This window comes from Frieseomelitta varia, unplaced genomic scaffold (genome assembly GCF_011392965.1).
Source record: "Frieseomelitta varia isolate USP_RPSP 00005682 unplaced genomic scaffold, Fvar_1.2 scaffold_962, whole genome shotgun sequence".
NCBI classification, from domain to species: domain Eukaryota; kingdom Metazoa; phylum Arthropoda; class Insecta; order Hymenoptera; family Apidae; genus Frieseomelitta; species Frieseomelitta varia.
Window position 1 is genome coordinate 1 of NW_025110770.1, and position 70,028 is coordinate 70,028.

Here is a 70,028-nt window from a genome sequence, read left to right on the forward strand (position 1 = left end):
ATCGCGGTCGCGGTCGCGGGTAGGTCGCGAGTAGGTCCCGAAACGAACGTTTGTGTAGGTATTGCTCGAGCACGCACATGCAAACGGACAATGATCACTATGATCGATGGTCGTTCATGTGTATTGGGGTCAGCTTCCGCGATTTATTTTTTCATTTCATCTTTATAAGTTATTTTTTAGTTTGCGATTAGAAAGACTCGAGCTAGATGTAAGTTTCAGCGGGCATCGCGCTCGAAGAAAAGAAGAGGCCCGGCAAACTGCCAAGAAGAAGGCTGCATCAAATGGCTTATCATCTTCTGGATGGGAAATCTATCTAGAGCATGGAAAGTCATTCTTGTTACTACTTTGTCACTATGCTTTTTTTTAGTATTTGTAGTATGTTGTAGTAATATTTTTTTTTTTTTGCCGATATCGGTCCATCATATTGGGCAAATCGCGGTTTTTTATTAGTGTTTCGAAAAATGAATTACGGGTTGCATTAGAGTTGTGAAGTTATTAAAATTCCGCGTTAGTAAGTTTTCCATGGATGTTTAATTTCTTTTTGAATTAGTGATAGAATGTTTATTTCGCTTTGCATTAGAGTTGCGATATAATGATGATCGCTGTTTATAGTGTTGCGATTTATAATATATCGTGATTATACTTATGATCTTTCATAGTTTAAAATTCTTAAAGAGCAAAATTTAACTAATTTTATTGTGTTGTTATTCGTATTTATCACAAACAATTGAAAATTCTTTTTAAATTAACACAATAGTGTCAGTTTCTTTTTACAATTAGTGTTGCGTTTGTAAAATGCCCATGCTCTTTCCACTAAAATAGTGGAAATATATTTCTGGATCTGATGCAGAATGCAACGAAAAATACTATTAATGCTTATCAGCAATTTTTAATAATTAGTATTTTGAATATTTATAAATGAATGCATGAATAATATCTTTAGAGTTGCGTAAATAAAATGCCTTTCTATGCTCCAATTTCGGGATTTTTCTATTTAAAAAATTTTTTTCAACATCAAATTAAAGTTACTAAGCATAGAAAGCAATCCTCGTGATTTATTTTGAGAATTTCATTAATATATGATTACATTGAATAATTTATATTAAATTTGATTAAATTTTTTCATTTGAAAATTATATCTTTCTTTCATAAATTAATATAGTTTTTAAACTTTCATTTATGTATTATAATATACATACAACTAAAATTTGCTTAAGATGTAGATACAGTACATATCATGTACTGTAGTACATATCATGTAATTAATCAGCTGAGAAACGTTGCTATAGAAACGTGTTAGAAATCTAAATGAGTTTCCATAGTAACGTGTATAATAACACAAACGTATTATGCAAATAATTTTGTAAAAGTGTAAAGTTGGTAACATATATGAAACATAACCTCATAATTTAATAGATTTGATTTTTAGGTTTTGACGTGTAAATAAACTTGACTGAAATAATGTCGATGGAACATAATGAAAAATATATCTTTGAAGCTGAATGGTACGACAAAATAGCTTGTATTTTAAAGAAGTTTTATCTCTATTACTATCCGTTTGATAATACTGTTGAATTGGTATGTCTAATATAAATTTTTAATTTGTAATATTTTAAAAAATGTAATTTTGATTATGTATATCTTTTTCATTTTTAGTTTGATATAAAAACTAGAAAAACATTTTTAAGAAGAACAAAATGCGAAGGAATTCAGGCAAAAGATTTTTATGTAGGTGCCACTGTAGCAATATTTTCAAGAAATATAAGAATAACAGATTATGCAGATTCTACTACACGAACAAAATTACAAACAAAAATGCAAAAGTACATTATGTTTGATTGTATTATATTTGAGTATTATATATTTATTATGATTTATCAGAAGTTTCTTTCTACTTTAGAACATTTGCCATAATAAAACCTACTGTTGTTGGAAAACTAGGAGAAATATTAAAGTACATAGTTGCCTCTAATTTCCATGTTGCCAATATTAAAATGGTTAAATTAACACAAGAACAGGCAACAGATTTATATAAAGATAAAGAGGAAGCCACTATAGCGTAAGATATGTCCTATTACATACCTTTTTAAATTTCGAGTATAAATATTATTTTTTGTATTTCTGATTAGGTATATAGTAAATTATCTCACTTCGGGTCCAATTGTAGCTTTAGAACTATTGGGTGATCACGCAATTACACATTGGCAAGAATTAATGGGACCAGAAGATCCCAGCGAAGCTATTGCAAAAGCTCCATCCTCCCTTAGGGCATGTTATGGTAAAGATAGTATTCACAATGCAGTGTATGGTTCTGACAGCGAGGAAGTGGCAGAAAAAGTATGTTATTTTTTAATATATATTATATATTTAATATATATAGAAAGCTGATACAAATATTTTGTTTTACTTCTTTTTCTTCTTATGGTTTTTTTAGGAACTACAATGTTTCTTTCCTAATCCAAAAACTAGTAAAAAAGGACCAGCAAATACAGCAACATTAGAGAATTGTACTTGCTGTATTATTAAACCACATGCTGTTCAAGCTAAATTAACTGGTATAGAAAATTATATTTTCAAGTGATAAATCATTTTTCAACAAGTACCATTTTATACTTTGCTGGTTATTAACACAGGAAATATTATTGATGATGTGCAAAAAGCTGGTTATACTATCTCTGCTGTACAAAAATTTTTTGTCAACCCATTTGACGCAGAAGAATTTTTAGAAGTTTATAAGGGAGTTCTTCCTGATTATGCAGTAAATTTAGATTAGAATAACGTCTTTTAATTATAAAATGTAAGTCCTTCTTTTAAAATATAATTAATGATAATCTTATTTTTAGGCCATGGTAGGGGAACTACAATCAGGACCATGTATTGTTATGGAAATAAAACATAAGGATGATAAATATGATGTTCAAGGAGAATTTAGAAAACTGTGTGGGCCTATGGATCCAGTAATTATCAATAAATAATAAAACATTTTTTCCTTTTCTGCTTTTCTTTTTGTTGCTCTATTACTTTTTACATAATGCCATAGGATATTGCACGACAAATCAGGCCAGATACTCTTCGAGCAAAGTATGGGAAAACCAAAGTACAAAATGCTGTACATTGTTCTGACCTACCAGAAGATGGAATATTAGAGGTAAAATAGATCTTCAAGTATTGTTTTACATTTATTATATTTTGTATCGTATTAAATATATAATTTATATATACATATATATATTCATTATAATTTTACACAGGTGGAATACTTTTTTAAGATTCTTGACAACAGCTAGGTATTTAAAAAAAAAAATGGTATTACATAAAAAACTTAATTCTTATCTTCATTTCTTATCTTATTTTTACTAAATATTTTATATATATTTAAAAAAATATTACTACTCGTTACCTCAAATAGACACGATCCAAATGTGATTTAAATTTTATTGAGAAATGAAATCGAATAATACCAGTTGAAATAATATTTGTGATTAAGATGTGTCACATGAATTTTATTCTACTTTTTTATAATAAAGAATGTTGTAGCAAATTTCCCATTTTAATTATTCATTAAGTAAGAAATAATCTTCCAGTCACGTGTTATTTATGTCCTACAAACATTTAATGGTAATAGAAGTTACGTTCTTAATTTTCTTAGATCACGAAAGACAAATAACGCTACTTTTCATAAGCATTTCATTATTTTGTTCATTTTATCTTACAATTTTCCCATATTCCTTTCGAATATTTACAAACAAATAACACCGTAAATATTTTTTAATCGTGCATAATTTTTATTTCAAATATTAAATTATATAGTACAATGAAGAAAAAGAAAGCTTAATTAAAGTAATTATTGCATAATTTGCGCAATATAGTCAATTTTCCTATAATCACCATAGATTATACTACATCTTTAATGTGATTATATACCCCAATCATTAAACATTTTTATCGATGGCCACATACGCAATATATTTTTGAAATAACTATTCTCTGACAAGAGTGCATATCAATCAATGTATCGGTAAAAACGCCTAGAGTGTCCCTAGAAGCAAATTTCACAATGTCCTAGTTTTACAAGTAAACGGTGCAACAAATCCATCACTCTACTGTTCTAGAAGATTCGAAAGAATGTTTGTAATACTGAAATGTCATGTTTATTTAAATTAGCTGATACGATGAAGAAACAAGGGGCTTGTTTGATAAAGGGAATTGTTGATACAAGGGTTTTTATCGCAAAGAAAAAATAAGTAACATTATCAATTATTTAATTTAAAACAATAATTCTTCAAAATTGTCCATGAGATTAGACAAACAATGGCAGGGTTGAGTAATATTTATTTACTAAAGTGAAAGATAATTAGTGATAACATATGTATCATCTTATTTGACTTGTAGTTAATTTAAGATAATTGTTTAAGAGATAAAATATAAATATTTTTTGAACTTTATTTTTAATTTAAATAAATATTTCCTGAAATATTTCGTGATTTTATTTTATTGATTGCATCAGAAATTTAGATTTCTCTATATTAGCTATTATTAGCTATTCAAGGATAATTGAAATAAAAACAATTCTGAGAACAATTGTTATTACGTCAAAAAATAATTTAGCTGTACTCTTCATCTCAATATACAGGAAAAATTTCAAATATTAAAATCTTAATTATGTTTTTATTTCTGATAGATAATAAATAATGACAGACTAATTCTTTTACTAATTTTCACTTGATCATGTACAGTTTAAATTACGATAGTATGATAAATAGATATAGTAATAAGTAAATATTAGATATATATTGGGACGTTTTATCGATTCCTCAATGCTTCAATATTGTCGAAAATTCTCAGTTGAAGTGTAAAGCGTAGTAACTTTACTTTTTTCGAAAATTAACGAAAGAAGCAATATGTAAGCTTAAGAATATAAAAACAATTTAATTAAAGAAAACAGAAGTAAAACGTATAGTTTTGATTAAAATTAGTTAAAAGAATAAAGAAAAAAGAAAGCCATGAATGTATGTGATATGTTAATCTTCCGCAACTTACCGCCATTAATGGCGAATCCATCCGTTTCGAATCCGCTATACGTACTTATCCTGCCTTAATAACGGCATAATGATGTGTGTCAAGGATTCGCGGCACCCGTCGTGATGAAAAGTTGCAGAAATCTGCTACTTCTGCTCCGAGCAACCGAGATAAGGCACATAAATAATCTTATAACTTCGTAACATCGGTGTACGATTAGGATCGAGTTATTAATTTCAATTTTACCTCCGGTTTGAATTTTTAAGAGACGAATAAGGACGATATAGGATTACTAGAATATAAATTACTAAATTTTGTTTTTTTTTTTTTATGAATTCGTATTTATATATGTAATTTCATTACACATTTTAGAAATGTATTTATTTTTAGTGGAGAATTAAATATTTTTGAATTATATTTTTTTCTGATAGTGTAACATGCCAAATTACTTACTGTGAATTTTTAAATTTATATTTTTTTATTTTTAAAAAATACGAGGTACAGATTATTTGTTCTAAAAATTATACGATACGTTCACAAAAATTACAAATTTCATAAATCTCAAAATTGCCTATCTTGAATCTCAAAATTTCTCTTATAAAACTTCGGAATTATAAGATTTCCTATATAATAAATTTCTTTTTACAAATTTTCAAAAGTACCTTTTCTAAAAGTGCTAACGACACTTTAAACGTTGCCAGTCTCAAAAATTAGAAGTCACTCCATTCTCTAAAAACCATAAAATATCAAATTATCTACTGAAAACTAGAAAAATATCCATTACAATACTACAGAACCATGAAATATTTTACATTCTTCTCAAAACCAACAATCCAATTCATTTGATATGTCAAACAATTTTCATTATACATCGCAACAAGTTCACCTATTAATCATCAGTTCAGTGCTCAATCGACAAAATCAGGATGCGGATAAAAAATCCGATAAAATTCTCTTTCGCATCTCGTAGAAATCGGATAAATTCCACCAAAAAACGATTACACCGATGGCTTATCACTCACGTTGGCTTTCAATGCGTTCCCGTGGCGGTCACGGTCTTAGATCCGATTGGCGTATTAGAATACACGTATTTTCGAGCCGGTACGTTGCCACCGATGCGATGATCGGGCCTGGCAGTAGTGCGCTCGACAGCGCGCAGAACGGACCCATCGGCAATCGTCACTTCTCCAGGGTCTGAGAGCCGCGATTTTCACCGTTCGAACTCATTTCGGCAATCAAACATGTACCCGAAGAATTTTTAACATTTTCATTCCACGTCAAATCTCTATATCCGAGTTAATCTTTGACTTTGATCGGATTTGAAGATTGGCGGTAATTTTGAAGATAGATATTAAAAAAAAAAAAAAAATAGCGGTTTTTTTTTGAATTTAAAGATTGCGTATATACAGTGTGAGAAACTGAATTTGGTGAAGAAGTCAGGAAATTTTTCTTTTTTTCTTTTTTTTTTTTTTTTGTTTTCAATTGGAAGTAGGCCGTCCTCGTGGCTGGCCGAGAATTTCTGGACGACGAATTGCTTGATGTCTTTTCTTCCTGGTATTGAATGGTGGACAAACGTAAGTTGTTCATTTTACTCTCAGAGTAATTGTTGTTGATATAGTTAGGTGAATGAAGAGGCAGAGTGTCATGTGTGCCGTGGGTTGAGTGGTATGAATAGTATGTTTATTGGCTGGTGATGTTGCTACTTCCTCTTTGACATTTTCTGCGCGTTGAGCTGCCGGGTTGTGGGTACAGCGAAATCGATTTGTGAAAATTGAGACTGGCTCACAGAATCGTAATTTTTAGCTTCGTTTCATGATAATATTAATATAGATTCATTTTAAAATAATTCTTGGTACAAATCCAATAACAGAGTTTTATTAAGTTAGAAGAATCGCTTTGTGAAAATTGAGACTGATTCACGGAATTGTAATTGTTTTACTTCATGAAATAATTATTAATTAAAAAATTTATTCTAAAATAATTTTTAGTTTTTAAATCGCATACTCTAGTAATAACTAAAATACAAAAAAATAACTGAAAAATACTAAATAATAACTGAATAATAGATTAAAAGTTACAAGTTATTGTCTGAATAAATCTATTTAAAACATATCCAAACCTCAAATATGAAGATTCGTATCAATCATTATCCAATGTAAATATATTTTAATTACTAACAGTCATTTTATTTCACTATTCAAGAGGTAATTAAAATTCAATTAAAATAATATCAAGTGGATATTTAGTGGAACAAACCAAGAAATCTTTTTTTCTTTAATTCTATTTAACAGTAGTCACATATCCATAACAATTAAGAAACAGAATTTTCTTTTTAAGATCTGAAAACTAAAAGCAGCGATAATTCCATAAATGGCTTAATTGTGTAACATAAATTAATGTAGAATTATGCAAATTATGCAATATTTTTTCAATTTTAAAACTTGAAGTTGAATTGAATTCATCTTCGTCCATTTTTCCTCGGTGAATTTAGTTACGGTGTTATCGTTAATCCGATGTTTGAACACTACCTAGTGAAATCTGACAAAATTTTGTCCACGGGTAAAAGAAGTGTCATAAAAGGTACATAAGTGGCATTCATCGATGACGTACAAATTGTCAACGCTCGTCTCCAGCGATGGTGACGCGTGTTCGAGGGTACTAATAATGTAATTTGTGAGTTCCTTTCAATGCTCTCGACAGACTCCACAGTCGTAGCGAAGCTAATAGACAAGAATTTTTAATAAAGCGACGGTTTTCAACGTGATCACCTCTGACACGACATTCGATGAATTTTAAGATCTTCTATTCTCTTTTGCCATTTTCACTTGAAGGTTAGAGTTTCGTGGATTGGAGTTTCCGGAAGTCTAATAAAGTGGAGCAGGGAAAGTTTGGAGCAACTTGCACTGCTATTTGAACGTTTAGGATTATTTGTAGATTCTTTTGGAAAAGATTAAAAGAGTTCAATATTGGTTTATGAAATTCAATAGTTTTTTTTTTTAAATAAATCAGGTGGAAGATTAGAAAATTAAAAAAGTTCCAAGGAAAGAAAATAGCGTTTTTTAAACAGAAATGAAGAGTTCTTTGTTAAACTTAGTACAAATAGGAAAGGCAAAGAAAATGGATAAACGGATTTTACGCGAATTAAATTATACACAGACGTTTAGACGAATAAAAATGATCTCCGGTTACTTCAAAGAAATAATTAGATTCCATTTCTGAATATCGTTACTTGTGATAAAAAGATCTTATATAATGACTGAATACGTTTAAGAAAATCGATGATTCGTGACAAAAATCGATATATAAAGTATGTGCCAATCATTTTATTCGAGAGAGACTTATTTGATTGCCTGAGTTCTGTGCAGAATTTGTTCGTCGCAATTTTCTAAAAACTTGAGACTATAATATACACAAGTGATGAATGAAGCGCACAAGGAATAGCCAATGTTTCATTTAATCAGTCCTGCTCTAAACTTATCCCCATTTAATTGAGACATACGGGAATTTAAGTATTAATTATTTCAAACTTCCTTGGAGTTTTTCTTTTTTTTTTTTTTTAAATATCTTAAAATACTCTACTCTAACAATTATCCTAAGATTTTTGATTGCGCGTGTACGTGGCAACAAATAATACCAATAATAATACCAGAGACTAATACATTCTAATAGCATCGGTTGAATGATTTCCATGCCGATTCAATTCATCCCCGGTATTTGTTTCACCCGGGTGCATTATCCAAAAACGTGATCCTCTAATTGTTTTGAGTGGCGCATCATTCGGAGCATTGATCAATGACGCAGATCGGACGATCGCAGCCACTCTGTGATCCACGGTGACGCGTGTCGCGGACTACTAACAACGTAATTTCTGAGTTCCTTTGTATGCACTCCGGAGGTACTTACATTCGGAGCAACATAGAAGCTATAATAGTTGTTGAATACACTTGACCCGGTTCGACGGCGTCGTGTTTGTAACAGTGAAAGCAAAATCGAAATCGATCCGACCCGTCGATCATTTTTTTTTTCTTCTTCTTCTCCTTCTAGCGATGGAACTATTGCACTTCGCAACTTTCAGATCGTTCTCTTGTCCTCAATTTCTGTAGATCCTTCTATTCGTGCGTCTTAATTCATTAAGGACCAACGCGACATTTTATTTGCAATTTCTTTTCGATCATATTCAATCGATTCATATTATTCTATCTTTTGCCTATTGGAAGAGGACGTTTTGGAAAGACTCGTTTAATATTTTCTCATCTAGGAATTTCAAGAAACTATAATATTCCTAATATTATAATAAATTAGTTTATTTCAAGACAACTCGTAGTTTTATTTTATCGCGATTGTATTATTCGATGAGTATTGCAAAAAATGTAGAAAATTAATTGCTCGAAGTTTACCGTGTTTATGAAAATACACATAAATTTCAATTTGCAGAAATAAAAAGTTGCAGTTATTAACTAAAGTTGTAATGTGAAAATGTGCTTGAAATGTGAAAATTACACAGCATTGAATGAATTTTTAAATCTTTGTAATTATTGTGATTGGTAGGAATGAGATAAAATATTTCGTTGTCATGAGAAAAACTCGTAAATCTAGTGGTATTTGGTAACGGTTGTCACTGGGTTTGCATAACGATAGATTTTGCTTATTGTTAGAAATCTATGTCAAAAAGATTAGCAAACCGATACCACAGCGAGAAAAAAAAACGATGAAATAAAATAACGAGGTATTACTTTTATATGTCAGAGAAAGGGTAAATTACGATTAATTCTTATAAAAATTACAATGCTCAAATAACAAATTTAGGAAAACTAAGATATAGTAGAAAAGATGTAAGAAAGAAAGAGAGAGATGAAACTACATTTTTAATTTTTAGTTTTTAATTCTTCCTAACAAAGAATAATATAAAATATAATAGATTAAAGTGAGGCAATAATAAAAAACTGAGTCAAATATTCCTTTACTGTTTATCCTTTCTATTAGTAACAAAAAGTTTTTTGTGATTTTGTTACATTCATTAAAATTCCTGTTACAAATTAATTATCGTTAAGAACTTTTTCACATTCATGTGTATGCATATATAGAAGAGTCGTAGAAGTTAGTATATTGGCCCACGTTTGTTACTTAAACAATGTTGTAATGAACGATTGACTATCTCATCATCGTGAATCATAATTAGCTTAGACGATAATGTCATTCTAATAGTTATCTTCAAAAGCATTATCCTATACTTTTTGTACCCATTTCAATGTTTAAACAACTCTAAGTTACTCATTGAATAATCGAGAATTAAATATTCTTCCTTGCCGATTTTAATTTTTACGTTACGTGCATTCGAGAAACCACTGAATTAATAAATCTAATGAACGTTTGTATATTCGACATTCAGAATTTCCTCGATTTTTTCTCTCTGTCTTTTTTTTTAATTTAAGTGCATAAGATTGGAAATTAAAAGTAGAAATTTATTACTAAATAGGTTTTATGTTCAGTTTCGTAATGACTCTTATTCGATCGTAAATAATTGTACTTTCCTTTTTCTTTCTTAAATTTTCAAACACATTTACTCTCTAAAGTGAATCAAACATGAATATCGAACTATGAAGTACATTCTTTGATAAAATTCATTTTCGAATTAAAGCGTTCGATTTTTATTTAGTCATATAGATCTATTTATTTTTATTATATCATATAAATTATAATCATTTACATATACATATCACAGATCAATAGCTCCAAATTGAAGTTATTACAATTAATTACTTGAATTTTTAAAAATTTTAATTTAAAATTTAAAGATCAGGTTGCAATGCCGCTTCATTTTAATCGATCTCGCCATGTAAAACATCGGGTACGTCAATGCAATACGATCGAATAATCACACGAGCAAAAAGTCTAAGAATTAGAATTATGCAACGAGGAATCATTTTACAATACACTTGCCTGTGTATTTCTTTGCCTTACGTTAAAAGAAAAATTTAGCAAGATCATTTCTGAAACTCTTGCGTTTCCCGTTCACAGATTGTAAATCTGTACAAACTAAATTTACACGGATAATAAATACGTGAATGAGAATTCGTCAAGAAAAATTCCCAATTGATTTTTAAACAGAAACAGATGTTTGATAAATTCACGAACAACAAAATGACGAACAAAGGAAAAAAACGCGGAATAAAATTTGATTCTTGATTGTTTCAATTGTTGGAAAGTGATAATAATCGATACTCGAATCTCTTATTACGGTACACGTGCACCGTCATCTTTTTTTACAGATGTCTTCATTATTCCATTTTCACGTGACAATAAGATAATACGTTGTAATGGAGATTGTTAAGGATCGGGTTAAATTGCTTCAAATTTGCGATACGTCGACCTACATGTCTTTTTGTTTTATTTTCTCTCTCACTCTTACCTTCTATTCTTTTTTTCTTGTATATTTTATACAAGGTCTCGATAAGTCTGAGTGCTTTTAAATAATATAATTTGACTTGTTATTAATGACATAAGTATTGAAGATTTGTTACCAGTTGTAGAATGTCAAAAAAATAATAAAATTTAACGTAATAATATCATTTTTGGGATACAGAAGAATGGTAGAATTCAATTTTTAGCAGTTTAAGATATTAATGTAAAATTTGTAATATTTTAACTAATGTTACCAATTAATAAATTATCGCGCAAAAAGTGAAAAATTATATAAAATAAAGTAATTACATAAAATAAGCTCGAAAATTCGTTCGTTTGAATTCCGGTCTGAATTCTATCTTTCTGACCGTGTCAAGGAGCTGAAATGAGTATGAGAACGCCATACTCGTCTTACGAGCCCCCATATGTAACGCGTGCCAAGCCTTGAATAGAAAACGTGTACCGGGTTGCTGAGCCACAACGCTTCCGTACTACTTGAGCTCTGTTCGTCTTTACGAACCTCGATGTGTCACATTAGGGTCGTGATCGATTACAAAAACTCGTCCTTGCTTTGGCATCAATGTACCTCCCGAGTTGGATCGCCATTGAAACTAACGATCGATCTTTTATTGAACATTACCGACATGTTACAGTGTCTTACTATAAGGGATGATTTAAGAGAGAGGCTTCTAGTTGGTCTACCAATTGAAAAAATTAATATACAAAATAAATATAATCAAGAAAATTAATATCACTTTTTCGTTTACACTGTCGATGCATATATAGCGTTTCAAAAAAAAAAAAGAAAAAAAAACTTACAGGACTGTCGTATCGATTACATGAATTTATTAGTGATGACTGTATTTTAATTAATTTGATTTAAAATAAAAAATTTTAGTTTAATTAATTCCATTTCAATTTCAAAATTTTTATTTACAATTATGTCCTTCAATTTATCTAGCAAACTTGTTAGCAATACAAATTATATTTGTTAAAAGATTCACTTCAACGCTCTCTATGTCGAGTGTTATTTTCATTTTTATATCGTACTATTATACATAAATCATTCTTACTAAGATCGGATTACATAAGATAACTCTTATTACGATATATATATATATATATATATACTCGATTCAACATGAAAATTTTTAAAAAATAATCAGGAACGTGTCTAGTGTAACTAATGTCATGCATCTATATTTTATCATCTTTTATATAAATTTTTCGCATTTTTTCCTGTTCTTCCGGCGATGGTGTTGGAAAATATTTAAAAAACAGAAGAAAAAGGGACAGAGAAAAAGAAGAGAACTAGAATCTTTCAGGAAGAGGATACTTAGCACTCGGCTCGTCCACAAACTCCGACGTTGCACGAGTTATGCAATTACATTTGTAATGGGCCAACATTCAGCTCCGACAACGCTGACAATTCGCGGTAATTACTGTGCTCGTAATCCATTGCCGGATCGCTTCGTCTACCAAGACACGTCTCCTGATGGAAAGGAGCGGAAGAGATAAACTACACCGAAAAAATTATTATTTTTTGATCGAATAGCTTTAATATATTTTTTCCTGTTTCTCTTTGTTTTTTGTTTTTTTTTTTCTTCAACAGAAACGATAAAATAACAATAAGGTTAGCTGTTGGCAGAACGTTGCGAATTTTTATGCACTTATAGAAAATTCAAAAATAAAAATATAAAAAATATTCAGGACGATGTAATTATTATAACATTTAAAGTATACTTCAGTTTTTTTACCAAATTCAGCAGCAATTAGCAACTTAAATTGGAAACTAATTTTTGCTGAAAGTCAAAAATGGCAAAAATATTACAGAAAGATCTTGGCAAAAGTGATAGAAATAATGTATTCAAGTAACACGTAATTTGTTTGCTTTTAATTTTGAGCGTCGTACGAATTGAAGTATGTACTTTTACAAATCCTTGATATACAATTTGAGTAAGAAAAACTTAAAATGTATTCAATGTCTGTTAAGAATATAATATTAAGTTTTCGGAAAAACAAATTTTTAAAGACAAAAGTATCACACGTTTTGTATTACATGAAACTTCTGAATTAGTTCAATTATGAAGGATGGTAGTATTTGAATGATATTAAATACCGTTACATCATCGTTTTCGAACATAATAGAATATCTTTTAAATCAACTATGTAGTAACATGGTCAATTCAGTTAGGGAACTGCTCATAAATACAACAGTCGGAAGAGAATACGAGAAATGTAAGGAAATATTTCTAAAGAATGTGAGAAGGTGTATAAAAAGGAAGAGAAAGGGAAAAAGAGAGAAACGTGTTTCAAGTCTTCATAAATATTCATAGCTTTCAAAGAGGTTATTTATTATTAGTAATTCAGTAGTCTGTTTTGCATTATTATAAATAGATTGTATATATAGTCTATTTGTAGAACTATTATTAATTTTGTTAGAGCCAAAAAGATTTCGCTTAGAATGTTAGTAGAATGTTATATGTTTTGTTATATATTTTTGCTGGCAGAGAAGTTATGTAATGGAAAAAATTCTAAGAATCTGGCAGTTCTTGAAGTAAATGCAACGTGTTGTTCAATTATTTTTCAATTGTACGAATACTTCAGAGTCATCCAATACTATTTTATAACAAATAGAATGAATCTCACATCATTTTCATATAATTATTAAAAATAAATTTCAAAAGTTTTTACTGTATGCAATTTTATTTTACAATACAATTTGTACCGATTGTATTATATAATGTTACATCTTCTGGCCTTTCTTTCGATTTATTTTAGCAAAAATTAATAATTTTGATTATAAGTGTATCACATCTTTTCAAAATTTAAAATGTTTTGAGTTCTCAGAGATACGAGTAGATCTCAATTCCAATTACATCGAATTTCTGCAGGTGAAAGTTTCTGTTGATGTTAAAATATTGCAACATTGGGCAGATAATCACTTGCTTATTACTAGATATCTACTTCTATTGATGCATAGTAATTACACTAGATTACTGATGCATAATAATTGCATTACATTGTATAGTGATTGTGTGTGAATCTTTTGTACCATCGTTCGTTCGTTTATTCTATATAGACTTTCTTGTGTTTTTACTATTGTAATCACAGGACTCAATATCTAATAGCGCTAATTATAAACGAAATTATAACCAATATATATTTATAATATTTGCGATATTCTAAAATCTGAGAAAACAATTACCGTCAATGGACAATTTACGACAATTCAATGTACTATATTCTCAAATAGTGTATCATTAATTCCCTTTCACTTTAAACATCTATCTTATTCCAAATAAGTAATATGATAGAAAGTATAATACTATAGTAAAAGAAATTTCCTCTTTTATGTCTGAAAAAACGTCTAGAATAATTTGTAAAATCGCAAGAGAAGATAAGGAATTCTCCAAAATAATCTACTATACTTACGAAAAGCTAAAGCAAATTACGAGCAAAATAAATTAACGAAAGAATAAAATCTAAGAGCTCCTTTGAACTCTTGTTTTTTTTTTCACAACGCTGAAATTAACATTCTTCGAGCCTCCGGAAACGGGCGCCGTGTTGCACATAAATATCATCGCGGCCTTCAATTCGTTATGTCACCATTCCGCGGCATGATATGAAAGGGAAAAAAATGGAAAAATTTATAGAACCCGTGTATATCTCGACACATATCTCGATTGGTGGTGTTTCAAAGAGAGTTGCATAGAGTCGTTAGTCGTGGTCGTAGTGGAGATACGGTATTGATTGTTGTAATTCCTCTCTGGAGAAGAGTCATGGATAGTTTCCTTGTGAAAATGTATGGAATTTGCTTTTGCCAGTTGCGATTGTTTCGTAATCAAGCAGAAGAAGTTTATGTCTCGCCAATGTTTCGTTCGATTGTAGTGATGCTTTATTTAACACTGCATTGTTTTTTTGTTTCTTGGTCGGTATTGATCGATGACAAGTATAGATATCAGCATTCTCGCGTATTTGTGGAAACTTTAAAAATACAAGAATGTACAGAACGCATAAAGTATTTAACAATAAGTGTGGTACAATCTAAAGCATCTAAAATACAGTACAATCTTTAATAAACGAAAGAAATCTGTATTTTTGTAATTGAATTTATAAAAATTTGAATATGCATAAATATTCATAGTTTACGTGAATTCTTGTTTTATGTAGAAAACTGGTATAAATAAGGTGGAATCTTTTTGTATTATAATTCACCAAGTAGTAGATTACAACAATTCATAAAATTCTATAAATTAGGTATACAAGTTAATATTATTATATATGTACATTTTGTAAATTCTGGTGTACTTCATAAACTAATTAAGTTTTTTTATTTATTACATATATATTGTCTTATAACGCAATAAAAATTATATTATGAAATAGACAGTAAACTTTTACGATTTTAATCTGTAAAATTGAATCTTGCATCATAGACGAACTTATTCTTCTTATATAAGATAATTTATTATTAATTCAGTGGAAGAATAATATTTGCAAACAGTTACAATTTTTACAAAAAACAAAGGTAAATTTTAAATTTTGGAAAGTTTAAAATAACTTAAAACGTCTTTAGACATTTCTTTAGAGTACATTACATCGTCAGTAGATGACATTCTACCATTAATCTGTTTAATCCTCTTTGAAAGGCAATAAATCACGCAGAATCACGTCGATCGAAAGAATTATAGTCACGTTTGTTCTACCGTAATTTGCTACACCAGCTTTGATTATCTATCTCACATAAATTAGAAATAATCATGAATTAAAATACATGAGTAATAGATTAAATTAACATCGATCCATCACATTTCCTGTAATCTGAGTGGCAATGTGTTTTTTCATAATTAAACAGGAATAAAAATTTTTGAACAAAACTGTGACAATTTCTTTCGATTTTTATTTCTGTTTTCCAATCTTTTTCTTACAAACATTTCATTAATCGATGATTGGCTGTTAATAGGCATTCTATTTCAATCATTGGATACAGGATTGAAAGCAATAAAAGCAAATTCAAAATAAAATTAGAAGCAATAAATTTTTTTATTTCACGTCTATAATAAAGTTACGCATTGCGAGTTTCTTCTTATTGTTAAAATGCAAACGACAATTACATGTTTGTAACGCTTTTAAACGCAATGTTTTTATTGTGGCAACGTCATTTGATTTGCAGGTGATTGGATAAGTAGCAATACATGTCGTAAAATGAAAATACGTCTATCGACCAGTTTGTAAAACATACGGCGATATCCGAGACTCGGTTTACGGAATACTTCTTGAACTTCGTGAACAAGCGACACCGTTATCGAGAGCTTTGGAAACAGTCAGCAATTCGCTAAAGAAAACACAAAATTCAAGCGAACGACGCGACGCGAAGAATGGCATTTAATCGTACGATACCGTGAAATCTTTTAAATATGCTCCATTTACGGAGTATTTCAACGTAATTGAATTCGAGTCGACAATTCGAAAATTACGTTCAGTATGCATTTAAATAATTTTGCTGCATTCTTTAAGTATGAAGGAACTACGTTTGAGTCGATTTTAAGTTAAATTTAAAGATATTCGATTGGCAATAATAATTAATGGCATAAAATTTTCATAAGAGACGTAATACTATTTCATTAAAAAAAAAGTCACGTAATAAATATACGGAACATAAAAAAATACACAGAACAATAAACTAGTTAGAGCAGGTTAATGTACAAATTTCAATGAATCACGAGCAAAACAATAAAAAAAGGCTGAACGTATTAAATAGTCAGCCGTATCTATCACGTAAGTGCAGGATTATGTAATTTTGTCATGCTTAATTATTATCTTACAACACTGCGGTTTCCGTCACACGCGTCAGTTTGAATTATTCATTTTCCAATCTCACCGTTTCCAATCGATATCTTTCCGTGACATTTCACGTTTTAACGCTACAGTTTCCGTTTCGATGAATTACCCATATGAATTTCTCCTTTGGCTGTTGCAGGGAGAAACGCGACCAGAGTAAAATCAAAAAATGAATTAAACGTGAAGGAAAGTTTACTCGAAATATAACGTGTGATGCGGATTTCCTTGCGTTTTTATATTTTTATGACCATAACTGGTCGTACTGGAACTTAAGTGGAAAGTTGTTCTATCTGCTAATTATTACAAGGATAATTTATAATATTTTATATATTTGTTACATCGCGTGTATTTTTAGTCTTTGAAAGATATGAAAATCAAATTCCTTATTAAAATTAAAAAAGCATCTTAAAGTATCTTTAAAGATGTCCTTAATTTTCGAATAATTTTTTAAATTGTTTGTTTAGTAACATTTTTAATCAACAAGTTAGGAACTCCACCTTAAATTTGGCACGTATACTTGCTCACCATTGATCTTTCAAAGCGGAAACTAACATACAACAGCGTAACACTCATAGTGTGTGGTGTGAATTGTAAAACCGTTATGTAAAAGTCATGACATTTGTATTAACACATCGTCCACTGTCATGGCTACCGTTTCTTGTCCACTGTCAATAACGAATCTTTTAGAGTCCCGTGTTTTAAACATCTTCGTTCCCAAAGTAGTGCTATGGCGAAAATTGTGTCAGTCAAACAAGAACTTGGGAGTTCTTTGAAGTTTCTTTACGTCAAATTGTTACGTTCAACATATCATTTATTGAATTTCTTTGAATTCTTCCTCTGTCTGCAACAATTGTTTGTTACATTCTGCAATACTCATAGTAACATAAGTTGAATATTCACGAATATTACGAATGTCTTTTTAGGAGTTGGAAATTTTTTTAAAAATTTCATAAATAAAATTGCACAGCGTAATGAACACTACTACTTATCTCTTCTATTATTTCCTTATACTTACCATCGTGCTCTCTCATCCGGTATTAATTAATTTAATTTTTCTTTTAAATAAATCAATCTCGGTAAATAGGTTTATAGCACATAATGAGCAATTTTTGTTACATGTATATAGGTTTATAAATTACATATATAGGTTCAAACGCTGGAAGGAATAGATAGTTTTCATCGTCTAATGATAAACGTTCGTTTAATATTATTTTTCACGAGTCATTCTCGATAAATGGTTCATTATATCCGTGTAACGTGGCAAATCTCGAAGTTCATTTGAATATTTACATCTGTTCGATAATCAGCTAATGGTTATCGGATGTAGTACAGTATGCTCAATGATCATGTACGGAAAAACAGCTGACGCATTGCATTGACACGAGTGGAGGTGCAAAGTTGGTCGTCTGTAAGCAACGGTATTATGTACCACGAAATAAATATGTCACAATCGATTTGGTAGAGCCTGACATACTTTTTTGTGACGAAATTCACCAATGTTGTGAACCTTGATTATTCTTGCTTCGTCCTCATTAATGTTTCATAACGCTACTTGAGAATGTTGTAAAAATATTAGGAAAAACATTTAATCCTTGAAACACCAGAATGAGTGGAATTTCATTTGAGATGAACCAAAATTAATTAATTCATTAGTTTTGCAAATAAATATAAATCATCAATGAATCTGTATTTCTCAAAATAATAAATCAATTAATTTGTGCCGAAAATTATAAGTTATAAGTTTTACAAATAATGTAATGATAATCTATCAATGGTTCAGTCAGAATTGTATGAATAATACGGTCGCTTTCTTTTCACCAGGAATAAGAAGCATGCAACGGTGACGCAGTATCGTTAAAAAATATGCGTGGTGCTTGATGCCATTCTTAATATTTGATTGGAAGCATACGCTGTTATTACTTACGGAACTCTTAAGCACGACTGATCGTTCTTCCAAAACAGCAGAATGATGCTGATCAAGAGTTTCTTCCGGAGGATCATCAAAGACTTCCGGCATAAGGAGTTGTTACCTCTTAAAATGATATTCTTCGTTCAAGCATCGAGTAAGTATCTCTTTTTCAATTATTTAATCGTCAATTAATCAATTGAAACTCATTAAACTCTAATAATTTTGTTGTTAACATTTATTCTTTTATATTTAATATTAAATTTGTTCTAATCAATTATTTCCAAAGACATTTTACTTGAAACTTAACATATTACTTTTTTGCAGTCAGCAAAACTAGGTCGTAAATGTCTCTTTAGTATTTTTTACTTAAGATATGTAAATGTCTTTTAGTAATTTTTTAAATCACCAGAGTCAACGTTAAAAGTTATGTTAAACATTAACAGATATGCTAAACAATATCTCGTTGCTAATTTACTTCGGTTACATTTACTTTTTCATAAATAATTTGACTGAAGAAATTGTAATGCTAGCTCGAACATTTCGTAAAATCTTAAATTATGTTTTTAGCATTTCGTAAAATCTTAAATTATTTATTAATAATTTTTAAAATAAATTCTGGTATTTCCTTCTCTTGTTTTGTTTTCTTCATATTTGACCATCTTTACTGATAATTAATACCGACTACACTAATTTCTCATATGGATGACAATTTATGTTTATTTATATTACATAATAATTCGAACGAATATTTACTATTCTATAGAATCCTGTGTTCATTTATTAAAACAGTTACTTTATTACAATTATTCTCTAACATCAATATAAAGCAATTTTATTTATAAATCAGGTACATATTCAATGCAACATGAATGAGAAATAATTAAAATAATCGCTATTGTATTTTAGTTCTCTCTTAAACTCTCCTGAAAGTGTTATATTTTGCGTAATATAAAAACTAATATGATAAATTACTTTTCATCATATAATAAATTATTTTTCAATCATTGTTTTCAGCGCTTTATGTACTTTATCCATATCTGACGATACACATGAGAGAGCTTGGCATAAACGTGGAAGAAACTGCCATAATGAGCGCTATAACGCCGGTGATCGCAATGGTGATGCCACCCTTGGCTGGAATGTTCGCCGATCGCGTGGGGAATTTCAAAGTAAAACTCCGTTAAACACCGCTCGAATAAGTTATAAATTGTTGTTATGTAATAAATGTCGTTTTCGAGTTAAAAGGTGCTGCTAAGTATAGGCCGCTTTAAAATGAAAATTTTAACCATCCATTACATTATAAATCGATACTTTTTTTGCTGTTTCATCGTTGTATAACTTTGTCGGCGTTAGCTAAATCATTGCAAACTCCAAAACTTTTGAAAGAGAATAAATGATTAAATGTGTTTTACGATTTTGAAATTAATAACTCTAAATAAGATCTAGTTAAAAAGCAAACATTTACCATCTGATATCCTACGTTCAGATGCGGTAGTATTATAAAATCTGAATTTTTATATAATACGAAAGTCGAAGAAATTATTATTCTCCACTGTTCAATGATATTAGTTTAATTTTTACACATTTTTAACGTTGTCGTTGTTAAAACTTTTTATATAGTAAAAACTTCCAAGCACGAATTTCATTTTCCGAACACAGATGACCTTTCTTCAAATTTTATCTTTAACTCGATTCGCGATGAAGTCAAGAAAAGGAAGAGGCAAAACTAACGATATTTTCATTCAGATCCTGCTATCTCTGTTCTCGTCGTTCGGCGGAGTCGCGGCCTTACTATTGCTGCTCGTACCGATTGGCAGGATAACTGTGGAATTTCCAGACAGAGTCGTTATGGACCTCGGCTGTACAGGGAATAATGGACTGCTTTACACCATGAGCGAGAATCATCCTTGCGAGACAAGCTTGCAGTCGAAGATCTCCACCAGGATAGAGAGTTGCGGGTAGGTAAGGACGCGTGTTCGAACGATTCTGCGTTTACACAAACCAGTTTTGCTTGTTGATCATTCGATATTCTTTGGAAGATTGAATCTAAGTATAATTTCCTTCGCGCGTCTTGATGAAAAATATTAGACTGTAGTAAGTTTATGAAAAATGTATGATATTCTAATGAGTTGATCCAAAATTGATATCATTGAAGTGAGAGTTTGGATTTGGATTGAGCTACCTTAATATTATATGAAATGCCAAATACAAAGGAAATATTTTAAAATCAAATTAATTGATTCAAACTATCATTTGAACTGTTTCAGATATTTGTTTGTTAATTTAATTCATTCACGAGCAAACAAAAATTATCTTATATCAATAATAACTACCAACATTCGTCATTACAGCTTTTAATTAAAAACATTTAATCTGTTCGTTTATAGTTACATGTGTCGTCTAGACGTTCATAATGACACCGAAGTACAGTCAATTTTGTCATCAAGGATGTACACGATTAAACGATACAACATGGAGACAGGCGCGAATTCTTCATTCAAGTTTTCAATTTCTCAAGATGAGATGCCCCAGGTAGCCTTCTAATTAAAAGAAAAATAGAAAAACAATAACAAAATAGTGAAACTACATCATTGTCTTTATTAGAGACAATAAAACGGATGGTTTCAAATTTCAATGAATAATTTGGTTACTAAAGAACTAACTCGACGGTTTTTATTTTTAATTAATCAAATTAAAAATCAAATTAATTTTAGTTTTGATATAATATCATGTTGAAATATTCAAATAAAAGAGAATTTGACTCTGACATAATGCAGTTTCACTAAAAAAAATTTATATATTTTATAATATTGTATAATTGTCATAAAACAATTTTATCAAACAGAATTATAAATTACATTCAATGTAATTTTTTGTAGGAAATAGAAGATGATTTAAGAGAGCACCGAAAACTAAAAAACAACGAGTATTTCAAGACGTCGATTCGTCAACTATCAGCAAACGAGTACTTTTTCCCATCGAACCAACTGTACGAGTTTTCATGCACCGTGTCGGGCTTTATCGAAGATTTCGAAACGTCAACCCTAAATCCTGCCATGTCGAACAGAATATATGAGAATCGCACACTTTGCGCTTTCAATCCAATTGTGTCTCGCAAGGTGAAGTATATAAGATTAAAAAGTACTGGATTGAAAAAATATTCAATATCTGTTTCAAAGAAATAGGAATTGAGATAACTATAAAATAATTAAAGAAAATTATCACTTAACGCTTATTTCGAAAGTAAGAAAGATTCACTGTTACGTCTTATTTTATATTGATACAGCATGTTTTACAATTGTTCTATATGTTATTTTTTATTACCATTACTGTTATTGCTTTAAACAAAAGTTTCTTAATTTCGAACAACGATTTATTATTGCCATCATTTAAAAAATTAATCGTGTTTCTTCTTCAATTGAATTATTATTTTATTTTGTCTACGTTATATTATACATTATATTCTATTCCTTGTATATTAATTATTACATTATAATATTCAGGACAGTGACAATGAAACGACGAATTATCATTCGTACAAATCGAAATTAAAAATTTTGGAAGCCACGGAGGAAGATCATGAGATGAAACGACGAAGATATTTGTCGGAAGAGATCGCATGGGCAGGAAAGGAATTTCAGAAGATTACCTGCGGAAATCCTGACCTGGAATCCGACAGGATATCTCTGACTCTACCACTTTTTAATTATTCTTTAAGCTCAGAGCCGTTTAAGACTCTGAACGCGGAAGATTGTAGCAAAAGATGCGTCGTTACAGCACCTCGCAAGGAGATGTGCTCGAACACAAAAACATTGATCGAATATAACGTTGGACTGACTTTCTGGATGTATTTCGCCATTAGAGTGTTCATCGGTGAGTGTTTTTCTTTTTATCGGATTTGTATTTTTAATTAATTATTACTGTTTAAATTTTAGAAAAAGTTAAATGAGCAATATTATCTAATATCATATATTAATGTATAATGCCCTTGCAGTTCTGAGTGAAAACCAGTTTACAGTCATATTGTTGGATTTGTATTTTTCATGATGAAGCTAGTTGGAAAATACATGGAACCTGTTTTCAGCATAAAATAGGACTAGTTAGGTTACATTGCGACAGTAAAAAAGTTGACTTTGATTTCGTGTAGAATTACAGTTATTAACTCTGGCTGAACGAAAAATTTAAAATTATTTTATGCCAAAAATATAAAATATAACATAACATACTGAGTTGTAGTATTTGTTTGCAAAATTAATTTTTTGATATTATATAGAAAATCTTTTACAAAATTTAAGTCAATTTTTATTTTAAAATAGTGTAATAAAATAATTATATTCTTATTAATACTCAAAGAAACTTAATGAATTATAAAAGATCTTTTACTAAAATTTAAAACAATTCTTTACATTAAATTATTATGTATGTATCAACGAAGTACAAAACTTCTTAAAATAATAATTTAATTTACAGGTGTTATTGGTGGTACCACATTTGCTATGTTCGAGGGTGCAGTGATTGCCATATTACGCGAACAAAAGGCCGATTACGGTCTTCAAAGGATTTACGGCAGTATCGGTGGTATGATATCATCACCACTTTCAGGACTTCTTATCGATTATGCAAGCGTTGGCAAAGGTTACACGGATTTTAGGTAAAGATTCATTTCTGGAAACATTTTTCATCTTATTTCTATAAATTTTTAATAGTGTGAAGTAGTTTTACCTCTTTCTTTTTTAATTATTTCCTTTCCAATTCTTCAATTATCTTCTTTTTAATTGTCACATCATAATTAATAATTCATTGTATGAACCGAACAAATGTAACACAATATTTGAATTCCATTTCATTTTAGAATAAAAATTGTTACAGATGATGCATAAATTTTCAAAAATTCTACATTTTCCAGGCCAGCATTTTACCTGTATGCAGGACTGAAGCTAATCTCAGGATTGTTAATGCTCGCCATTAATTTGGAATTCAAATCACCAGCCACGAATGTAGTCCGCGACGTTTTCACGGTATTGAGGAACATCGAAGCTGCAGCTCTCTTCATCGCCTGTTTCATCCTCGGTAAGAAAGCTTTCCTTATTTTATTTTTTCCTTATTTTACATTTCCTTGCTTTAATCCTCAGAATAGCAAATTGTGATATCAGAGTTTCCTTTTACAATTATATTTTTGCTAACGTATTTATTTTTTAATTCTGTAATTGCTTTCCTTTCTTACTCAGATTAGTGAGATTAACAACTTAACATGAAGTCAAGAAACAAATCGTCGTTTGGTTTCTACGAATTCTCAATTCTTGATGAGTTTGCAAAAATGTACGCTCGAGTAAATTACGCAATGGTCATCATTGCTCATTTCCGCCAATCTTTGGCACACACTGGTCAACTAACGAAATTGCAGTGACATTGACATTCCGCATCGATACCGCGAAATTACGTGCACTTTTTAAGCGATTAGGCTTCAAATGTTATTGCATTATCTTCCTTTTATTCTTTTTCATTTCTTTTTTTTTTTATTAAACATTTCATGCGAAGTTTATTTAAACATTAATAATTTCCATTAATAATTTGTTTTTATGAAGATACTGAATGGTAATAAAAGAAATTAAAAATTCCAAGAACTGTAAAAAGGCTCAAGACAACTTTTACAGTCATTTGTAAAATAAATACTGGAGAAGTTATAGTACCTAGTAACCGCACATCATTAAAAAGTTTCATCAGTTTTTCCTTCGGTATTAAATATTTATAAATGCAACAGTTTCTTAGAAGCGTAATCTTTTTTTCAAAAGAATATCTTTGGTTAATGAGTTTAACGCATGTTGTATGTCGATGACTTTTACGAGATAAATTTTTTTTCTGCAGGTACTGCTTGGGGATACATCGAATCGTTCCTCTTTTGGTTGATACAAGATTTAGGAGGATCAAGATCACTCATGGGTATCACCATAACCGTAGGCGGTATTGCCGGTATACCATTACTGGTACTATCTGGTCCAATCATATCAAAGATCGGCCATGCAAATGTACTTTTTATAGGCTTCGTTTTTTACGCCATAAGACTTTGCGGTAAGCGTTCAACTTTTTAATTCTTAAACGCAAGTCTACATCATCTGCATGATACTGACGATAAACGTAGAACTCTTTCTTCCCAATAAAACTAAAAAGAGCAAACGAAAAAAAAAACGACTGGCCATTAAAAAACTTTATTTAGGCGCACTTAACATTTTGGAATGTATGATTCGACTTAATGATAACGCCGGAACATCACGTACACATGTAAATGAAAGAATGAGAAAATTGATGTTAGTATATTTAATCGGGAAGTTCTACTAAATTATGCGTTGCTACAAGATTGGACGGAAATGACAAGAAAAAAAAAAGGAGAATGCGGCTTTGAAAAAGATTCTAAATTTTTATGATAGAATATGTAAAATTTGTTAAGTTGTTTTGTACTGCTTGTAATTTTTATTTGTTTTCATTTTACAGGATACTCATTGATATACAATCCTTGGCATACTCTTATCTTCGAAGCTTTAGAATCAGTCACTTTGTCACTTAGTTTCACCGCCGCTGTTACTTATGCAGCGAAATTGTCTACTACTACCACTGACAGTTCGATACAGGGATTATTAGGTGGAGTTTATTACGGAGTTGGTAAGGAATTCTTTCTTTCCAATATAGATTACGTAGTTATTTGGATTGGTAATCTCTTCGATGCAATAATTTTTTTATATTGTAATCTCGTAAATAATCATTCGCTTTCCATTCTTACCAGACATCAGATACCAATTAAATCATTTAGAAGTAATTATCTCTGCTAAAATAATATTGGCAATTTATTTCTGTTTTAATTTCATTCGCAGAAGTAATCATTTACCTCTTTCACTTATTACTTTTATTCTCACATAGTGATAATTATTTATTAATGCTAGGCAAAGGCTCAGGAAGCTTGATCGGTGGATATCTAATGAAAGCCTTCGGCACTCGACCAACCTATCGAATCTTCTCAGTGATAACTCTCATCACCGGTATAATGTACTACATCTTCAACGTAGCTTACCTCAAAAAACGGCCACAAGTCGAAGGTAACGACATCGTGAAGAAAAAACCCAAAAACTTGGAAAATCAAAATGGTCTTGAAAATGGTATCATCGAGATCGGTTTAGAAGAGAAGAAACAATCAAACAATGAAGACAAAAAGAACGAATCGAATAATGTAAGTGGAATCGACAATCAGGCTTTGATCAAAGAAAATGATGGTGTAAAATCTTCAAAGGAAATAGAAAATGAGAAAACGCGAAACATAGAAGCTATCAATAACGCGAAAAATCTTGATAAGATCGAGAGAATGCCATCTGAAGAAAGTAAGAAAAAATTTGGAGCGAAACGATTGAAAAAAATGCAAACTGACGAATGTGACCGAGCGAAAGAGTGCTCGAAACAAAATGGAACGGCGAATCCAAGTTTTGAAAGTGACGAATTTAGGTGTAACGTTACTGTAGAGAGGCAACCAGAAGACGAAAAGTGACAAAGTTCCTCTAGAGATCTCGATACTCTTTCTTTTCTTCGTTCTTCACCATGAAACCACTTTTGTACCATTGAAGACGTATATAAATGAGATTGTAAGGAATGTAAATGTAATGTAATTCTGTGTGTACGTTTTCACACTGTACACATATTTGATGGATGTCCAAGTTTTTGTATTGTTGATAATTATTCGAACATGTTTGATTTTATAGAAAATGTGAAAATTTTTGTAGCAGTTGTTATTGATTGTTCAGATCTGGTTAGTATATTTGATTTAAATTTCAAGAAAAATGATTTTGAAAAGTTTCATAAAGATGATTGATTACAAATGATATAAAAACATTTGATATTACTTTATATTAAAGTATACTACGAATAAATTTGAAATAATGATTGAATTTATTGCTATTGGAATAATTACAAGCAATATAATTTGAAGTGTTAGAAGTTATTTACTCAGATCGATCTTGCTCGAAAAATTTCTTCGGGACTATTGCATAATTGCAAATAGCATCGTGCATGTACTTCACACAATGTCAGATATCGAATTAATTTTATTCTACTTGTTAAAAATAATGTAAAATCTCTATTTTATATCTACATATTTTTTTCTAAGATCAAGATGATATCAATATATTAATATATTCAGAATTTTTATACATGCAATAATTGGTAAAAATTTTATGCATTATAAATACAGTTGCTATTATTGTAAGAAATGCCAAATTGCCAAATTATTGCATAAATTTATATAATTAATGTTGTTAGAGACTTTTAAATGTGAACTGCCTACTTTTAAAAAATGAATTTCAGATTTTTAATTCGAAATTGTAGTTTGAGATGCTGAGCTATTATTACGAAAGATTATAGTGAAGAATAAGAAACATTATCATATTATCATTGACAGCACTTTATTTTAAGTACTAATAGTACAATTAATGGAAAAACACAAATCGCAGAAAGATATTTTTAATAATAAATTACCAAGTAAATATTATTATTAAAAGTATTATGCAAAATAAATTAATGACCTTAAAATACTCATAATATGATAACGGAAGACATAATATTCAGTATTATGAAAAAATATTAATAATAACAATGCTATGAATCTTAAAAATATTCTATAGGAATAATTAACATTTTATAACTAATCAATTAGTTAAGATATATTAATGAAACATTGTAATTGTTTTCTAACAAAATGTGACATACTCAAACATCTCTAACAATATTAATTATAAAATCTTCCTCATAAAATCATATATCAAAATGTTTAATATATTCCCAAAAGTTATATACAATTTTGTACAAACATTATTCACACAAATTGATTATTTATAAATTGTAATTAATTATTTTTAATAACCAAGGAAACAAAATATCAATATATAAACGCAAATTCTATCAGAACAAATACGAGTGTATTATAAAATTATTAAATGATAAGAAAATAATGACAGTTTTCCAAGGAAACCATGTGATATAATTATGCAGGAAATAGTGCGTAATTAGGAGTCTCCATAGCGTACAATAACTGATTTACATCGTTTATGAACAGGATAATTAGACAAATTATCCTGGTCCCTCGTAGTTCGAATAAATAAATAAACGAAAATAAAAATAACCAGAATTATTTCTTATTACATCAAACTCTCCCACAATATAATGAAGAAGAAAATAGCACAATATGATCCAGTTGTCGAAATTAAGGCAACTGTATAGGCTGTCTTTTTGAAAGAAAATTCCTTCCAAAAATTCTAAAGTACAGAATAATTTTTAGTACTTTACTGTAAATGTTGAGAGCCTAAATTTTGAAAGAAATTTCTTTCCAAAAGAACGTATGCAATATCAAAATCTACGTGATATAAAGTCTTAATGATTTCTTATCATAAATTCTGTTATCAATTTTCAAGTTTGAATAATCAATTTCTGATTAAGAATGGATGAAATATAATCCATTTCCTTCCTGTTTACATTTCATCAATTTCAATTACTTCGTAACGGTGTGTAATAATTTGCAAAAAGATTAGGAGGATTTTGTCAAGTCTCGTTTCGTCTGATTAACACTATCGCACACCTGAAAAATATTTTGTCACTGAAGTAGTCTCGCTCGGCGAACCAAAATTTAAACGAAACACGCGTTTCATTTACAAAAGGTAGAGAAAGAACGTCTGAACTTGAATTTCTGTTTCCAAATCAACATGAATGTTTTCAGAGAAAATTATAAGTGATGTTAAGTAACGACAGTAGGTGAAAATGGAGTTGGACAATAAATTAGCAACTTATCTCTGAACAGGTACAGTTACGAGTCTATATAGAAGACTTGAAACCAAGTTCCTCGATCATTCATCTTTGGATATCGTGGAAGATGATACGCGCATTAATTTCGGTGCTTTTAGCAAGTCTGTCGATTGTCTCGGTCTTACCTCAAGTGATGTCATATGCGAAAGTGTCGAAAAATGGTCAAGAGGAACCGGAAACAAGGAACGATCAGTGGATCGTCAGGTTAGATTATTGATCAATAGATTGTGGTTTTTTAAATTTTTACGAACACTCTCTCTAAGTTTTATAATATGTAAGTTTTATAACTTTACTGTGGATATTTTATATTGTATTCTTATATATTATCCATGTGCAGTGTGTTCATTTTTATATAAATACATAAATATTCACAATCTATTCCTGAGTTGGAAGATGATGAAAATTTAGGTTTATGTTAGGTTGTGTGATATGAGTGAAATGGCTGATAGATGTATACAAAGTGACATAATAATTATGATACGCGAATCTTGAAATGAAAGCATCATAATGATATAAAAAAAAAAATGTTATCCTACATTTGTGATTTGTTCTTTCACGCAGAATTACGATCAGAATTCTTGCTGATCGTACCATGACTATTGAAACATCTTTCCATATGTTTCTCATTTTTCTTGAGTGTAATATTTACTTCTAACTGTCTTTGATATTTTCATAATGTAATGTCAATATTTTATCAGCGATTTGATCTTGTATCATTTAACAATTAAAATGTCTAATTTGACATAGGAATAATTAGATTAACACTATATTTTTGTTTGTTTTTACCTAACAAAGTAATGGATCGGAAAACGGAGGTAGGAGCATCAAGAACATCGCGATCACTATGTCACCAGTGTATATTTCACCGAAAGTGCAGAACCTGAAGAATGGCGAAGCGATTAATTATTTCCCTGGTGGAAGGTATGACAGAAAATCTATTTAAATTCGAACTAAGAAATTTTTAAATATTCCAATATTAAAATATAAATTTAATTCAAAAATTGTATTTAGAATAATTCGCGAATTTAAGTTCAAATTTAAAAAATGATTTGATAGAAAATTTGAATTCGTAGAATTCATAGATATTTTATAATTGGGTAATAATACCGATTAAATCAAAATTGAATTAAATTTGGATCAAAAATTGTAACATATTTTTTATGTTTTCTAATTTATAGATACTCGACATTAGATCATGAATTAATAGCGCAATTGAACTCAAAGAAACAGATTCAAGATAGATACCATCCAGGACCAATTAATAATTTCAAATCCAAAGATCCACCGAACAACGTGAAGGAAAACTCGAAACCTGCGAGTCGTCCGAGTGATCCACCGACCGGTCCATCAATCGGTCCATCGTCTTCGGATATGTTCGACTTTTCTAAGCCAACATTTTCAGAGACCTACGACTACAAACCACCGGATTATATGAGCAGTAAGCCGATTTCAAAGCCGCCGGATTACCTTAGTGACAAACCGATCTCGAAGCCGATGTCAATGGACGATTACGCAGATTCTGAGATAAGTGACATGGTAAGTACAATATTTCTTGAATATTAAAACGTTCTAGTTGCTCTTTGAAATTCAATCTACATCTCCTTGAATCATTTTCCAAAGTTATATTTAATAAAAGGAGATTCAACATTAAAAATACATATAACCAATCAAGTTATATTTGACCAATTAAGTGACTAATCTTGATACTTTATAATTTTACTAATGCTATTTTAATATCAGTCAATTGAGATACTAAACTATCATTTTTATAATTTAGTTTTATATAAATGAAATTTTGATTACGTTCATCATCATATCACAATCATATAATGGTTGTATTAAAATAGAAATAATAACGGTTATATTAAATAGAGACATTTACTGTTCCTAAAATTTTGCTATTTAATATTACAATTCATATTAAGCTTCCAGCTGTCAAATTCTAATTCAATTATATACCAATGTTGAAACTTCGTATTAAGAATCGACCTAGAAAGTATACACACATAAAGAAAAAAGTTAAAATTACAATACATTACAAAGATATTTAGCCATCTCAAACATTATAATAAATATAAAAAATGGTCCCACAAATTTTCTAAAATTAAACACACCTCGACCCTATAACTTCCCAAAAATATATATACCACATATTTCGATACTTCCAACGATGCAATCTCAGTACATCGCGAAAGATCACCTAAATCATCATTTTCAGCCACCAGATTCCAAGAAACCGGATTCCTATTTCGCGTCCCACAATCACGAGTCCTCCGATTACACCGATTATTCGCCTGACACGTCTTACAACAATGACGCAGCACCGAAACCGATCGAGTATTCCGGTCATCTGGATCATCCTCCCTTTGACAACGACGATGACCATTCTTACGGTCATCATCATCACGACTTCCATCACGAGGTGATCTACGATCACATTCCTGAACACCACGAGCACATAGAGGCAGCAGAAGAAATGAACGATCAGAGGCTGAACAAGAAGCCATACTCGTATTATTACATAGGCAAAAAGCTTTGGTACATTCCACTGTACTTTAGCATTTATTTTATCATCTACATCGCGGCGCTGGTGTTGAAGAGTATCGCCAGGCACAAGATCACGTTCCCCGCGCATTTGGCGGATGCTGTGGATCATCATCATCATGCGAGGACGTACAGCGATTTCAGCTGGTGGGATTTTGGAGAGCAAGTGTTGCGAGGTATCGAAAGTTTCGCAGAGAAATACGGAAAGATTTCTTAGAGGTTTTTCTTTTTTTCTTTTTTTAATCAATTTGTTAAGAGTGAGGTTGAAGACAGATCAGTGAGTTTGCGAGACATGTAAGGAATATTTGAATCGTTGATATTTTTAAATCAAGTCCATCGCCAATTTTTGGAAGAATTTTAAAGAAATTCACATACGTTTGTTCGAGATCAATTGATCTATCAATCCGTTCCATCTTTGACTGACAGACTTTTTTGAAAAATGAAATCTAGCAATGATAGTGCTCTCTGCATCGACACATCAATCGAAATGAAGTAACACGTAATATAAGAGGATACGGAAAAAATTAATTCTGAACGAATGACAGTACCTACATATTTTTTATAAAATTTGCAAGATAATAATTAAGTTGTTCGTATTATACCAATAAGCAAGAACGTAATATAGATTTTATGAGGCTTAAGTTGTAAAACGCTGAATGTAATTTCACAGTACAAGCAACAAATTTTGTACGTGTAAGTATTATTTTATAAGTAAGTCTTTTGTAAATATTAAAAATCCTTCTGATATACTATTTATTTGAAAATTACAGCGCATTAAATTACAGTGCACTTTAACTTTGAATGAATGACCTGTAAATGCAATAAAAGTCTACAAAAAAATAATTTTTTGCTAACGATCCATTTGATCAAATCCCTCGAAGGAAGGAAATACAAGAAAACAATACTTGATTATGTAAAAATTATCGTGGATCATCAGTGTATTAAATTAAACTTACTAATGAGCTATATTTTAATGTTAGTAGTGAATTGAAAAATTCAATATTAAAAGATATTTAAAATATAGCAGTTACAATATTTATGTAGTACATAAAACTTTCCGCTTGGTTCTAGTTAAGTTTCCTTCATAAGGATATTCCTAATCACTATGGTACAAGCAATAAACTTAAGTTGCTTTAAATTTCATAGTGTCATAGAATCTAGATGGAGGACATATTATAAATTAATTCTTGGAATTTCGTTCATAGTTTAATCAAATAAAATTCGATTAAAAAGAATTACAAATGAAGTATTACCTCTTTAATGGGTCAATTTAATTACGAACAATCATAATAATACCAAATTATAATCAAATACTAAATAAGTACACCGTAAGAATAAGAATCAATACGTTGTTGATTATTTGAATAAACTTCTAGCTATTCGAATAACATCGAGCAGACATTGTTGGTTTATAAATTCCCAAGAAACAGGCGTATTCGGTTATGACTGTTTCTTACGATCGCACCACAAGCGGTGGCGCAAGTTTTTGGCGAGATAACGAGCCGGAATTTGTCAGTATCGGTGGTATCCGAAAGAATTACTGGGAACGACACGAGAATTCTGATGGTCTCGCATTCCGATTAACCAATTACGCCATTTCGACCATCTCTTATCCCTGCTTTCTTTCCATGTATGATTCCCTGATTTCATCGTGTACATAGAATACGAAATTTCGTTTCGTACCATACTCTTACAGATTTCGTGTACCTAAGTTGTACTTTATACGTGAGAATACTCGTTACACGTGAATTCACTTTTTTTTTGTGTTTGAGAGGAATGCATGGTTTACGCTTGTTTCTTAGGAAATGAATATTTATTGATTTTATTTTGAGTTCCTCTTTTCTCGTCCCTTCTGAACAATGATTTAACAGTTTGTAATATCTGTTAGCAAACTAACGAGTTAGAATTTATAAATAATGTTAGAAAACTTTGCAATTCTATAGTATTAGAATTGTAATATTATGATACTTATAACACGAATATTAAATAAAATGATCAGTTAATTTACAAAATTTATTTATTATATAAGCTACATATTCTCTTTCAAATATTCGTTTGCAAATTAATCACTAATTTTCATCACCAAAGAATTCGATATACATATACTTACATTGACTCTAGAGATATGAGAGTAATTAATGATGATTAATAATTCAGTACACGTTATCTTACATTAAATTCCATGGAAGTCTTATAGATTTGCAAATATATAAACCAAAGTTCGTGTGTTTTGTGTGTATTGCAAACTTTCTTCCATTTCTTGCGTTTTAATTCCTCTTAACGCGTCAGTTCTTGAATAGCCAAACAAATCCGATCCCCGTGCTAATTAGAACGAATGAAAAAGGCTCGACAAAGTCAAAAGCACCACGCCCAGTTTCTAACTGAACTGGCAATAAGTAAAAATATCTGTCGCAATTATCGCCGGTTTAGAGTATTGTTTCAACGGGACTTGCTTATGAAGCTGCTAATCGTCTGGCCTAATACCTTTGGAGGATGTGAGGATGACTTCGACTAACTGATCCGAACTTTGTGTTTTCTTTAGCCTAGATACACTTACCACTGTTCTGTTCGATGGCATAAAAAATTCCATTCATTTTAAAGAAACCTTCCGTCAATTTGCCAGTCGTATCTCTTGCCATTAAGTCCTTATTACGACAGAAAACAGTTAAAGGCTCAAATTGGCTAAAACAACGATATTACAAGTGTAACGTCGTTACCGTGTTTAGGATTGACGCAAACAATTCTTTTTGACACAGGAGGGACGACATGAATGGAGAGTAATACACATGTAGCGAAAAACAATACCCGTATTATATTTATTTATGTGTAGTATACCCTCCTCATATTCGAACTTAATAGATAGATGATTAATTGAATTTTCGAATAATAGGATAACCACTTTATTAATGGATGTGATAAAGACCAATGTAATATTTAATTTTCACTTTTTTTTTGATCAGTTTTTATTTTTTTAACGTTGATGGAATTCCAAGGAATTCCATTTAACATTTTTTTTCATTATTACGTCTTTCGCTTGGGTTCTATTATTTTTCAAAATTTCAAGTTTCGATTCAAAATATGATTGATCAGAAGTTCCAATAGAATATTTATTTAACTTAAAGAATTAATTTTTTATAATTACAATTTAATAATTAAATTTTTTTTAAATATTTATTTAACTTAAAAAAAATCATTGTTTCCTTCTAAGAATATTACGAGAAGACCCGAAATAAGAACAGAGAGTATAAGAACAATGTAGATCTTATTAGATATAGATTTAGTCAGTTAAACATTAATACAAGAAAATTAACGCGTGCAAATATATCTTTCGCATTTCAATCGACAAACTTTTATCAAAGTAATCACTCGATACCATACACTTGGGTCAAAAGACAAATAGCGTGATTAAAAAGTCAAATACGACCGTTCAAAATGATCAATGATCTATAACCTAATTTACGAGTGAAATCTTCCTAGACGACGCGACGATGCGTAAGAGTTGTAACAATTAGGGCTTTTAGCGCTGCACGTTGGATTTGCTTAACGTTTCTGGTGATACAGTTACCAGTAACCGAACAGTATGTTTGAACTGGACCCACGAATCGTTCAGTCGCCTCTTGGAGTTTATCATCGACGGTTCTTCGGCCGAGGTCCTTGTCGAGAAAGATTTCTTTTTGAAACGATACACGCTCCATGGTGCTACGAGATCGATGAACTCGCGACCACGGGACCACAAGGAATGAAACGTTCGTATCGAGGGATCCGTCAATGGTGAATCGTTGTCGTTTCCATGAATTGGCGAGGCAGAATTGACTGAAAGTGTATACAGACACTTGTTCACGAATGAGAGGCAGAGAACGTGCCTTTTTACGAGCGACGAGGATCCCTTGAAGAGCTTGGTGCGACCGAACGAGTAAAATTATGGGTAGATATTGTTCGATCTATTCGCAGATTCTATGTAAATTCTTAGGATATGAGAAATTTGTTAATAATCAATTGCAAAACAGTTCATTTGTAGAACAGTAATAGTGAGAGTTCTATAATTTAATTAACGTGAACCGCGGATCGCGTGCAACATGAGAAATTTAGTAATGATTCATTGTTTAATAGTGAAGCAGTAACGACGAGAGTTACTGTACGCTAATGTATTTAATATCAATAGTGTACGTGTAAATATTCCATATAAATACTGCTGACAAGCCACACTGACCAATAAATTGTAATGAATAACTTTCTAAAATTTTCTTACGATAAATAAACTCTAAATAATACAAGTCATTTGGAAACTTGTAATTTTTAGATTTATGGAAAAAACGAAGTTGAAATAACATAAAAAGTGGTCAAGATCAGTTTAAATTTAGAATAGAAGTATTATGTATGTCATAGCCATTAATAGATCTTATCTCTAATAAAAGTCTTTTCTATTTCAGACAGAGTACAAACAAATTTAGTTTATCACTGTTTTCTGCTCCTTGCTTGCATTTCCCATGCTTCAGCAAGTGAATTGACTTTCGACGAAGTTGATGCACTTCCGGAAACCAACGAATATGAAGATGCTTCGATGATCAATACTGCTCTACAAGCATACAGGTTACTACATTGAAAAATTATTTTTATGAAATTTAATATGATTAACCATTGATCTCATATCCAGAAGAAGAAAATAGATCTTTCTCTCATTGTAGCAAATTTTCTCATGTTTCATTCTGTGTTCATTTTAGTTTTGTAACTTATTCTAATTGTATTACTATTTTTATTATTTCCTTCTATACTCAATAAATCTTTATCATTGTTATCCACAAGGTAATTTAATTACTTAAATTTTAAGTGTTCAAGTAAAATTATAAATATTTATTTCTGCTTGACTTTCGTAGACAACCACGAATGTATCGACGCGGTTACCACGAGGATCACGGGTCCATGTATCAGGATGACGACGATGATCACCACGGTAATCATATGGAGGATGAAGAACACGCTATGAAAGCCATGGAAAACGCGAGAGTCGATTATTGGGGCGGTTATTACGATTTCCTGATAAACGAGGGTAGTTATAAATTCTGGGCCGTGTTTCAAGTAAGTTTCAATTACTTTTTACGAATTATACACGCTATTTGCCGTAAGTATTAGAACGTTTGCTCGTTACGTTTATTAGAATACTTCTCCTTTTAACAAATTTTCCTTTTAATATCTTGTATCTGTAATTTAATATCTTGTAATCGTACGAAGGTACTACTAAATTTAATGTACTCGAATCTAATTTTATAATACACACGATCATCCAAAAATCAACCAACGCTTGTTATAGATACACGACAAATACATAAAAGTAGAAACTACTCTATGTCGAAGCAAGTTCTTATCTAATCACAGGATGTACGAACTTAGATCAGAGTAATAGTAACAAATAACGATAATTATGATTTCATTTTAATCGAATAGGAAGAATCGTAGAAGTTGTTAGCAGGTTAGATGTAACCGCATAAACGTTCTCAAGCCGACCATACGAAATTGATTATTATACAATAAACGCTTATAGAGTACGTGCGTTCTTCACTCCACTTCCGTGTTTGTGCGTGGTATCTCCCGCGTCAGGATTTAAACCACATTTCCAAGGAGAAACGTAATATTCTGCATTAACGAAATTTTTCAGAGCATTTAGACGCTCGTCGGTAATTTTAATGCTCCATTTCCACCCGCAAAACTCTCCAACACCGTTAGTATCAAATCCCTCACACTGTCACGATTGTTAGATTGTTGGCTTTTCATTTACTCGAAGCAATTTTTTTTTTGCATTTCTAAAACTTCGTGCGAGATGATCATTTAATCTTTTTAATTGTAAGTAGAGTTTCCTTGGAAACGCTCTATTAATTAAAAGTACCGATGTTCCTCGATGATGTTAACCGTGAAAGATATTTTTTCGTTTCGATTGTTAAAATAGTTGCTAAATATTTTAATGTAATTTTATTATTGAAGATAATATTGTTATATGACATGTAGTAATCTTTACACGAAGAGTGTACTTCGTTAAGTAATTTTTATTACTGACAGACGATTCTGTTAATTGAATTACTTTATTATTACTAGGGTCAAATTAAAACAAAATTAAAACAGATGAATACGTCTCAATTTGTTATATACGAGAGTAATTTGCTATCATAAAGTTAAATTTTTTTTTTAAATTAATCAATTTAAAAAAAAGTTGTTTCTAATTTGATATAACACCATCTATTGTCCAAGGACTAATATAGAAAATAATAGAACTATATGTTTATTCTTTAACAGCTTGCGACAGCGGCCCTTCTTATCTACAGCGGCTTCGCGGCGCTTTATTACGCCAAAGTGAATCCACCACCAATAGACGACGAGTTCGATATTTTACGTCGACGAAGATCGTTGTCCATCTTCCCGCGAGATAGATCGTTCTGCGGTTTGGACAGTGTCACTTTTCAAAGGATAATCGACGCGGTTGCCAGGGAAATTCACTGACAATAAAGAACTACTCTTATCTACGAACTCTATCTTACATATAATAATTTTGAAACAATATCTTGTCGAAATTGAAATTGTTTGATTCATAGAAGATTATTGGAAAGAAGGATTAATCTCGTGGAAAGTTAATTCTATTCAAAAAATTAATCAAAGTTAGTAATCTTTTCTTAAAGTTAATAATCTTTTCTTTGTTTGATTTATAATATCTGTGCGTCCCTCTTTTTCGTTTATCGATGCAACAGAGGAGCACTGCCTCATATTTTTGATTCTGTTCGTAATTAATTTATAACAATTACTATTAGATTGTATTGTAATTTGTGTATGTATATATATATGTAATTATATACGTCTCGTATTATTAATGCATTTGTTTACATTCCATTTTTCGCAGATTATTTGTACGAGAAGAAAATACCCGTGTTTTACGTTTGTTCAAATGCTAACATAATTTTCTTAACTTTCATATTCATGTTCGTACATACGTTTGTGACTTTGACTGAAATTTGAAAATGTAACTACAAGATATAGAAATTGCATTCGTCGAGAAGTTTCTACTTGTATGTCCGGATAATAAGTCGAATAATAAAAAGAGATTGAACTTGCCGGTGGCAATTTGGCGAGATCCGTCGTCAAGGACACGCAATACGTTCTCCTTTTTAAATGAGATATTTCGCTCTTCGAAATTAAGCGATCCACCGATTAACACCGCCTTATTAAAAGATCTCGCGGCTCGTGGTAAATTATCAGCGCGGTAAGCACACACGGAGGCTTATGGCTGAATGCCGACGAAGCCGGATTTCTCGGAAAAATGCAAACAGATTATATACGCAGGGGAGATTTTGCCAGGCGATTCGAGTGTCACGCGCTCGCTCGTTGAATCGTCCGGTGAGTAGCCGGGCATCAGCAAAATGTATGCGCGAAAAGATCAAAACGTAATAAAAATCCGCCGAAAAAATGTCGACCGATAAATCAGCGACGGTTGTTGCGCCCGTGCGTCGTGCTCGGTGTACACATTGTACGTATGCATCCTCGATCGTCTGTAAAAGTTTTATACGTGAACACGTACATACGCGCGCGATACGCGCGGTTCAAGCTCGCAGGCAAATTTTCTTGTCGAACAACGCAACGTAACGAGGGGCCCTCGAGCATCTTTCCGGAAGAACAGGAGCGTACTAACCGCGCTACTTGGATTTTTACGTACGTCCGATCGATTGCGAGGACGACACGCTCTTCCTAATCTGTCTTCAGTCTCTTGATTGTACGACAGATGCACTTGCAGGGCAGTTACAAAAGACGGTGGTACCTAGTTTCATCTTTCGTTAGTCTTTATATTATATTACAATTCCCAAGTCTTGAATAGATTGCATTGGCATTTGTACAAGTTCATATTTTTATGAATGTATTCAATGGAAACTTTATTCCATGGAAACTTTATTTCGTATATTTTCTGGATTTTCGTAAATTATTTTCCACTTTCAATTCCTGTCCCGATTCCTACTGACGCGCAAAAGTTCACAGTTTGGTCATCGTGATCTTTTTCATCAAAATTTTTATTTCTTTCGTTGTAAATGTTGGATTCGATAGAGTAAAACGAACGAAGCTGATAGCATCTGAGAGAATCTCAAACTTTGAGTCATTTTTTACGCTGTTTACTATCAGGGCATAAAGTTAGCAATAGAAACAAGAACTTTTTTATAACATTTTTTCACTCGAAACTTTATTTTCCACTAACTTTAACAACTTTGAAATATCTCCGCGGTTACACTTATATGGCGATTAAGACTGTTAACGTCCCATTAAAAACGAAAACAGGAAACGCCGATCTGCTTTCCTTCTGACCGTAATGAAACACTCGAAACGTTGTTCCTTCGATCATCAGATCCTTCAACCATGATCAAGGCAATGTCGTTTTGACTTTAACGATCCTTGTTCCTCTCCCTGAAGTAAGTCGATTATATGAGAAAACCATTCAAGACACCATTCTTTGAGGACTCTCTGTTAAGTGGAGATTCTTGTATATCAGAGTTTTGTATATTTACGTATGAAAAAAAGCCACCGAAGGTTCTAGCGGAGCATTAATATCAATATGAAGTATGACACAGCGTTTCTGATATTTATGGAAGTCTGGGATTATAAGCAATTCTTCTGCTCTGTTATACATGTAGTGAAACGTGTATAAGATGAAACATTTAAGATTAATGTCTGAAATATTATTGAAGGTGTTAGTTAAGACACTTTATAAAATGATTATTCAGTATAAATGGCTGAGTAGTTTTTATAGGAAATATCTAGTATTGATTGAAATAAAAATATATGGGCACACTAATTTGTAAAAGGTCTTATTTTTCGAAGTTATGTTTCCTTGAAACAATTTAATTTTCTGGTATATTTGACAATTTCAATATTTCAAGTGACTTTATACATTCCATGTATAAACTTATATGGATCCTAAGATGTTATCATTGTAATTAGTAAGTGCTAAGTCATTCGTTGTTTTCAAAGACTTAATAAATTTTTAGAAAAAGTTTTTTTTTTAATAATAATCATATGTAAATGCATCAATGCTATATACTAACAAATATTCATCAATTTTTATTAAAATACTTATAGTAACGATATTTACAGAACTAGAATTACAGGCAGACTCTTTCGCTGTCTCTCTGAAAATGCAAATCAGTAAAACATACAGTATATACTAGGATCTAAAATATTTTCTACCTGTCAACCTTCTTTATTCTCCTTACAAGTGTTTACTCGCTCATCTTCATCTTCCTGGAAGCCTCGATAAATTCTTGGAAAGAATTATTTTTCCTGTTTACGTAATTTACAAATGCTTAACGATTTCATAGACAGATGGAGAATAATGATAATAAACCCGCAAGGGGTGGTTACTTATTGTTAGTAACTACACGGGCCTGGCAAACCCGCGGACCCTAGCTACACATCAAATTGGTGTGTTTTAATCCAAAATGAAAAGATCTATTGAGAAAAGATGAAAATAACAAAATTGACAATATATTGGATTAAAGAAATTAATGAATACATCATAGAGATATGTTCCAGTTAAAAATAAAACTGATGATGACAATGATCAATGATAACACACAGATGGATAATAGTATTTAACGAACACAAGGATTAATAATAAAATCCTCCCTCTATGCAACATCAAATCGAATGGATTTTACCGACTGGTAGAATTGAAAATTCACGAGACACAAGAACAAAGGAACGCCTGGATTTATCTTCATCTGCAAACGAAGAAAGCGGAGCGGATATCGTTACATTCATAATCCAACGTTGAATTGAAGCTTATCAAGTTCAAATCAACGAATAAGCTTTCTGCACACGAACGGAAACCCTTCTCGTGCACCACGGAGGACCACGTATTCGGGATAAGAAAGCCCTTCTTGCGGCCAAGAACGGAATGCATTAATCGCGACGGTCACCGAACCTTCCTCTGGTTCTTCGGTCCGCGCAAGCAATTAGAAATTGAGTTATATTTCTTGCGCTTGCCGGTGAATAAATTTCGACGATCGTCGCGGACGCGTTCGTCGTGCAGGAAATATATTAACCACGGCGAGTTGGTCGAGCGTGCCGCGATCGACCGCGAATATTTTAGTCGGTAAGATAGAGGAGGAAGGAAGGGGTCCGGTACGGCCCTGCAAAAATCACCCACCCAAGCGTATTCACCAACGCATTCCGCCACGTAGCCGGCTGCAAGGGGTACCTACGGCAAAAGTACCAGCGCGATTATGCGTGCCAGTGTGCTGGATCATATTCGAATAAAAGTTTATTCGTACAAGCAACGAGCAACGAACGAAACATTGATCCCTGATTGTTCTTTTTACTCGTTCGTTCGTCGATTTCATTGGTTCGTTCGTTCTATTTAAAGATATTTAAATTTCAAAATGTTAGATTTGACTACGATTCAAGTTAATTAATTTTTGCTATGAACGAGTAAAAAATGAAGTCTCATTTGTTTCATTTGTTATTCGTTCTTTGTTCATTTATTTTTCTTAGGTATAAAAATATAAAAACTTAGATCTTGCTGATAACGCTTTATGTATTAAAGAATAATTTTTGTTAATATTAATGTGATAAAACGTTCTTTAAATAGGATTTCAAATGAGAATTAATTTCAATGAGATTAAGTCAAACAAGTCACGATTAAATCCACAATATTCTGCTACAAAAAAATTCATGCGAAATTTTTGATAGAAGAGGACAAAATTTATGAAACGATCTAGTAACTTTTATATATTTAATAACACGAACCAGTCATCTTCAAGAGTAATAAACCAGCCGACGGGTAAAAGGGTTGAACCTCTCTTCTTCCTTTTTCATTTTCCGTCTTCCATCCGTTTATTGTAACCAACAAAAAATTTTTCAAATAAATCTCCGACCGCGAGGGGAAACGGTAGGGGATAAAAACCGCATAAAAACTGTTATTTAGAACGGGGCGCATCAACGAGCATCGATAATAATTCTCGCGTGGACCGAACTCTCGCCACGGTGAGAGATGATACGCGATGATAATGGCGTTGCACATCGAAACGCGAAATCGCGCGGAGATCGCGAGCACCCTGAAGGCGATCGTGGGGTCCATTAATCGGGGTCCATTTTGTAGAAAAGATTCCTGATCCACAGAGGAAAAATTTCTCAGGAATGCCAAAAACAAAATATACCATCGCTACAACTGAATAGTATTGAAGAATTTTAATATTCGAAATATTTACGTGTTCATATTTTCTAATACAGCATAGATGATTGAACAATACATCACTTATGGCGCAATTGTGGTGAAATTTACATTTGTGATGTTTCATTTCAAACAATTTTGTACACATGCGGATAATTTGTAAAATTTGGACGGAGAGTAAAATATTTATTGTTAGTTCGACAAAATAGTAGAAATACAGCAATCAGAAAACCAATTAGTGTGATTATTACAGAAATGTAGATTGTCAAACAAATAATCTATCATAATTTCGTATGCTGAATTTTGTGCGGTAGAATAGTTTGAATTATTTCAATTTTTATCACAGAGAATTAAATGATTATTTTATTTCTACTATAAAATACTCGTTCGTTATGAGAATTTAAAAAATACAGATTTTTATACATTGAATGGCACAGTCATGATTGCAGGAACATTCTGTATAATGACCGAACAGAAAGATATGCAATGCTCGAGATTAAATTTGTACAAAGTTGGGATGGAAACGTTTACGCGCTAATAAAGATATGCGTCGATATCTTAAAGTGGACGAGAAAATTAAAATTGCAGCATTGAACATGATAGCAAGTCGAAGGAGCAGCTTTTAATACTGCAGATAAATCTCTGACAGGTGAAAAAGTACGAATAATCTTTTCGGCTTTGAAACGTTCTGGATATTTACGACACGAATATTCTTGGTATTCAATGTTGAAACCCCTCACCGGAAGAAAGGATGAAGAATTTTATACATTAATGGAATTGTATGTACAAAGTTGCAAGACCAGAAGTCAGAGTTTCCAACTGCTTGAGATTAATCTCGCAAGTCTGATAAACCGAAGGAAGTTTCACGTTTAAGCACCTTGTATTACCAATGTCGGACAAGCACACGTTTATCGACGTGATTTTAAAAATGTTAATACTAATAAATGAATCGGATAAGATCAAATTATCGAGGCAATAATTTTTGAATAAATCGTGTAATCAATTAACGAGGGAAAAGGACGAGTGTACTTTAACAACGTGTGTTAAATATTTATAGATAAAATAATTGAAATTAGTTAATACAAAAGAATATAAAACTATGAATATTTTATATTACATTATGTTATTTTATATTGTGTTATATTATCTCGAGTCAATGTTGCCTGTGCAAGGATTAAATCTTCAACTTCTTTTATGGACTACTACAATATACTACAAATCTCTCATCTTCAAAACATCAGATCAATATTCTACAAGCACAAAAACCAAGTCTACAACTTGAAGATTTTCGTCCTAAAATCATCGAAACTTTACAAAGTCATCCGCGGCAACAACCGGGCGGAAGAAAATGGCGGAGCGGCACGAAGTTCGGTAAGGCAGAAAGCAGTGACTTTTAATATTCCAGATAAATCTTTGACGCGCGCGGGAGAGAGAGATCGAGAGGAAGGATGTTGAGAAGCAGAGGGGATTGGATGGTTGTGGCAAGGGCCCCGAAATCGGGGCCCGCGGATAAAAACAGTAATTTATGATGCAATGCTCGGCGGCGATCGATAATTCTCGCGTTGCGAATGCAAGCAGAGCGAAATAACGCTCACGCGGCTTCCCTCTGCCAACGCCGCCCCCTACGCTCTCGCTACCAAGCGAGGCGTCCTTCTTCTTCTCCGTCCTTTTCTTTTTTACAGCTAATGATAATAATAATAAGGACGATGACGGGAACCGAGGGAGAGTGGAACAGGGCGGAGACGTACCGAGAAGTCGTTGGAAAGAGCCCGAGCCGAGCCACCGCGCTCAAAAAGAATTCATTATGACGCGCGGAATGGTTATCTATCGATGGGGAGGGAGAGGGCAGAGGGCCTTTATCTCGATGCCTCGTTTAGCAGGAAAGAGTATTGGACCGATAAAAATGTTATTTACGACGCCCCCGTTCGAAAACTGAGTGAATAATCGCGAATGCGTGTGTTCGTGCAACAGTTGCCTCGATTCGACGATTTTAAGAGACAGATTGAGGGGTGGTCCACGGGAGGGGGAGATCGCATAAATAAGAATGCACGATGTGTAGCGATCGGGCGATAGCGAAATATTCTCGCGTGTAGAAACGCATAAACGATATTATAAATCACTTGCAGGCGTTCGTATTATTGCTAATATATTACTGGTCGTAAGTAGCCTTATAAGCAGGTTTCTTGAAATTTCGATAAATAATAACCTCCAACTATCCAAACATTATTAACTTTGGTCTCGTTAAGTTTATGAGATTTTTCAGATATTTTAATTTCTACAAATTTTCGAAACGTTTCCAGATTGATTGGGTTATTAATGACTCTGTCTATATATCGTAATGATTAGTATAATCGATCTTGGAAAGGATTTGTACCTTCGAGAAACCTCAGTTGTTGAATCCTCAGTTTCAGTATAAATCTTCTCCGATTTGTTTCGTTTTATAGGTTTAAATTTATTTCTCGAAAGAAATAAAGCAAACATTAAACAGTTAACGAAGAGAAGTAGTTTTTCATTATAATTTCGAATATTTATAGATGGCAATGTACATGAATATTGTAAACCTGTAAAGAAAATTATAAGGGCCATGGGCGAATGGATATAAGAGTGTAGAATTGCAATAAATTCAAGGATGCAAGCGCGAAGCTGAAGTTTATGGCTGCACTGTAGATTGCAACGGAGGAGAAGTTATTAATTGGTCAGGTATCTTTTTTTCGTTTTTGAGAAGCCACGGGTAATGAATTAAATATCCTAAATAAATTAAAGAAAATTGTGGTTGCTACATTGTATTCAGACGAAATAGTTGATTCTCTGATGAATTTGTGATTGCAATTAATTTGTTTTTATCGTAAGTGCTTTGTAATTTCACGGTGAATGATCGTTCAATTTTTTTACATCTCGAGTGATTCTTTTATCTGAATGGACAGTTTTAATTTTCTTTTATAAAAAATTTTCGTGGAGCTTCGTTCTATAGAAATTTCAATTTTTCATATGATTGTTAATTTGTTTCTTCTTCGTTCAGAGAATTTCAATTTACGAAGGTACGTTTTCGAATACTTATCCAAGTATTTTTCTAATTGTAAAAAATAGAAAAGGAATTTTAATTCTTTTTTTTTTTTTTTGAAACTGTTTCAATATAAAAATCCATATTTTCAATATTTGCATTTTACAACAGTCGACGTTTGCTCTTCATAAATGCTCCACATTTATTGCATTCATTCCTGTTCTGATTTGTTCAATCTTAATCCTTACTCGCGAATAAACGACAAAAAGATCTTCGCGATTTTTTTTTCTTTTTTTCCCTCGAATAAAGCAAAAGTCCGAAAGATGAGTTATCTTTGAGCGCATTCAGTTTAAGAGATACAAATGTTCCTGTCTCCTCTCTGCTTCCTTAATGAAGAGCAAAATATCGTTATATCGAACAGCTGGCAGAAAATTCATTTGCCAGTGACGATGCAAGAAAAGGTCCGCGCAAGACGTAAAAATTTATTATTCGTCGGACCTACGTGAGGGTCATTTATACGAAGTGTATGATTTATCGACGCGTTTCGATGCGTTCTGAATGAGTATCCGATACGCTGAACGACTTTTTGGCCTCTATCTAAAGGGGCTGCAAGACCCTGTGATTTGTGTGGCCATTTCGTGATTGTAATGCAGAATCCTCGATTAATTTCTTTCAGTTAGCTGTTCAAACATCCAGACAGAAAAAACGAATCGCCAGCTTATAATACGAGCTTCTTCTTTTTTCCATCACTTGTTACAGATGTATCGCAGCGAGCGAAAGTGTATACCTACCATCCAGCATGTCCGAAGTGACATTTTCCTAAAAACTTTTATGCTTTACAATTTTGGAAGTTCGCGTGTTCAAAAATTTTTTAATTATTATCCCGTAGTGACATTTGTGGAATTTATTAGAATTACTATGAAGATGTAGGAACAACGTCAATATCAGTTCGTATATTTATATAGAGTATCGTTTCATGCTTAAAGAAAAATTTTGTGAATGTTCTCTAAAAGCATATTCCTCGTTCTTTTTATTAAATATTTGCACTGCGTAAAATAGCGAAAAGTTTGAAAACCCATTGAAAATTGGATAAATTGCTTAAGAATGATTTATTAATCTAAAAATTGAATTTTCCTTGGTTTGTAAGAAATCGGTTTAAGACCGATTTTACTTTTCTAAATGCCACTTGATAAGATAAGCAAGGGATCACGTAAACTTCGAGTTAGTGGTAGATAAGTGCCATTCCATAGTGCGTAGAGAAATGACGCTTCAGAGAAGCTAGTCGTGTTGGTTTGCGCGATTAGCTTGAGCTTTATTATCCAGCTTCGGCTCTTAAGCCTTTAATTAACAAGAAAGGAAAATTACAGTGTAAGCGGCTGTTTACGGGAGCTTACAGAGGCTTACGGGATTCTGAGGCTCCGAATGGCGATCACGATCGACTATAAACAGCGAGTCGCTGCGAGATCTTCGATCCAAAAGCTAAGAATCCAACGCACCGACGAAGAACGAGATAAAACATATTTATTTTGTAATATTTCAAAAATTTTTATCGTTTTTGTTTGAAAAGTGAAATCATTCACTGAAATTTCCATTAATTGAGGAGCTCACGGTAAATTGTGTTGAAAGTTTCAGTTCTAATTTTTTCAATACTAGTTAGGTTAGAATGACAGTTTCAGAACGTTCTTCTTTTTATGCTCACGAAGAAACAATTCTTGTAAATCGAGAACAAAATATTAAAGCATCAAGCCAAAAATAATTCGAACGATCCTTCGAATAAATAACAAACCAGCCAACATGCCACAAAATAATCACTCACAACGTAATTACCCTGCAATGCAATTGCCGCAGATCAAAAACGAAATGTTCAGCGTCAAATTAGTTTTTAGTAAACTGTCCGAAATTAGCCGTATGTGCCAAAGGAAATTTTACACGCTAGGGAATGTCAAAAATACGTGAAAGTTGCTTTTTTAAAAATATTTTTTAGCTTCTCGGAGGTTGAAAATTTTGCACGTAACAAATAACAACAACTGCTTTCATGCAACATGATAATGGTGATTAATTCACCGTGTACCAAATTTGGCACACGTGGCGCTGAACGTGTTTCAAAGCGTCCAAAAATTCCAAACGACAAATCATCTGCCCGTCGCGAGACGAACTCTCGTAACGCAATTGCATGAAATTACACGCAAAATTATATTAGCCGAAATTAATACCCCGTGCGCCAACAAGAGGACCGACCCGTGCAATTTACCAGTTCGCGGGACAAGAAGACAGCAATTTTAAACGTCCGATGGGACGCGAAATTATCGACGGCGAAAACGCGTGGCATTCCCGCGCGCCTTGCCAGAACCTTCCACCCTCTCCCCCATTTCTCCAGCGTCGATATTTAATTTGCTTGTGTGTTTCATCCGACATGAGCGAGAGAGAGCGGCCGACGTGCTCCAAACGTTGGCGTAATTACCGCCTCGCTCGTCTCCGTTTCGCTCCGAAATCCTTTTTACCTGGCGCTCATTTTTCCCCTCTTTACCAGTCTTCGGTTTTTCTAGCGAAGCCTGTACGAGAGCATCCACGAACGTCCGGCTCGCGTTCTTACGCCCGTCCGCTCGGCTCTTTCCGTCTTCCTTTCCAATTATATATAGCGTGTTTCGCGTTTATTCACTAAGTTCTAAGCGTGCCGACTCTCGGTACCGGGGGGACGCGCCGCTTAAATTCCGGCTGGGCATTCTCACAGTTTTTCCCGTCATAATGCCCGCTGGCCACTCTCGTTCCCCCCCTCTTTGATCCACTGCACGGGCCCAAGTATTTCGTTGTTATTTCTGCTTGTAACTGGGCCGAACGATCAAGCGTGGATCCTAGTGACGTTTTCGTAGAATTTTTGGACCATTCCGAGTGGCTACGGAAAGTTCTTCCCAGTGAAACTTCCTTTTCATCAAGGCTCTATATTTCGTATTGTTAGAATCTTTATAGTATTTTATTTCTAATTTCAAGAATATTATCAGGCACTATTGGAATTTTTTCAGTTCATTTTGTCCTTGAGTGAAAGAGATAGTTACATTGCAGAAGAATTGTCTGTTATTGGAAGTATTATTAAAATTTTCGTTCTGAATATTCTAACAGTTTCCTTTGTTTCTTTGAACTCGATGCATACGACGATTTCTTCCTTTCAAATAGAATTTTAATTACACTCAATTTCCTCGAAGTGTCAAACTGACTTTCACACGAGCGACTAATTTGTTAAAATTATCAGACCTAGACAATTAAAAAATTCTTGGAACGAAGCTGCCTAACGTTTCATTTACCATTTTTTGTTTCTTTTCTTTTTTTTTTCTTTTTCGTAGTAACGTACCATAATGTTCGGTTCTATTTGTGTAAACGCGAAATAATTAGAATCCGAGTATATCGTGCGAATCCTTTTAGGATGTGGCAATAATTATTTCCTAACGACAACACGCACACTCGTCATCAACTTAGGAGACTTCCTTTTTGCTCTTCCTTTTTAGTGCAGTATCTTGCCTCTTTTTTTTCTCCTCGCTCCCTTGTCGGTGAACGCGACTAATAGCTAAGAACGATCACGGAGAATTTATGGAGAGGGATCGTTCGATGTCGTACCGTTAGTCTTTGGGCTGAAGGTAAGATAAGAGGGGAATTTTGTGAAGAATCTTCCCACGAGAAATTGAAACGAATTGAAACTGCATCGGCTCGTCATATAATCGACGATAAATCTACCTTAAGTATTTAATTTTGGGAAAGACAATTTTCTGTTCGTTTGCGTTCAATCGATTAAACTTAATAGATTGGTATTCGTAATTCAGTAAAAATTATTTGTTCATTGCCAGATATTAACAATCGATCTTAACAATAAATACTCAATATTAAAAAATTGAAATTTCAAAATTTTCTTGAAGAATTTTCTGGGGAAGATTCTTTAAAGGAACGTAAGATAAAATAAAAATTCTAACTTTTAAATTCATCTTCTAAAATATTCTTTTACTTAGCTCCCCGTGCTCTCCGTGCTCTCCTATTTTTTTAAACTTTATACATCTACTTTTTCACACTTTTTATATTTCTTACAACGAATTATCTAACAAGTAATGGCGCCGAAAACAGCATTTTTCTTTCCAGGTCGCGTAACATTACGATCGTAACAGTGTACGTCACGATATCGCGTGTTCGCGTAATCTTTCCATTCGGTATCGAAAGTGCGAGTTACTGATTACGTTACGCTTTTTCTACTTTTTTTCTTTCTATTTCCGGCTAAACGTGCATCGCGCGCATAACTTATGTACATGGAAAAGAAATTTCACAACGTTAGAAATCCAAGGTTACGCGACCAAGGTCTGGGAAACGCCATTCACATGCACGTGAAGTTCCGCCGAAAATTCCTGATAATAAATCGTTATTCGTGGCAATTGATTTATTACGTTACCGCAACAGAGAAGCGACAAAGCATGAACGATTTGACAGTGATTACATGCGTACGTTGATTGAATTTGGCTGTCGAGATCGATTCAATCGACGGAGATCTCTTCCAGCTACAAGAACAAATGTGCTTTAATTACTATAATACCGATTCACCGACATTGCCATCTTGGCAATTTCGATTAAATCCCGCAGGAGCAACTATGTTGCACGGTGCATGTAACGCGATCGTGTAATTAATTAAAATAAGCGTTCGAGCAAACATTGAATAATAATCGTAAGCCAGTATCGTGAAAATCGCCGTGTAATTAAGCGAACACGGAGACACGAGGAACGAAGATGCTTCTCGCAATAAAAATTAATCGCCTTCTTGATACATGCTATATAGATGCGATACGATGTGCTACGTCGATAATTTAAAGAAAAAATTAGAATTCGTTTTTCGTGGGCAAACCGTTGTAGAAAATCCTTTCGATCGTTTATTTTCGTGTATGTTAATACTACTATTTAATATGTGTCGTGGCTATACGAATATGATGCAAAATAATTAACCGTGTTTAGGAACCAGGCACATAGCTGTATATCGTCGTGCTGCTACCATCCACAAAAATCGCAGTTTAGATTAATGTAATAATAATGTAAGAATTCTGGAGATTACAATGATCTCTAAGCAAGGAATTTTTATAAATATAATCTGTAAGATTTCGAATTTAATTTTACGTGAAATTCCAAATGTAATACAATAAAAAGTAAATTTGACGATAATTTTGCGGTTAATGTAATAAAGTCGCGTTTTAGTAAGAATTTCACTTCGTGCCAATTTTATTATTATTCTACAAATTTCGTTCACGTTACACTCCCACTGTTCCCGTATCCTCGATGTCCAGCATGAGAAGATTCGCCGAAGTGGAAACTTCTTTTTACCGTTAGAAGTGCAACGATATCACATGCGCCAAACGATAATTCATTTCATTGAAGCTCGTGCGTAACTAGTATCATTAACGTCTCTTAGGAATAGCGTTACTCGTCGTGGATAATACGAAGACGAGACTGGAGTAACCTACTGTTTTGATCAATGTTGAATACAATGAACACGGTCCTGGACCTTGGTTCTGTTGTTATATACATTCTTTCCAATTTTATTAATCAACCGTCAGCGCCGGCTATTATTATACCACGTAATCAACGGATATCTCAACCTATTATATGCATATTACATTCTAGTACAGTTCTGGTATAGAACGATAATTACACATACGTACATGGACTGTGCAACATTAAACCGTGATGTAATTAGAAGAATCGAGGTTGTTCATTCGAAATGCAGGGCAAAAAGTGCAATTGTTTGATTTGATAAGGCGGAAGTGAGCATCTTTCAAGAATATTGTAACCTAACGGTCATTAAACCACAAAATAATCTCGTAACTGCTAATAACTCGTTAGCACGAAAATCACAGTAACAAAGTCAGAATGATAAAAATCATTATAATCACTGTCTCAAGTATTTTAATCGTAATTACTAAAGGTAATCAATAAAAAATGATTTCAATGACTACTGCAAAAATCGTGACAATGATACTGAAAATGACTGAAGATAACCACCACGAGAAACGCAACAAAGATAACGAATAAAAATAATCAAACGACTAAAAAATAATCAAAAAGACTAAAAATGAATCGAACGACGAAAAATGACAAAAATTTAGGGATCTTGACGCTGGACGCGTAAAAGTCTTCAGTGTCTAACGTTCGGGAGATTTTAACGCCCGAGAGACAATCATGTCCACGCATTGAAATCACAGCGTCTCTGCACATCGCCTAACCGCGCATCGAAGTCTTCGCGCGAGCGCTAAAACCGAACGCTATTTTCTCATTAAATGGAACGTCGAGCTAAACGCTATCACAGAATCTCTGCGAAACTTTTTCGCGGCTAATCGGTCGGTTCTCGTCGCGACATAAAGAAATCGGAACAAATCGCCACGCTGCCCGTGAGGCACGAACCAACCACCAGCAGCCTGGAGCTGAAAGGAGAGGAAAACAAAGAGGAGGAAAAGAAAAACCACCTACCTTTCGCTATACAATCCAGAATAATGCAAGTAAAATTTTTACTAAAAACATTAATGATAGGTATAAATTGTAATTTAATATGAAATTGAATTAATAAATTACAGTAATACATGCACATTGCAATATTGCAATGCGCATAATATGTACTGTTTTATTGAAACCAGTGGGTATTCAAATTTAATTTCTTTGCTTTTTATACACGTGTCACTTTAGATAAATCTTCTAAAAAAACTTGGAACATTGTACTTGGGGTATAAAATAAAAATAATATGGGATGTAAAAGTAAAAATAACGTGGTATAAAAATTGAGCACTTGTACGTTGGATATAAGTAAGCAGTATTAGCACAAATATCAGCAATATTGGAACATTGAAGCATACGATAAAGCCAAACAATTATAATAAAATCGAAAATCACGCGTGATCCCATGTATATTCATATGCATATGTACAATTAATATGTGCCAACGTAAAGTCTCTATTGACCAGGTTAGAAACTCTAAGAACACGGTTTCAAGATGAAGAAGTAGAAGAAAGAAGGAACGAGAGGCGGAGAGGCGAAACAGCGATGAAAATTAAGGGAAGAAATAGTAGCGGCCGGCTCGATTCCCACGAGGAAGAGAACCGCGCCAAAAAGTAAAGTAGCGTGAAGCGATGCTTAGCCGACAAAGCTAACTCGCTCTGCTCGAGGAGAAGTCGAATGAAGGGGCGTACAGTGCCTGTTAGCAGAAGCCGATGGGAAGGATGAAGATGAAGAACGGCGGTGCGTGAGGATCTCCTGTTGTCAGTCGGTGGTCAACCGTCTCGGAGGAAGGACGTGCGGTGCCGCGTGCTTTCTCGCCTCGTCTCGAGCTCTACCGAGATCTAACGATCATCTTATCAGATATCTTCGTAAATCGAATAAAAAAAAAAAAAAAAAAAAAGAACCTGACCTCGTTCAGTTGCCGAATGAACATCATCGTTGAAAATATCGAGTCGACTTGGCGACTGAAATTTAAAACTTCTTCGAGCAAGAGCATTTGATTAGTGTTGTCAAATCTATAGAAGAGTTTCTCTAAAAAAAAAGTGACTAGATAAGATTGGTATTCTGTGGTTCTAAATGGAGTGAAGAAATTGGGTGGGAGGGCAACGTGGCTGGAGAGAGGATTTAAACCAGGTCCGAAAAATGAACTTGGTCTTTTTATGAATCCGATTGAAAGGTAGAAAGGAGCGGGGAAGGAACGTCGGCCGCGTACGAATAAATCGGGAACTGTGCTTAACGGGACTCGTTCAGGATCGTGAAAAAAATCGTGCTGCACCGTGACCTTGAATACTTGGAGCATCGTGGAAACATCGTTGGCCTGTAGGCTTCGTACAGGAGCGCGGTTCTCCAGCTCGGAGGCGGAGGCGTATTCGACTCGCGTCTCGCTCAAATAAATCTGCGCTTCTATTCCTGTAACAGTCGGTGGTAATCGTTTAGTGGACGACTGTGTGGAAGGTTCAACAATGAACACGTCTCGGGAGGTTTGAGACAACGGGCGACGCGTTCCCATTGTCTCTGGGAGTCGGACGTGAGTGAAAAAAACAAAAGAGAAGCGAAAAACTGGTGCTGGCTGAGAGACGAAGAGGAGAGTCGACAATCGAAAGATGGCTTCGATGTGTGGCAGCAGCAAAAGTTACCCGGCGATAAACACTGGTAGCTACTACAGGCCGGGAGCTTATCCTTATCAGGTGAGTGACACTGAAATTCTGGTGTGGAATAGGAAATGGAAAAGGTTGAGCGTAAAGTTCGAACTGGTCAGTGACGATTAAGAACATTGACAGGCGAAGATTGAAATTTAAGTACAAAAGAGGAAGAAATCAAATACAAACAATATTTTTGAAACAGGTAGCAAAATTTTGGAAATGCTATGATCAGACAGTTCCACAAGTAATTGTGTAAAATAAATCGAATCGATAATATAAGCAACCGGTTAAACCGTGAATGTGAGGTAGATTTTTAAAATGAAATTTTTACAAAATACAAAATCACAGAAACATATGATACAAAATTCTTACAGAATATACTTGTAAATTCTTATGGTACATTCAACAAATTACACAAATTGAAAATATCGAAATGTAAATTGATTAATTAATTAATTAATTTCCAACGTGCGAAATGCAGAAGGAAGGATGTACGGGAAAAGAAGCGAGATGCAAGAATTCAAAGTTGAAGATATAATAAAGTACAAACGTAAACTATGAAAAATACACGAGAACATTATCGCAATGCTAAGACCCTGTCTCCGGATATTCGGATGCTTACACTTCAGCTCCGTTATGATCCGTACCGGAAATCGTTCTGACGTGCATCGCATCGCGGCGAACGCATTAGGCTTACGATGGAGGATCAGTGCACGATCGCATCTATTAAGAGAAAACCCGTTTCATAGGCAGCGTGCGCGGCACAAGTAAAATTTCGATGAATAATGCAACAATCAATTGTTTAGATCATTACCTTGGGCAGTCGTGAAAGGAAAATTAAAACGTTTTGATAATCATTATACCGGTCATATAACAATCGAACCGTGGCATAATTCTATTATTATTATGCATGTTAAGTATACTACGTATGAGGATTTTCATGCACTCGTGCATTTATACGTAATCTACGAAAATATGTGAAATATTTAAGATATCATGTTCATTATGATATTTACAATTAGTGGGCTGTTAGTTTTAGTTCGTTGATTTTTTATCCAATTTACGAGATTGCGAAATATCTTTGACTTTATTTATAAAAGTATGAATTTAGATAACTTATCCACGCATAAATTGATGTAGAATGTTATGAAATAACGCTATGTATAATTATTCGTACGTAACTATTCATTCTAATGTAGATGTATCACGTAGAAAATAATTGATTGTATCTCGATGAAAAATACGATGATTTCAAGAATAACGTGACAATAAAAGTGGAAGTGTTATTCAATAACGTAATTCACAAAGGAATGATCCACAGGAAAAAGAAATGAAAGGAATTCACAGGAAAAATATCTTACTATACTGACAGTTGTCATTTAAAATATGCAGCTACGTAAAGAGATTGAATTATTTCCATGGAAACGTTAGAACATCGTTTGTGCTTGCTATTGATACTGGCATTATTTAATTTTGGAATTTTTAATTCGATTTGGCTTTATTACTAATGTCTGTTGACTAACCTAAGTTACCCTCGAAACTAATCGTCTCATTCTAGCCGAATATTTCGCAAACGGAAGACTATTACGCGAGACTCGTGTTATTTTCTTTTCGCGAGCCACGAATACTAGAGCTCGTCCTAAATTCTCAAGCGACAGGCACGAATACCGATTGACACTAAAAGTGACGAATAACGGGGCACGGAGTGTTCTCGCTTGGCTTCCGACGAAGCTCGTTGAGGATTTCCCCGATGCCAGTTTCCCGTTATTAGTCGACGAAACGAACAAAAGCTGCTGCCAACGAAAGTGAGAAAACCTTCTCTGGTGGGAGATAAGAGACCGATAACGGACCCAACGAGAAGAAGGTATGCTTTCAATGTCAATCGCACGCCTCCAGGAAGCCGCGATTAAAGGAACAAAGAACAATGCGCAGTACCTAAGTGTGAAGAGTGCGCGCGCGGTGAATTTTTTCGACGCGCAAAGTCTGAAAATAAGGGTGAGCGATAATTACGGTTAAAGTCGCACTGTAATTTCCGTGGAAACGCGCAGTACGCTCGTAATTGTTCCTTCGAATATCGAAAGACGAATAAAACGCGATGTTGATCGTTCGGCAAGATCGTTGTTTGCAAAGTTTACGCGTTGCTGTTGCTGTCGATTTTTAATTTGAAGACTGAAAGAAAACACGAGAAATCCATTTTCGTTAGGTTTTAAATCGAATGAAATTAAAGTGAATGTGATATTTTCATGTGCTTCACCGAAGTACCGGAGTACAGTTCTGAAGTATGGAGTTTTGTCTTGAAAAAACAAGGACGATTAACGTCGGTGTTTTTTTATACATTGAAGATGAAAGAACACGTTTCGTGATGTACAGTTAATTAACAACACTTGATCAATTGAATTCTCTACAAAAGGCAAAAATTCTTATCACTTCCAATTTTTCCAATTTCAGAAATGTCGCGAGCAGTCTTAAAAGAAAAAATATGATACTTGCGCTTCAATTTCATCTGATTAATCACCATGGTTTTTCGTTTTATTAAAGAGGAGAAGATAAATCAACGGGTTTTGTTTACCAAAAGGAGTCTGAAAATCATTTTCATTCAGTGTTTTAAAACAGAAGGCACTCTAAGAGGCATTAACGTCGGCATTGAAGTCTCCAAACAACCAACCTTGGAGCCCACGTCAAACAATCCTCGCGCGAACAGCCTTTTTATATTTTCAACGATCTGAGAAATAATTACACGACACACGCGCGCGCACCGTGGTCGTTGTTTGTACTGAAAGGGAGTTTCCAGGAGGAACCGTCCCCACGGAGGACGCGTTGAAATTATACAATCGAGCATTGTCCTCCTGGCTCGAAATTCCACCATCTTGGTGGTCCGACGAACAAGATCCGCGACGTTTCTTTCGATAGACGTAATTAAATGCGTCGCCGACTGATGGCATAAAACAATATGAAACGAAGGGACCACACGTAGTACGTACACCCCCGTTCATAAGTACGTGGAACGAGCAAAAACGTGTAGAACTCTCGAGGCTCTAGATCCAGAAGTTTTTAACGCTGCTCACCGAACGATTTTCTATTCAGTAATGTAATTTACTTTACATTCTATCCTTATGAATAGTAAATACTTTAGAATAATGAAACTGAATTGAATATCATCGACGAAATAAAAATAATAATAATTATTAATAATAAAAACAATAAAAGTCTCCAGCAAAAACGTGTATACTTGAGGTTTCAGATCTAGAAGTGTTTAACACCATGCTACGAGTGATTTTCTATTCCATAATATACTTTATTCTACATTCTATTTATTTTACGTTCTCGTGGATAGTTTAAAACAATTAAATAATAGAAATTCAAATTAACAATAAAAAAAAATGAAACAATAAAAAAATCTCCTCTTTCCCCATTTTTGGCCATTGATTACGTAGCAATGACATTTTAAATTCTAATTTTCTCATATAAATATCCTGATACTTATGAACGGGGATGTACTCCGAGTCGTGGAAACCTTGGCCTTGTCTTGCATGGAAGCAGTTACATAAGTTTGCCTCGCTTGGTATCGCGCGAAGATGACGATGATCCTCGGCTTTCTTCTTTCCTCTTCTCTTCGACTGTCTCGACACGCCTTTCCTTCGCCACTTCGATATCTTCGTCTGTCTCTCCACGATGATTATCCTCTTCTGCCTCTTCTGACGTAGATTTAAGATATAAATGCACTCGAAGTTAGATGGACGCGAAACAGCAGACGCTAGCGTACTGTTCACTGACGTAGTTTCTTAGCATGCACAACTCTTGGTCTTTTTATGATAGAAGATTTATTGTTCGCAGCGTTTATCCACCAGCTAGCTACGATGTTGCTAAATTAATCTTGGACAGCGGGTTCGACCATGAGTGAATAGAAATATCATCCATTCACTAGCGGATGTGACTAGCGAATGGAAGTGTAACTATGTATCGAATGTATCGACGAATAACTGACGTCTCGCTCGAAGAATATTCGTTGTCTGCCTTCGCAGCAAGACAAGTTAATATATTTAAATTAAGTGATTTTTAATATTTTATACTTGAATTTAAAAAATCGTATTCGCCACGGTTTCTAATCTCAAAATTTACCAATTTTTCCTGCAATTTTGAAACAAATGTAATAGTTATCCTAAGAATTGTACGCTTAAGTGAAAGTATAAGAATTATTAAATATAAAATATTTAAATAATTAATTTTCCTTGTGAGGAAAAATACTTCTAAAATTTGTTGTTTGATATTTATTCTATTATAGGATCAGCGTGTTTTATTAACAATTTAAAATTCATCATCTGCATCGAAATCTATATTGAAACTAGGAAACATTCTGACAAAGTTGCAACACTTTTGAATGAGGGTACGTCTCGAAAAATATTTGTCGCTTCAATTCTAAAAATCGTTGATAAATTCAACAAACATTCCCAATCACGCGATACAGGTTGCTCGTCGCCATTAGTACCGTTGTTGAATCAACTACAAGCGATAAACGTCACGATAACGTGTATTTATTCATGGTAAGTCGCGAACCAGCTGATAGAGAATCCGCGGCGGCAACCGCGTTTCTACATGTAAAATTAATGCAACACGAATTGAATGCGAGTTGCAACGTGCACGACACTCGAGAAGGAATAGTTGCCGGGGTAGAATTAGCAACTGTGCGCACACACGGTCTTTCCATGATCACGTCAATTTGGATTCATGCATTATTCCACTCGTTCGGTCGCTTATCTTCACGATGTTCCGTTAAAATCACAGGTTGCAAGCGAGTTAACATCGTGCAATTAAAATCTGCAATGTAATTATGGTTTTTCCATGCATCAGGATGGTGGTGCATCCTGCTTCAGCCTGTCATCCTGATCAAAGACGTGCCTGTTGACCCTCCAACAACAGATATACTATTGTTTCAGCCTTGTGTATTGCTTTTTCCGTTCGTTAGTAAAGTCCTCTGTAAACATTGACAATTTTTCTCTCCTTTACTCTAGCTTAAAATATTTATAGTTATTTCCTTCTGTAGATTACTACTTCGTGTAACGTGAAAAAAGTTTTTCACTCAATCAGATCTAGCTACATCACTTTGATTCTAAAATTAAGCAATCTCTTGCGAGTGGCAATTAAGAGATTACTAGTTACGATTTTAAGTTTAATCTTAAATAACTATGATAATATTGTATATGATAAGTTTCGTTAATAATATCGCAAATCAAGTTGTTGAATTTTAGAATACTTAATTTTGTAGCTCCGTTTCTACTATGCAAAATGTAGATATCAACTGTTAGAGCTGTAAACTGCTTGTCGCTGCAAGCCCTTCAAGTCACAAACTCATCGTTCCCTCCGAACAATCACCGTCCTTATGCACTGGAATCGGCTCTCGTGTCGATCGAGGGACGCGTCGATGCATCCGATTGTTCACACGACAAATGTCAGTAACCTTGGCCGGCAAACGATTGTCCTCAAGCTATCATGCTCTGACAGCCAATGTAATTACAGTCTACGGCGCGCCCGGCGTGCTATACCTACGGCCGACAATTTACGAATCGACAATGCAACGCGAAATGGGCTCGGCTATGATTTACCGATATATTCGATGTACATATGTAGGAATACCGGTTTGGTCATAGAACGACGAACGTGTTCCTTACCATAAGACTCATACTGTTGCAAGAATGCAAGAAGGGCCTCAGAGATAAAAAAAATAAAAATAAAACAAAACGTATATTAATAGTAATAGCCTAGTCCGAGAGTGTAATTATTAACAAAATAATTGGTTTGCTCATTGGAAGTTCAAATCATCAGGATAACTATGTCAAAAGCGCGTTTTTAATTTGTTCCCACATTCGTTAAACTTTTTAGATTTATTTAGACTGCGGATTTTCATACAAATATATTTTATATATATATTTAAATATATCTATTATATATTTATAAATATATTTTATATATTTTTGCGAATTAAACAGAGAATATTTGCACAAATGCAAAAAGATCCGCAGCCTATTAATATATTAATACAGAATATTCAATTTCTTGTAGTAATTCTACTAACATTTTTTTAATTTCGCTGGCAAAGAGTATTTCGCTTTTAAATAGCGACTGACTTTTCAGCCACCGAGGAAGCCCTTCCTGCGTCCAACAAACGCAGAATTTACAAACGGAACGGCACTCGAGAGAATTCGCGATCGTACACAAAAGATTCACGCGTCGAAGGGAGGCACCGGGTCCTTTTGTCGACGCCGGGAGGCCATAGGAATGCGAGTCCCAGACAAATCGCTATCAGTCGCGGCAATGCAACGAGAATAATGACTATAATCCTCGGGTAGATTTTTCATCTTTGTCAACCGGCACGTTACACAATGTAAACGTGCTGGGAAATGGTTCCCGAAAGATACGACGTGCGAGCGCATCAATAACCACTCTGCAAACGCAATATACACGGTGTTTCAGAAACTTACCTGATTGTTCAATCAGGTTCCTCGGCCGCACGTATTTTACATATTTTTACTAAAAAATTCAGAGCACGTTAGCACGTTGCTTTCTTTATTTCTGGTTTATAACAAGGTTTTATATGATACAAATATTTTAAGGTATTGAAACTAATTGCAATTGGAGCATTTTAAAGTCACATATATATTAAAAAAAAAAAAAAAAAAAACAGGAACGTGCTTCTTCGCTGATTTGACATGCGTGCATTTTAATTGAGATCGAGATTTCGTTGCTATAGACACTCGCTTTTTACTTTTAACATTCAGTATTTATTGTAGGTAATAAAATTTAAAGTATCATTACTTATAAAATTTAAATATTAAATACTTTAAAATATCATTCAATATTTGAAACGAATATAGAATTCTGAGCGAGGATATATATATATATTTAACACACGCAGTAGTAGAATTCGAATTCGTTTAGTACACGTGAGATAAGGACTTATAAATTTAGTGTCACTCGAGCTAGATTACCGAAGCGTGCAGCCGACAAAAAAGAAGGGAACGCGCGGAATTGTCGAATACACGAAGAGGTGACCGAGGAAGCGTTCAACGACGATAATGGAGGAACTTGGTTGTTCCGTTGCGTGGAGAACAACGACGACGTTTCCGAATGAATGTAGCGGAGGAGAGTAGATACATATATAACAACGAGGGAATCGCGGGGAAAGACTGAGAAGAAGATGAACGACAGCATTGTTATCATCGCTTTAATCACGGTCTTTGTTGCCTTTCGTTCCCTTCCTCGAGAATCCTCCAGGGCTGGCGTTTCAGCCAGCGTTATTAAAATAACGTTAGGGTGAAACAATATTTATCCTAGTATATTTACTATATTATCCTGTTGAGACATCGTTGATGGATTTGAGGTTGTAGAATGTTTAGAATTAGTTATAACAAAGTTGGATAAGTTGAAAATTATTTTAATTTATCTTTTTTATTAATCGTGGCTAACGAGAGCCCTTTGCATAGAGTTAGATGAGTTGGACAAGTTGAAAATTATTTTAATTTATTTTACTATTATTCGTGGATAACGAATAGAATCGTTTGTACAAAATAGATAGGTCGCGCAAGTTCGAATTGAGATAAAGAAAATGATACCTTGTCTATAAAGCGTGTGTTGTGTTCGAATGAAGATAATTACACGACGTCTGAGATTTATACTTGTACTAAAAGACGCGTATGATATGTAAAAAAAACACGTATGCGTAGAATCTTTAATCTTTAATTCCTTGATACACGCGAATTTCAATACTTCGTTCAGTTTAGCGTATCTCTACGCTAAATCGTCGAGGTGGCACTGACCTAGCTGGCTGCTAGCTAGGTCCTCCAAGAGGTGGACCGTTTCACGTCTCTCTGCCATCGTTCTTGGTGTACTGTTATTTCGCTGGCATACTTCGCTTCGAATACCAAATGAATCCACTCGGTGGAGGAACGAAGTAAGAAAGGAGAGACAATGATGCATCGAGAACGCCATCCAGAGAAGGAGAGTACGATCTCCTCCAGATCGGTAAAGATCAGTCAAGGTTGAATAACTCGGTTCATCGGCCGGATTCTTTCGGGATTTTTTGGAGAAATTCTCCGACAGGTTTCCTCTGGGTGTCGTAACAGCTTATGTAACGGGTGATTCATGCAACTAACAAGTTATGTCTTTTCTTTGCGATAGGTAGAACACACGTAGAATATTAATTTGATCACGTAGAATAGCGAGGGGGAAAAAAGGAATGTTTCCATTTGAGAAAATAGTGCAAAGCAGTATTCTTCTTAGAAATCATAAATTAACCAATGTTAATAAATCCTCTTAAATTCTCAACAAATCTTTAGACAAAGTTTTACAAAATAATTTTGTTGATCAAATTTATCAGCGAGGAAAATTAATACGAAACAAGACCAAACGTTTTTCTTTCTTTCATTTTTTTGTCTACACTAGTTAACTAATTAGAGTGCTAAGAGAATTTTTCTGAATAGTAATAGCTCGAAGAACAAAGAGGAACATTTTCATAAAACACGATAAACTTTATGGTAAACTTCATTGTTTGAAATTCTTTTGAAAATATGTTGCGCCCCTAACGTTCAATGGCCACGTGCAATAACAGTTTCCTCAGGAAAATAGAAGATAACAATCTTTACGTGGTCTTAGTATATTCGTCGCTAATGTCTGAAGAGGTTAATGAGTAATTTCGGAATACCTGCGATTAGAATCTGGAATCCAGGAAACAACAGATGCTGATAAAAGTAATAAAGCGTGCTACGTATGTATGTACACGGTGAAACTTTATCCGATCTACTTCTTTGGAAGATTTCTTAAAAATTCTTCGCTCTCCTGTTTTAATTGCTTAACGCTTTGGAGAATCAACGCCGGAGGAATTTTTCCGAGTCTCTGTGCAGATGTTTGAAAATAATTTTAGAACTACCGGAGTGGAATGTGTAAAAATGCCTCGCTGATTTCATAGAAATTTGATTTTTATGAAAATTACAGAATAATTATTTCTGGATGGAGTTTATAGTACCGCGTTTTATGACTTGAACAATCTCTCGTTGAATTAAATGCAATGAACTTGAATTCTTTATCGTATTACAATATAAACTCTCCCTTTTGTGAACAGTGGCAAATGATCTTCTAATTACAGACGAGTGACGTTCTAATAACGAAATATTGGAGAAAGAAAGATTCACATTCTCATATTTTGATTCCTCTGACACATTTTTACGCTTCGTTAGTCGTAGTGTTAAGCAACATCTTTATGAAACGAAAATATCGTACGCAATTGTGTCAAGCGCAACAGCTATTCCAGAATGTACCGCGGACTCTTCGTAATCGTAAACGCATAAATCAGTGACTCGAACGTAATCTCATTCGCCATCACCACAGAGGTAATTAGAATTCTACTGAACGTCATCGTAGATGACATGTTTCTCTGCAATCTCTCTTCTTCTTTGACGCGTGCTTATTACACACACAGGTACAATTATCCAGGCGCGTTCTTTGTGAATGTGAAAAAGAAAAAAAAAAATGGGAACACCTACGTTGCACGACATCGAAGGGCGTGAACGACGAACGTTTGCCGATTTTCCACGCGAGTCCAGGCGAAACGCGCGTGAACGGCCTCGACCACAGAAATTGGCATTGATCGTTACGCAGCTATGCGGTCACGATCTTGATCTTCGCGCACACGCGATCTCCCATTCACGCGCGAGCTTAGGCGAGGGCTGCGCCTTCATGCAACGAGAAAGATAATGAAAATATGCATTACGAACAAGTTTCATTGAATTTTTATGTTTTTTTGATTTTTAGAGCATTTTTTTTCTTTTATTTCGAGAAATAATACGAAAGCTGAAAATTGAAAGTTTCACGCCCTAGTTGTTTTAGCTTTTCAGTTTCCTTTATTAACAATTACAATATTAATTGATGTTAACATTGACAAATATTTCGTTAATATGAGTTTTCGTAATAATATAAAGAACAATTTAGAATAAATTATTTTAACCATCCGTTGGAATCTTTTCGTCTGTTGCACATTCCCACGTATCGTTTTTATATTCTTTAGAACTTTAGAATTTCAAAACTAATCAAGTAATAAAGTTGGTTCACTCAATTATATAAGAAGAAAACGAGTGAGTGTAATTTTAATAGCTCGCAATCACAACATCCGCGTATAATTATTACTTGCTTAAACGGAAGCTAAAATCATTAGCTTCTATAAAAGAAAAAAAAAACAGAAGAATAAAGAAAAAAGAGGAACGCAAGAAAAGAGAATTATTTCTAAATTCAAATGATATTTCAATTACGTATGTAAATTATCCTTGATTAGCCGCTTTTAGATCTTGGTCGATGCCTCGATGATATTGTGTCACAGACTGGTTAAGCCAACATATAATTAGATCTCTTCGTTAAAGAGCTGGCAGGAGGATGGAAAAAGAGATGCGAAGGCAACGAGTGACCTTCCTTTTTGTCTAGCCGCGATCACCATAATGGTGGACAGTTAGGTTCAATGGACCCGGATCATGAGACTCTAGCTTGATATATGTTTATTGATTCATCGAGGTATTTGAATATTTAGCATAAAATTTTTATGACTATGCCATGTACGTTATATAAAATTTTGTTTAATTAACATCATAGAGTTATGGTTATCGTGATTACATTGAAAGCAATGTGGAAATGCCAAGGAGTTACAAGGCCACAGGCATAAGTACACTTTGCAAGATATATATTAAATTTATATAAAATTATTTTAATAATTAATATATCAAATCATTTTAACGAGATGAATATGAAAAATAGTCTTTATAAAAGATAGTTAATACGCACTTTCCTCTGATCTCTGAGGTTTTGTACATTGAAGGGATCAAAGTAGCTTCTATATTTTTTGAAATATATATAGCCACATATTTTTGAAATATCTTAGAAGATGTAGAAACAATTCCTGCTTCAAGTTCTATTAAGCCTACCTTTTCTGCAGCTACAAATTTTACTCGTAATAACGTGTCTGTAATTGAAAAGTAATCAAAAACGTAATTGTCAATATTTTTTTTAATACATATAGAGTTTATCATTTGAACTACAAATTGTATTTTCAGTTCAAAAAGTCTCCATGCACCACAGTAAATTTAACGTTTAGCAATACCAGTGTTATTCGAATAAAAAGAATCATAAGTGATATGTCTTTAGTTCTAATTCTAACCAGAAAAAGAAGATGTTGATTTGCTTTTCTATCGTCATAAAAATGACAACGCAGCTAAATATAGGAATGTAAAATTTAACCTTCGCAAATTGACGTGATATTACTTCTAATCCTGAGTAACGAGAATAAAACGAGAGAAGAACAATATAATCGTACATCGATAATATCAGTAATTTTTCAACAGTGCTAACATCAGCATCAATTGTAATATATCTACCTCCAAGAATGAAAAAATACTCAAAAGCGTAGCTATACACGTGTGTACGCACGAACGAATCCTAGATACTCGAAGGTCCATCATAAACTCATCGCTAATATAATTATAGTGCCAACCATAATCGTAGATCATCGCAATCTTGGCTCGATTTCTAATATTGCACATGTAATTAGATTTTATCAATACATACAGTAACCGTGAGTCGAACTCATGACTTTGATACGTGTCGTTATTTACAGCAGCTGCAAAAAGTATATGTTTTTTTACAATTGACTTATAAAATCAATTTCAAAAAATAACTATAATATTTAAGGAATCGAACTGTGAATAGAAATTTGCTTCATCTTCCAGATACTAGAAGAGAATAAATACTTCTATTTTGGATATTTTACTTTGTCTACTAAATATTATAATAAATAAATACTATTCAGCATAAATAATATTTAGCTTGAACATTGCACGTGCAATTTTGCAACTTTAAATTTCGTAGTTTGATTGTAACGAATCATTGTACTCGTAAAAGTAAAACTATAGCAAAACAGAGATGATGTACGACGTAGAAATTTCCGGGTGACCTGCGCCGCTGGTTTGAAATCCTGAATCTGTGCAGCGGGGTCCTGAGAGACCCAAGGAGAAGGTCAACACAACATGATGCATCACGACCCTGCGAGTCTCGGTATCTTCCGGTTCGTGGTAAATCAAGAGGAGGCGTACCGCCTCGAGATCCAGTACCGCCTTTCTGCTTTACTTAGAAGCCAATAACTCGAACCAAAATGATTACGAGCCTTCCTTTACGGTCCTGTCACGGTCAACGTGATTCCATTTTATCTTAATTCCTCTACGTTCACGTTCCATCACACCGTTTAGGATCATAAAGAAAGCCAGGTATTCGATGGCTTAGTTAACATAAAGGAGCAAGCAAGAATCTGTTACAATGATCTTTGAAACCTGCTACGATCCTTGAATTTTTATTTTTAAATTTCACTCTTATTTCAACGAAACGAAAAGGAAATGTTAAGATAAAATTACGAGACGAAATACAAAGATATTTGAGAAATAGAGATTATTGAAAATAGGGGTGGCTCTGTCGAGTTCTATTTCTCTCAAATTGTGATTATTATGCAATTCCAAAGATTAATCTGGATTCTATAACCAGATTTTATTTATATCCCATAACCCAATAATATTTTTCTAACAGCAATAAGTATCTTTCGTTTAAGAAAAATATAGTACACGTCAAATAATTTATCATTTAAATAATGAAAATTCCACGAAACGTTTGGGGACACAATAGAGTGAAAACACGCATTATATTGTCGTTACGTCAAAACCAAGTTAACGGTTCAAGATCTGCGAAAATAGCAGGCTCGTTGATTGACTTACGAAGGATATCGTTCGAGAAGCTGTAATTTATTTTTCTCCTTGAATGAAAACTGTAATTTCAGGAATACACGTTTTTCTTCCTTTTTGCTCGGTCGGTGATTGATGTCTTTAACTTTGAGAAATGGCATCAAAATATTAAAAAATTTTGATAATTAACAATACTGATAGAAATTTAATTTTTAATACGGATTTTCTACAAATTTGTGGAATTATTTTAATGGAAGATATTAATCTATAGAAGCTTCCTGTAAATTTTTTAGAGAAAGATGTTATAATTGATAAAAATCAGGGAGGATACGTTAAGAGTTTGATTATTTAAGTCAAAAAGTAGAAAATTGAAAATGTCACTTGAGTTATTACACAATTAATAACAATAAAAACAAATATTTTATGTATTTTACAGCAGATTTCTCTTGAAACGCACGATTCTTTCAAATGTGAGAAAAGCACATTGAAATTGCCAATTTACGTATTAAAAAAAAAAAAAAAAGAAAACAAAATAATAAAAATAAATTCAGAAATTTCATCTTTACACTTGTAAAGAAAGAACGTGTACCTGTCTAGGAAGAAAATTGCGCAACGTTGCGATGAATAAAAACCGTTCGCGGCTGTAGACGAGAAAGGTTGTCCGACCGGAAACTGGTCTGGCCGAAACAGGAGACCGGAAGTACGCGTGTGATCCTCGAACGTCGAGAACGATTGAGAATTTACATCTACGTGCTCTCGTCGAGGATCACGTAGGACACTCGGCGTTTAATGTCTGCAATGATGAAGGATTTTTACGAAGGTTTTACTATCTACCATCGAATAAATAATACAGGGGAACGTGTTCAGTGATTTCAGAAACAAAAAGCTGCACCTTGGCACAGGCTGTGCGAAAAAGAGATCCACGCACTACTTGTTTTTACAGCCGCCTCATTCTGTTTCAGAATGTCGTAAGTCTTGATTTCATTGAAGAAGAAAGTGAACTGTTTGTACGCGTGTCTGTCTCAGTTCACGGTGTTCCATTTTGTCTGACAGCTCTCAGAGTAATTACTGAAATCCTCTTGTTAACGTAAGCACACGTCATGTACGACGACATCTTTCGTTTTTCAATTAGGTTCTATCTGACATCGAAGAAGATTTAGATACTTGATGTTAGACGATAAATCATGAACTAATTGTTATTTATTTTGTTATTTATTTCGTCAAACATTCTCAACTTCCATCATACGATTCTCAATAAGTATACATTTGTATAGAAGCACTAGTGATCAAGAGATTAAGTATACTTCATGTGTATTTCATACTTGATGTCAGATTAATATTTAATATTTCGTTGCAGTGAGCTAAAATACTTTAGGCAAATGAATCACTATTAATGAGTGCTCTTATTAATTTGTAAAACATAGTTATGTTACATGTATTTCATACACTCACACAATATAGTAATAGTTAATAATACTTTTTGCTTTTTCACAAAATTTTCTTGTTCAAAGTCTGCAAATTTATTGTGAATAAACTATATCAGTAGATGAACGATAGAATTTAATATAAATATGTAAGAGTATCTGTTTAATTTTAAAAATAATTATCGCCAGAAATATTTTCTAAATATGCTATCATATGCTCAAAGTATTTTAAGTATTAAAAGGATAATTTTCACGTTGATACTACCAACTGTTTGAAAAAAAAAAATTTAACTGCATGCTCATGCTTTTCAACGAAAGATGAAAATATCTCTATTAGATGGTGCAGGTATTAATTAGCGTTAATTTATAGCCGAATAACGAACTAATTTATATTCGACGGATTTACGCTTCCTTCCACGAATCTTAATCTTAAAGTAGGAAGATAGTCGATCGCATACTAAACTGCTGTTTTAACCATTCGCGTTGATTTCATAATGAACCTCTATTTAATTTTAGAGCGTGACTGGTGATTGTAATTAATTTATTTGCCATCGTAACAAGTCCCTCCTTGTCTAAAATTTTCATTTAGCGAGATTTGTCAAGGATAACTCGAAATCTGATTTTTACACTTTATCTTTACGAGATTTTGATATCCGCGGAATCGTTCAGAATGGTTCTAAATTAATAATTAATAATTTGAAAGTTAAGTAATTTAATCTGATCTAATGATGTTTCATTGAAAACTAAATTTAATATAGCTTTCATCGATTTTTTTAAAAAATCAAATTCTGTTCTGTTCTTTCCATTTCTTACAATTCCGTTTACAAAGATATGCAATTGCTGAAGGGTACACGATCTGTTGATCAAACTTTCTTCAGAAAAAGAATCGATCAATCAAAACCATACATTATATAAATTTTCAAACAATCCAATGGATATAATATCTCTGGATAAAAGCATAAAATCATCGTCGAAGAAAGGGAATCTGCTATTTTTAACAGCTGTGCGCTAACTTACTGAGTCTATATTTATCCAGTGTCTGTAATGGGACTTGGAGCCAGTACCTTCTTCAGAAAAATACGAGGTCTCGATCGGTCTACTTTTTGCCGGTTGTTCTCTTTGCTTTTCCTCTTTGTTGGCGATCAACTCACTGCTGGATCAAGGGAGAACGTTTACCACTCGATACATTGTTCAAAAATTCATCCACAACACATGTATTTTTTACTAAGAGTTGCCACAATTTACAAGTTTAATTACTTCAACATCTTACTCCTTCTTCTTTTTTATATACATTTTTAATATTTAGGTACTTTGTAGATTTTCCGCATTCGGGATTGTTATAACGATGCAATATATTTCTTAAAATTTTCTGGCGAGTCAATATTCGTACTCTTCCAGAATTATCGACTTAAAATTTTTCGTCGATACGATCGAGCTTAATTAATTAGCTGAATTTTGGAAAATTGCAGAAAGATACGGATCGTTCAAAATTGATAATTGCGGAAGAATCTGTGACTGATACCAATAATTCAAGGCATAACTAGTAAAGGACAAACACTGACGAAAAGAAGAGAAAAGTTTCTCTTTGTTTCCTCTGAAGAGTAGTAGACCCTTTTCTAAGGGCGTCGTACGATCTAACCTCGGCACTGGGCAACTCGTTACAACCTGTAAATCCACCTGCGAAACGTACGTACACGTTTCTAAGGAGATCTCATTAAGCGAGACAAGGACGAGAGGTACGATGCCGGCCTTGAGAGATCTTTGCACCGGCGGTCGCATCTTCTCTCGTCGCGTTTCCTCCGTGCCGCCCATTCGAAGGACGCGAAATGATTCCGCCCAGGTCATGGTCCACGCACCTGCATGCACCTGTACCAATCCTTTCCCCCCCCTTCGTTTCTTTTTCTTTTTTTTCTTCGCCGTTTCTTTCTTTTTTTTTTTTTTTTTTTTTT

At 33.2% G+C, this 70,028-nt stretch overlaps 4 protein-coding genes across 7 annotated transcripts; all 4 read left to right on the plus strand.

The window, feature by feature from the left end:
• Window positions 1-1,369: 1,369 nt before the first annotated feature.
• LOC122538143 (nucleoside diphosphate kinase 7) lies at window positions 1,370-3,314 on the plus strand. Its single transcript, XM_043671953.1, has 9 exons — window positions 1,370-1,578; window positions 1,657-1,823; window positions 1,901-2,059; window positions 2,130-2,337; window positions 2,435-2,555; window positions 2,634-2,758; window positions 2,844-2,957; window positions 3,041-3,148; window positions 3,252-3,314. Exons 1-9 carry the CDS (start codon window positions 1,462-1,464, stop codon window positions 3,285-3,287), a joined length of 1,155 nt encoding a protein of 384 aa, XP_043527888.1. The 5' UTR covers window positions 1,370-1,461; the 3' UTR covers window positions 3,288-3,314.
• A 2,831-nt stretch (window positions 3,315-6,145) lies between these two features.
• On the plus strand, window positions 6,146-28,331 carry LOC122538144. Of its 3 annotated transcripts, none has more exons than XM_043671954.1 (12): window positions 6,146-6,593; window positions 19,087-19,328; window positions 20,189-20,343; window positions 20,921-21,132; window positions 21,562-21,706; window positions 22,054-22,293; window positions 22,678-23,047; window positions 23,645-23,825; window positions 24,081-24,244; window positions 25,040-25,243; window positions 25,664-25,831; window positions 26,110-28,331. In XM_043671954.1, exons 2-12 carry the CDS (start codon window positions 19,232-19,234, stop codon window positions 26,703-26,705), a joined length of 2,532 nt encoding a protein of 843 aa, XP_043527889.1. In that variant the 5' UTR covers window positions 6,146-6,593; window positions 19,087-19,231; the 3' UTR covers window positions 26,706-28,331. The 3 variants fall into 3 exon arrangements, with proteins under 3 accessions (XP_043527889.1, XP_043527890.1, XP_043527891.1); XM_043671955.1 differs by lacking the exon at window positions 6,146-6,593 and adding an exon at window positions 18,537-18,683; XM_043671956.1 differs by lacking the exon at window positions 6,146-6,593 and adding an exon at window positions 18,549-18,673.
• Window positions 28,332-28,557: 226 nt separating this feature from the next.
• On the plus strand, window positions 28,558-32,512 carry LOC122538145. Of its 2 annotated transcripts, XM_043671958.1 has the most exons (5): window positions 28,558-29,003; window positions 29,107-29,212; window positions 29,804-29,929; window positions 30,187-30,544; window positions 31,227-32,512. In XM_043671958.1, the coding sequence occupies exons 2-5, from the start codon at window positions 29,142-29,144 to the stop codon at window positions 31,767-31,769; spliced, it is 1,098 nt and encodes a 365-aa protein (XP_043527893.1). In that variant the 5' UTR covers window positions 28,558-29,003; window positions 29,107-29,141; the 3' UTR covers window positions 31,770-32,512. The 2 variants fall into 2 exon arrangements, with proteins under 2 accessions (XP_043527893.1, XP_043527892.1); XM_043671957.1 differs by having other exon boundaries at window positions 28,558-29,212.
• Window positions 32,513-35,131: 2,619 nt separating this feature from the next.
• LOC122538146 lies at window positions 35,132-38,088 on the plus strand. The gene is made up of 4 exons (XM_043671960.1): window positions 35,132-35,477; window positions 35,983-36,142; window positions 36,427-36,628; window positions 37,838-38,088. The coding sequence occupies exons 1-4, from the start codon at window positions 35,474-35,476 to the stop codon at window positions 38,039-38,041; spliced, it is 570 nt and encodes a 189-aa protein (XP_043527895.1). The 5' UTR covers window positions 35,132-35,473; the 3' UTR covers window positions 38,042-38,088.
• Window positions 38,089-70,028: the final 31,940 nt, after the last annotated feature.

Excerpts from the sequence above, each read along its gene's own strand:
- LOC122538143 (XM_043671953.1), top strand. The coding sequence starts at position 1,462 with ATGTCGATGGAACATAATGAAAAATATATCTTTGAAGCTGAATGGTAC. Across the intron at positions 1,824-1,900 it reads TTACAAACAAAAATGCAAAA|AACATTTGCCATAATAAAAC; the intron begins GTACATTATGTT and ends TTTCTACTTTAG. Across the intron at positions 3,149-3,251 it reads CAGAAGATGGAATATTAGAG|GTGGAATACTTTTTTAAGAT; the intron begins GTAAAATAGATC and ends AATTTTACACAG.
- LOC122538144 (XM_043671954.1), top strand. The coding sequence starts at position 19,232 with ATGATGCTGATCAAGAGTTTCTTCCGGAGGATCATCAAAGACTTCCGG. Across the intron at positions 21,707-22,053 it reads CTCAAGATGAGATGCCCCAG|GAAATAGAAGATGATTTAAG; the intron begins GTAGCCTTCTAA and ends AATTTTTTGTAG. Across the intron at positions 23,048-23,644 it reads CGCCATTAGAGTGTTCATCG|GTGTTATTGGTGGTACCACA; the intron begins GTGAGTGTTTTT and ends TTTAATTTACAG.
- LOC122538145 (XM_043671957.1), top strand. The coding sequence starts at position 29,076 with ATGATACGCGCATTAATTTCGGTGCTTTTAGCAAGTCTGTCGATTGTC. Across the intron at positions 29,213-29,803 it reads AACGATCAGTGGATCGTCAG|TAATGGATCGGAAAACGGAG; the intron begins GTTAGATTATTG and ends TACCTAACAAAG. Across the intron at positions 30,545-31,226 it reads ATTCTGAGATAAGTGACATG|CCACCAGATTCCAAGAAACC; the intron begins GTAAGTACAATA and ends CATCATTTTCAG.
- LOC122538146 (XM_043671960.1), top strand. Across the intron at positions 36,143-36,426 it reads ACTGCTCTACAAGCATACAG|ACAACCACGAATGTATCGAC; the intron begins GTTACTACATTG and ends TGACTTTCGTAG. Across the intron at positions 36,629-37,837 it reads AATTCTGGGCCGTGTTTCAA|CTTGCGACAGCGGCCCTTCT; the intron begins GTAAGTTTCAAT and ends ATTCTTTAACAG.